The sequence below is a fragment of the Anabrus simplex genome, chromosome 11, assembly GCF_040414725.1.
Source record: "Anabrus simplex isolate iqAnaSimp1 chromosome 11, ASM4041472v1, whole genome shotgun sequence".
In the NCBI taxonomy this organism is placed as follows: Eukaryota; Metazoa; Arthropoda; class Insecta; order Orthoptera; family Tettigoniidae; genus Anabrus; species Anabrus simplex.
Window position 1 is genome coordinate 4,152,461 of NC_090275.1, and position 72,089 is coordinate 4,224,549.

Genomic DNA, 72,089 nt, shown 5'->3' on the forward strand with positions numbered 1-72,089 from the left:
CTTCTTGCAACAAATCTAAATTAAACCGCACTCCTGTTAACAAATCTTCAGCTAACGCTCAACTACGTCACCAGACTAGTGTTCCTGTGCTCCTCCCACATCCATTCGTTTTACTGAGTTCAGTAAATGCAACGGATTTAGTGACAAAGGACGAAATTAAATACATAATTTACTCTTCCTGTTGACTGGTTTCGTAAGATGGTAACAGACTATCTGCTTTGTCAGTGAGTGGACTCACATTCCGATTCAGACCCTGTCAATACTGCACCCTGCCGCCAAACCACGTGAGTTCCGTCACATTTTCCCATAGGCTATGACAAATCACAGAAGAGAAACGTAGACATGGGTGAACTCACACATCCACAAATAGCCTGCCAACCAACCTTGTGTCAGATGAAGTGACTTAACCTGTAATGAGGTGCTCCTTTACACACGAGAGAGCTGCACGTTAAAGATAGTTCGCCTTTCGCCCCAAGGGAGAATCTCTTTGTTGCTCTCATTACGAGTTACCTCAGACCACAACTTTGATGTAAAGATACTTTGGTAATGGGGATCATTAAGGATCAAAGAACTGCCGCTGGTTATTCACAAAACGGAAGGTAATGTGAGAAAGGTGACACCGTGAAACCATCTCCATCAGAGAGGACTAACATTTTTGTCAGGCTACGAGCTAAGTTACTTCTCCTTTGATGTGGCTTTTATTGAAATAGAATGAAGAAATGAATTGGTGATCACAAAGGATTTCTGTAATCAGATTTATCTATCGTGGGAATGCCGCTAGCTTCTCGTTATGGTGGTCATGATCCTGCGATTAATGAAATGTAAATAAAACTTTAATCTAGTCAATGACCACAACACTCAGTGTCACGTTATACTCTATCTTTCACAACTCATGACATGAGTTTAGACGACGTAAACTGCCAATATTTTTCTCCATAGTTTTGTCTATCACAATCATTTTCCAAGTCGCGACATCGTAAATTAGCGACACATTTCACTTATGCCCATACCTGCGTTCGTGAGAATTGGACAAATATATCAATTTTCGAAGTAGAAAGATTAGCGGTGTTTGAAAGGCACCTCAGGCTCGAATCAATCAGCTGTCAAACGAGCATCGTAAATATGTCCTCTGTACCAGAAGTGTTCGTGTGCAGCACCTCTTCCACTGGTCACATACCGCACACATCTCCATCAGTGATGTTATGAGAGGTCAGCGTTTTGTCTTTCGGTGCCTATGTCTCTGAATTCGCTTCCCGGCTGGGTCCATGGATATTAAACGGTTGTTCGGGTACTAGGTGTACTGTGCCAAATATTCATGCAACTCATACACCAGACACAACACTATCCCCCATACCAACACGCAGTTGCCCACATACGGCAGATGTCAGAAGGGCTGCACCAGGCTACCGGATTCACTGGCACGGTGTCATGAGTCTCGGGGTCTTCAAGAAATATTTGGGACTTCTTGATTGAATCTGTACGCTATCTCAGATTACCTGCGAAATAAGAATAACAAGTCCGGCCACGTGCGCGTTGCATAAAATCATCAGGCAAGAAACCGCGAGATCGATAACCAGTTCAGCTAATCTGTAACTAACATGTTACAAGGAGACCCAACATTTATATAATCACCAATATGATACTCAGTACAATTCTTAAGGTTTCTGTACTCGCCAATGTTGCCTGCGGAAGAAAGACATATCGTGGTTGTCGTCGTCAGCAGTGTTGGAGTCGTCCACATTTATCACTATCCATTCAATGGCATGGTCTACTAACTGGTCTATATCCCACATTCGTTTTTCTTCCGTCTAGATGACGGGTTTTGCACACATTTTCCAACGTTTAGGGGTCACTGGTTCAATCCCTTCCAGCAGCAGTTTTCTTACTTTCGCAAGGGTGCAAGTTTTGTTGTTCCTAGCCAAATGGCCCTTAACTTGGCTCCACACACTTTCAGTTGGATTTAAAGAACAATGGTACTGAGGTAACGTTAAAACTTGCCTTTACGATCGCAGTGCGCCACACGAGTCCTTAATATGCTGTGGGACGACATTAAGAACCTCGTCACAACTTCTTAAAAACGTTGAGAACACTGCTTTTCTCCACTTCTCAACGCTTTTCCCTTCTTATGCTCTACTCATCTTCACTCCACAAACAGTTAACTCGATCCTAAACAGCAAGACAAAGACTGACTAGCAAGTTAATTAATAATGATGTATTACTAAAAATTATCGCGAAAGAAACTCGTAATAATATGCAAAGTCACTAGCGCGCCAGTAACAGTATGACACATCGCCCCTCTCGAAAGGCACGAGCATCTTGAAACTAAGCAGCGTTTTAAAAACGGATTTAGGTGACGTACATCGCGGAAATAACATTACTTAACACATGTAAAGTATTTTTAAGACCCTACCAAAATATAGTACCACCGCATTTACCACGTGATTTTCGAGTTTATTTTATTTCCCAAGTTATTAGAGATAGGGTATAGTTCCAACAGGATGGGGTGCCAGCGCATTTCGCATTACATGCAAGGAAATACCTTACCAATGTGTTCAGAGACAGATAGAATTCACCTCTCGAATGACCACCCCGAAGTCCCGATCTCACATCCTGTAATAATGCGTTATAAGGACACATCAAACACACCGCCCACAATGAGGACTTCACAGACGCTCCTGGACTATGCCATGAAAATGATGGTATTCAGCCTCCACATGCTGTTGAAAGAACACCTTGCACCTGGTCTCGCTCGATCAAGAAAAGAACGACATATTATAATGCTGTCTTTACATTTCGCTTCAGCCGGTGAATTTTGTTTACATATCAACAGACGGGACTCGGGTCAGGAACTGAACAAAGTCCGCAACCAATTCAGTAGTTAGCTTCTCGGCTGGCTTGCACGTAGAGAATGAACGAACCAAAGGAGAAATTGCAGGATAATTGTAAGTTTTTAATGTTCTGGAATATTTTTCTCTTCGTCCTTGTATGGAGTAACTAGCTGTAGTACCTGGTTCTGCTCGGCCACTTTCTTTGAATTTTTAATTTTCGGATTTCTATTAACTGTTTGATTTTTTAAGTAGATTTCTTCATTGCGACGTTACCGCTAGTTTACGAACACTTTTGTAAACTGTTATGTGTTCAATTTTATGTTTTACCTTGAGATTACAATTTTGCGTTAAACTGTTTCCTCGTGGCAGCCGAGATTGTCAGGGAAGTAGCTGATCCTTTCAAACAAATAATAAAAGTAACTTATAATTGTATGCATTTACAACTCGCGCAATAGATATGAGGTACACAATTCCAACTGTCACCAATCAGGCTAGGGACCCCGACAAACATATTCTTGTTCAACCCTTCTCAACTCCCATGCCGACTTGCAGTTAAACGGCATACAGTGTCACACTTCATCTCAGTGACCCCGAAAGTCATGGATTCAACGCTAATATCGGTCGTTTTAGTTTATTGTTATATATCAACCCCTCCTCTAGGGGTGTTGTACCCTCCACACTATTTTTTCAGGCAGTAAGTAATGTGTGCACCAAGTTTGGTTGAACTATGCTGGAACGTAGACACACAGAGCCATAATCTCGGTCATTTTGGACATTTTCTTGTATCACCCCTTCTCACCCTCCTTGGTGGCGGTGGATGGGAATGGACTTATACGACATCCAGCGTGTGTCACTATTCTCAGCGACCCCGAAAATTATCGATTCGATACTATTTTCGATTTTATATACAGGGTTATTCACCTAACATGTTACACAGAAATAACTTCTAAACCATTAAAAATATCGGCATTCTGTTTTCATATTCGTAAATGGTACCCTGGGCCTTGTAAAATAACGTGCTACTTAGTCTTATCGGGTGATTAATAACCGAGATATTGATACTAACTCCATATTCCATATTTGTAAATGGAACGGCACAAATTCATACAGCTGGCCTAAAAGATCAACTGCGTACAAGTTCAAATATGTAAGTATTTACAAAATCGGGCAATTACTTTTTGAGATATAAATAAGAACAGCATGCGCGGTTTTGCTGCCGCATCAGACGACGTGAAGTCGGGCAAGGACATATTGATGCGCAAGTAGTTTCCTGGGAGTGAGTTCAGCCACAAAACGGATACCAGGCATGTACCGTAAACATAATGTGATGTACCGAAACATACCCTGGGTGTGCAACGTTATTGTATGACTGGCAAGCACACAATCGGGAAGGGAGATTAAAGTTGTATTGTTTTGTTTTGTTTTGACATGTAATAAGTTGCGCTCAGTTTGGCGTTTTTTCTTACGGATGGGAATGGGAAAGATTTGGAAAGGAAGTCGGGCGTGGCCTATCACAAAGGTACCTATCCGGTATTTGCCTGATGTTAAACATGGGACACCATGGAAATCACTTTCAGGTTGGGCGAGGCAGGACTCGAACCTACGCTCTCCCGAATGCACGCTACTACAGTCGCACTGGAGCTCTGCGGAGATTATGCGTGTAAAATAAAACATAAATAATAATGTTGCTGCCATCTCACCACGATCAACTCTGACCATTTGCTTTTCTAGAAGGAGGTCTTCCGGTGTTTTGTGTTATGTTTATTTCTCAACTCATAGAGTAGTATGAACTGTACACTAAAACCAGTGACAATTATAGCTTTCGTTATGTTCCTTTAAAGGCAAAGTACTTATTTTATTCCTTTTAAACACATCAACCCTTTCTGTCCTGTCATGTGTTCGTCTGTCATACACACTTTGCAAACCCATCACATGTGTACGAGGTGCTTACATGCCTGGTATCCATTCTGTGGCTGAACTCACTCCCAGGAAACTGCTTTAGCCTCAATATGTCCTTGCCCGACTTCACGCCATCTAATGCGGCATGCAAAACAGCACATGCTGTTCTTACTTATATCTCAAAAAGTAATTGTCCGATTTTGAAAATACTTACATATTTGAACTTGTACGCAGATTAACTTTTAAATCAGCTGTATGAATGTATGCCGTTCCATTTAAAAATATGGAGTTAGTATCAATATCTCAGTTGTTAATCACCCCATGATACTAAGTAGCACGTTATTTTACAAGACCCTGCGTACCATTTACGAATATGAAAACAGAATGCTTATATCTTTAATGGTTTAGAGGTTACTCCCGTGTAACATGTTAGGTGAATAACCCTGTATATATATGCAATCCCCTACCCCTCCACCGCTAGGGGTGGTAGGGATGGATTATACCCACAGCAAGGTAGTAAGTCATAAGTGTACCAAGATTGATTGAAATTGCTCCAGTGTTTTAGGAGGACACGTGGAAGGGCACTTCATAAAACATGGCGGGATGTTCCCATCCTCCTATATACAGCATTTCTTGCCGGACTATCATGACATAGAGTAAGTCGCCGTCCATCAAGGTCAGTCCAGTCTTAGTGCGGGTTTGAAATTAATTACATAAAATTACTCATAATAAAAACTTCCTATCGGATTTCGTTCAAACCACTTCATAAACCCTCCCAGGAGTAATAAGAACAAATTGTGAAATTTTCAGCGAAATCGTTCCAGTAGTTTTTGAGTCCATTCGAGACACACAAAGAAACATTTCTTTAATATTAGATAGATAGATGACAGCGAAACTAATGAACACACATCCACTACTTCTGACTTTATTTCAGAAGCAGAATTCCTACACTTACTGAGGCCCTATCATCGGCTGTGGTTCAAGCTTCACTACGGCGGGTAAAATTCCAGATCTGTTGACGCAAGCTTTATAAGGAGATGAGGAAGTAGAAAAGATGCAGAACTTACGACGTGGAATTCCTTCGAGAGAAGAAATATGTTCATTCCCAAGTTCAGGTTTACTTTCATAACCTAGTGAAGAGTAGCAGACACTGTTTTCCACTGCTGGACAAGCTATTAACATTGGTGTTGGCTAAACTATAATCGAATATACGCCATTTCCATGAATGATCAGAAATACGTTGCGTTACCAACCCACACAGGCAAAGCAGAGGTATTGAATCAACAATATGCAGATGTGCAAATGCACTGCTGTCTCGATTTCGAGGCGTTGTCTATCAATAACACTTTAGTAGGCTTTGTTCCTGTCCGACATTCTTAATTAATTAATCTTTTCACCACTAACCCACATAGGATGCGCTGCTGTCGCACGAAAAGAAAAAAAGTTCACCTTGGTCAAGGGGCTACCAGCCGAAACGAAAAGTAAAGTGCTGATATAGGCTTACATCAATTCACCTTTCCATCACTAGGCCACATAGAATGCGCCGTTATCGCACGGCACGAAAAAAGTCATCTTTTGGTCGAGGGCCTATCTGTCATTAGAACACACTTCGAGAAGCCGGCAAGGAAAAAGGTCGTTGCACTTCATCATAGTCACAGGTTGGCAGCCTTGCGATCTACGGCAGTGATGCCCCGCAAGTTGCGTGAACAGGACTGGAGTAATGATCATTTTGAAATACGATAAGCTGTTCCTGGAGTCTTCTTCTTCTACTGCTTTTCTCACACTGCTGGGGTTGCGGGTGTGGATTTGGGCCCATTTTACGACGGGATGCCCATCCTATCCGACCTCGCTTGGTCAACTCTTGTTCTTTACTGACCCCAACGGTATTAGAGCATTCGAGGCCTAGGGAGTCTCTTTTATTTCCAGGCCCTGTGTGGCCCACCGGGCGAGTTAGCCGTGCGGTTAGAAGCGCGCAACTGTGAGCTTGCATCCGGGAGATAGTGGGTTTGAATCTCACTGTCGGCAGCCTTGAAGATGGTTTTCCGTGGTTTCCCATTTTCACACCAGACAAATGCTGGGGCTTTACCGTAGTTAAGGCCACGGCAGCTTCCTTCCCACTCCTAGCTCTTTCGTATCCCATCGTCGCCATAAGAGCTGTCCGTGTCGGTGCGACGTAAAAGCCGAAGCCATCCCCTCAGATTACGTAGTGTTAGAAGATGGTTCCCCAGTTCTACTTTCTCTTAAGGTAATTGAAGGGTGCGGCCGAACAAGCGTCAATTTGAGCAAAATAGAAATTTCAGTGGAACATCGAGATTGAGGCCTCGTAGTCGGTTTAAGGGGACAGCGACGCAGGCTCCATTTAGTTGAACGAGCCGTATTGTGGGCACGTGCCGTTTCGCTTCCTGCCGAGTCTAACACGTTTATTTGTGCTTTCTCAATCTTTATTGAACTCACTAAACTACATGAAGGGTTTCAGAGTGCTTCTTGTTTTACCGCGCGAAGTAGAACAGGGCACGAGCGCAGTCAGTCCCAGGTGGGAGCATCATGAGCTCGCGCAGAAAGTGTTCCCGTTATTCGGCCTTCATTATTGCACGTTTCTGTAGTGTTTGGTAGTCTTGTGTCAAGATGTGTTGCGACAAACACAAAGACCGAGCCAGAGGAATTAACCAGACGTGATGAAAATCCCTAATCACGGAATCGAACGCGGAACACTCTAAACTGTCACCACTGAGCATTCAGCGAACGAGCCGGGCAGTGTACTCAGTAGAAATATTCGAGCTGCCGTCCGTCTAAATATGAAATGTTTATAAAGAAGTGGCGTGATTTTACTCCTAAAAAACAATTGTCTCAAAAACATCCCGAAAAAGATAACCCATTTTTGAATTCTACTATACCGTAATGTAAGTTCCTTTTGTTTACTTTTACGGATTAAGTTCCGAGTTTTTGTAATGTTCTTTTCTACATTTAATTTTCCACCACGACTGTTCATCTTTCATCGTGAGTGACTTCAATAGTGTATGGAGACCAGCTCATTTCGAGTGAGTACACTTGGTACTTGCCTTATAATTGGTTCTTTATTTATGCGCTGTATTTCACTTAAGCTAAATATTGTATTGTATTGTCGGTTGATCCGGCCTAGGGTGCGGTCCCGAGGTGCCCAAACTAGAGGGAATCTAATCTACTTTTCTAAATAAAGTAAACACCTGCATACAATAAACACGGTCGGTTTATGTTCAGTGGTGGTGCTGACTAGTAACACCATCACTCAGCGTCGATCTCTATCTTGATTCTTGGATCTTCAACTTAGAGCATGCCCTCACTGACTGATTCATCATCGCCGACCCAAAACTACTCGACATAGACAAGTAAAATATTGGGATATTACAGTGTAGGTGCTCACTAAGGAAGGAAGGGGGTGAAGTTTTAAAACTAGTGTATCTATATCTCAAAAACTTAACTGTTTAAAGACGTGAAAACTGGTATTTGGAATCTCCTTTAAAAATAAACATGTATTTTTTGTTTCCGGAAAATCCACTTAAGGCGGCTAAAACAAATGAAAAAAAGGGGGTGAATTCTTTTTTATGAGGATACTTATATCTCAAAAACTAAAGATGTTAAAGACATGAAAATTGGTACATGGAGTCTCCATTAAAAAGAAAGAAAAACGTTTTTGTTGCCGGACAATCCATTTAAGGCGTGGGTGAAAAGAAGTGAAGGAGAATTTGAATTATTTTAATGAGGATACTTACATCTAAAAAGCTGAAGACGTTACAGACGTAGAAATTGGTATTTGGAATTTCCTTAAAAAATAAAGTAACACGTATTTTTTGTTTGTTTTCGATATGAGCGACGACTATTTTTCCCATGTACAATTCTATGTCGCATGTTCCAGAGTTAGCTCTGCCAGTAGCCTGGTCATCTTAACCCCAAAAGGTAATACTACAAACGTCGTTTACAAAGAGGTTCTGGGGTAAATGAAACTCCATTTTTGGGTGAGTTTTTATACTTTAGGGATTTTCAGATAACGTTTTAGTGCAGTACCGAGGAACGATTACTTTTATCAAATTACGAAATTCACGCGAACTAAGCCTCGGGTAACAAGTAGTATAGTTTACAGGGCGAGGGTAAAGAAACGGTACGGAGACGAGAATGACCTGAGCGCTTGCGTTATTTTTTAAAACCTAAAACCAAGAAAATAGTTGCGGCTCCTATCTCCTATCTGTTTGAACAATATTGAATAACTAGAAATGCATATTATTTTTCCTTTTTTGTTGCGTTTTTGTTTTAAACACTGAATACTGACGAGGGCCACTTTAAAGTCCTCGCCGGGCCGGATGTGGCCCGAGGGCCGTAGTTTGGCTGCTCCTGGTCTAAATAGAGATCTGTATTAGCGAGCAAAACACGAATTTGACGAGCAGTTGTCCGCATGTCAAATCGAAGGGCAACCCGTAGCTCAGGTCATTATATAAATAACTATCATTGTTAGAGAAAGTTTTTAGTTCACAAAAACAAGAGTTGTTAATTTTTGTTGGGAGACTAGCTAGACCTTGATAGTGGCAATACTACTTCTGATAGGAGGCGTGGAAGTGAATCCTTGACCACGGGGAGGAATGAGCTGGCAAGACATGGAAGGGAAGGCCTTGGTATTTTAAATCAAGCTCCATTCTTATCTTTGGTATATTTAAAAGAAGACAAAGTGTACAATCTTTCACCCAAACGTAAAACTCCATAAGACATAATGATAAAATTCTGGTAACATCTACATGACTAGGTCATTAGCAATAAATCATTTACATTAATTGTTGAGCAGAACTGAACAGCTACCACCAACTGGAGAAATTACTCATTATTAAATACAATATTTCTTAGTTCACAAATGTTTAGACCTTCATGGGTCAAGTTTCTCGAGTTGGTAGTGTGTGTATCAACAAACTTATTGAACAACATATTCTGTATATACAGTGCACGAAACAAATGAAATATCTTCAGAATAACATTAGAGGACGATGAAGGTTGTGACAGATCTTAAACAAGGACACCAGGATCTAGGCTCGCGCCGCATTACATCACTCGTCCGGCGTCACAGCCAACTCGATTATTCGGGTGTGGATTAATCGTGGTACTTTTCTCCTCACGATACCTGTGAAGACGCAACGTGGTTTCAGCCGCCTTAGAACTTCATAGTGTGTACAGTGAAAACTGGATATAATTGAGTAATTAGAATAAGGCGTGACAGTTCGAATAGGAGAGCAAAAAGTATGTGATTTGAAAAACAAGACGCATTAATTAATTTCCTTCGCTTCATCTTCCAGTTTATGTGGGATAAAAAATAGCGAAACAGTGAAGAAATTGATGATGGGTAACAATGAAGCGGCTTAAAACAAAATGGGCTTGATTGTGAAACAAGTGAACAAAGTTTTGAGATGCTGAACGATGAAGACATTATCGAAATACTCCCTAATTATATCTACAGAAAGCGTAAAACTATTTGAAAGAGTCAAAATGAAATCTTTAGTAGAATGTTTTATTGTTTTAATGAAACAGTCTACAGCCTTTCATAGTGAGTGATTCTAGTGCTGCAAGGAATTTTCACTGACCTCACTTTTAAATAGCCCTCTTTTAATTTCGGAATAACATGTTTTCGTTTGTCCATGGGATGACTGCCAACCCTTACCACGGATATGCGAGTTGACTGCATTTATATATGACGTATAGTGGTTTATCTTGGTAGATGCTTTAACTTCCATTTGTAGGGCAGGGAAGGTATTACGTGAGGATGGCCTACATAACGCATCTACCTGTTTAAAACAGTCCTTATTTTAGAAAATGTCATTCTAGACGAGATGTCGAAGAGGAACAGTCTGTTACAGTATTTCAGCATCGTCTTATATTATTATGAAGAATTCACTCTATTCAAAATACACTTTTCACATCATCACGGACACAATACAAGTTTCTTATGCTATCATCTACCCACTGGAGTTTACACATCTATGATCATTTCAAGGTATTGAAAAAGAAATGAACAATTACTATTTCTTGTCTCGGTTATTATAAAAATCATTCCCATTTTGGTTTTTCTTCGAAATCACAAGCCTTTGAGATCAGTCTGTCCATCTTCTGTATCAGTTCCATGCTAAATATTAGCACATAATTACAAAACACAACTATGTATACAATATTCACTGTGCAATAAAAACACACACTCACACTCATACTAAATGGTAACAGAGACTAAGTCGTCCAAATATCTCATATTTACATTCACTCACTCTTTCACGCAAAGATGTCAACATTTGTGATTAATATATAATTAATATTACAATCAAAAGACTGTCTTTGCAGTACTGTTGAAGTTAGGCTTACGATCACGCAATAATTCCAAAAATCTAATTTTCCTTCCTACAATTAATAATATATCGTGCTGAATTATACAACAGATTTCAGCTTGTAAAAATATCCAAAGACGAACAGTAAATTCGTTTCAATTAACACATTTCAGATACCTACAAATATGCCTTTCGTACCCAATATTAACAGTGATACTGAACTCGTGTTTTAGTCACATGAATAATATTCACAAAGTCAAATATGTTCATTTCCTCTTCTTATGAATACTCATCTATCAGAAGAAATTCTCTGCACTTATGAAACCAACAGTTCATAAAAAATGGCCCCAACTTATACCGATTTCATAATTATGCAGTTAAAAATTCATGTTACTGCAACAAATTAAAAATAACTTTTTAGTAAATGGACTCTAATGAAACGATTAAGCGTTGTTTATTTTGAATGAAATGGTACAACTGAGTGAATTGCTTTCCAGTTTCCAGAGTGTGTTCGATGTTGCAGTTGGGCAACTGGACATAAAAAAATATGTATGTTTGGAGGCCCATTGTGTAGATTCATATCTCAGAAACTATTTGTTACAAGACTAACAAACTCTGTTCACCATCTAACATCAAGGAATGTCCACTGTCTACCGTAGCTAATCAACAGCAACAAATCATATTCAAGTTTAATATTTCTGCCGCAACTTTAGGAAGATATTCATGGTCGATATTACTTTACGACTGATAATTATTTTCGTGAAAATTAATAGCACTAGTTCCTACAATAAAGACTCTGCAGTGTTTCGAATTTTTATCGTAACCTACTGGAATGGGCTCCCAGAAAGAAAAGATATTGCCTTATATTTTAGGAAAGAATATACTTCTTTCAAGTTTTCCTGGTCGGTTTTAGACCAATAAAGCAGCGTGCCGAGTTTGATCGGTTCGTGAGAAAAGTAAAGGGTGTCTAATACTAGGTGTCATGGTTTTCCGTGGTTTCTCATTTTCACACTGGGCAAATGCTGGGGTTGTACCTTAATTAAGGCCACGGCCGCTTCCTTCCCACTCCTAGCCCTTTCCTGTCACATCGTCGCCATAAGACCTATGTGTGTCGGTGCGACGTAAAGCAACTAGCAAAAAAAAAAAAAAAAAATGCTAGGTGTCAGCTGAGTGGGAGTGTCAGTGGTACCGAATTTAATTAAAAATACTTCTTGCAGCAATATATGCGTAGCATAAATTTTTGGATTGAGAAAAGTTAACTCTATTCAAAAACGTGAAAAAGCATGTGAATTTTTGATAACTTTTCATGTCCAGGTGCCCTTAAGGTAAAATATTTACTAATTAATAGCCTACTCTCTGTAGAAAATCAAGAAATTCAGTCTTTAAAATGAAATATCAAAGAGAATGTACGATCATAGAATATTGAAATGATTCTCCATTATAAAACTTCTAAGGAAATTATACAGTATAATTATTTACCTGGCCATCAGTGTCTCGTTTACACTTCCAACCATACCCTATAAAAATATCCATTCATGATTCATTTTAGTCAAGAGAACATACGTTTACTCATACACACAAACAATGTTTACACATTTTGTCCTCCAACAGTCTTGTGCACATACACATCACTCTCAGTTCAATAATGGAAGTACACACAGTTTTCTTTAAAACAAGAATACATTTTCACACTGTTCAGTGCAGTTACATCTGTAGAACTACAACCGGAATTCCATTTAAATACCATGCGCAGTAATGAAGAGTTCGAAAATACAATAAGCTGGTCTTAATTTGACGATACTTTTTGAACTTGCTGTACAATCACGAAAGTTAAATATTACAAACCATTAAACTACCTTTATACCAAAAGTGAACTGGAAAGGAACCATAATTTAATTTCGATTGCGAATATTATAAAGGGCTTGAATACTATTATAATATTGAAGGTCAATGTCGGTTAAATAAAGAACAATCTCAATAAAACTTTTGAATAATTAATGTTCAATTGTGACAGATTGTTATTCTAGGTTTCAGATGTATGAATACTGCTGGGCTATCTCTTAGTAAATATTTAATTGACTAAAGCACAGTCCTTTTCACTGGCGTACGTGGTTTACACACCTGTTCATTCCTTTGTATTTCGCGTGCAAATGTTTCATCTTTAACATTTACTACGTTGTAAGGAGGTGTCTTCTGCTACATAACCCTCGCATCCGGCTGTTGATGGCACATACTTGTATATCGTCAGTTAAAATGGTGTACATCCATCCGCATTAAAATCTTTCATATTTCTGTAAACCTCGTTTCGAGTCTTACATCAGGTGTAACAAAATTCAGTATTCAAACTTGTAGGGATGACAGAAAAATCCAAAACAAATATGTTTTATTAAATGAACGCATGTTGGAACTTGATAATTGAGGTACTTGCTGACGTAATTGAGAGTGAAAGTACACAACTGTAATGCTTTACAAACACTGTTCAGGAGCGCTGCTTGGGTGTCGTGACCCCTTATAAGCTTCTACCAACATACGTGTGCAGTGGCCTCTTTCTTGATAATTCAACCAAACAATCAATTACCACCAATGATCTGTATTTAAAGGTGTCGCCCACGTGGCAGATTCCCTAACGTTTGTGTACCTAAACTTTTCTTACATGATATCATAGAAGGTGGAAATTTATCACACATCTCCCTTGGAAATTATTCCAAGTCCTGTAATTCCTCTTCCTATAAACGCATATTTCCCGCAATTTTTCCTCTTCAACTCCAACTTCATCTTCATATTGTGATCCTTCCACTGAAGCGTATTCGTCAATCCACGCGAGCAGCTCAACATTTTCCTGCTTGTCCCGTTGTGAAATAAAGTAAAGTGGAAGCATACAACAATACGCTTTCTCCTTTACATGTTTACTACCTACCCCATGGCGCAAGAGCACCGAAGGGCCTTGGCCTATCAAGCGACCGCTGCTCAGCCCGAAGTCCTGCAGATTACGAGATGTCGTGTGCTCAGCACGACGAATCCTTTCGGCCGTTATTCTTGGCATTCTAGACCGGGGCTGCGATGTCACAAACAGATAGTCCCTCAATTGTGATAACCAGCCCTCAGATACAGGTAAAAATCCCTGACCTGGCCGGGAATCGAACCCGGAGCCTGCGGATCAGAGGCAGGCACGCTATCCCTACACCACGTGGCCGGCTTTACATGTTTACTACAACTCCTAAATACCCTCATAACCATATGAAGAGATTTGTAACCTCATTAATGTCATTGAGATATTTCCTAGGTACTTACAGTGATCTCCACAAGCTGCCCTATTATCCCGTTAACTATCCATCTCAGAGCTTTGTCAACGTCCCTCACAATCCTTAGAGCAATCACCTGCCTAGGCGACTAAAATGGGCTCCAGGAGGGCCCTTAGCTGAGTCCTGGCATTGCTTCCACATGTGCCAGTCTCCTTAAGTTCATCTATCCTATCCGACCTCCCTTGGTCAACTGTTATTCGTTTCCGACCTCGACAATAGTAGTTGCATTTTATGACCTTCGACTGGTGATGTTTTCTTTAGGTAACTCAAAATAAACACGTTTAAACACGAAATATAAGCAGCACGATTGGTTCCAACAAAGTAGTAGTGTTACCTCTCATGTCGGCCACCGATATCCGCCATATTTTTTCTAGGTTGCGGTCTGATATAATTGTAGTTGGTATTGGTTTCGTCTAAGTGACAGCAATGCCCCTTACACATGGGAACTTCACCGAAGGCAATCAGTCTTCGTTATCTATCTATATTACGTCAGGAGCACGGATTGTTGTAAGAATGCACGCTAATTTCTTCGTGAAAAATACTTACGGTACTTGAATCTCTACACTCCTGTATTGTAGTATGAACTCTCCCTCATATTCTAAAGAGAAAAACATATCCATGACTTTCATCTTTTCCGTGAAAAGGAGAAACAATTTATTTTACGTCGCACCGTCACAGACAGGCTCTACCCCAGCATTTGCCTGGTGGAGGGCTGCCGGCAGTGCAAGGATTTCAGTTAAATTGAAATGTACCGATGTCTCAGAGTCATTTATGGCAGTAGTGACTTTTAGAGTCGGGTGCCAGCCGTGCTGCAATAACACTTTCTGGCAAACTCCTCATACGCGGTTTTCTTATAGTTGCTAGTTGAGATTCCAAACAGCGTGCGGTGTGAAGACTTGACTAAAGAAAAACGTTTGTGGCCTCTTCTTTCATCCAACGCGCTTTGAGTATTGAATTTTGTTACACCCGGTTCAGAACTCATCAAACTGAGGGAATTCTAGGAATGCTTGTGCTTGGCTTCTCATGTCTTCCCATCTTTCTCTTCGCTCGATGGTGATTTCGATCTCCTTAATACAAGGTTGATGGTTGAGGGACCCTTCTGCTTCAGGGTCCCTCTAGACCCCTTATGTCATGCTCTCTGCGACTTATTTCTCCCAAGGCCTCCTCCGGAGCCAGCACCTCCCCCATGGCCCTGGCCTTCAGGCCCATATCCTCGACACATCAAGAGGTTCTTGTAGGCCTGTCTGTATTCAGAGCTCATTACAACATATATTATGGGGTTTATGCACGTTGACAGATAGATCAGGATGTACCCTGCAACATTCAGACCGTGGACATCAATGGCATCGCGGAATGTCTTGCTGATTGTGATCGGCAGGTAACAAACCAAGAAGGACGCAAATATAACCAGAATCATTTTCAGTAATTTTTTATCTTTCGCTGTCATTTTCCCAGGAACGGCCATAGACGCTGTCGTGGCCGTGCTCTGTCGTCGTGGACTAGATTCACATTTCATTCTGGACCCTCGTCGGAATACGGAGGCCACGTGAGACAGGGCAGAGTTGAAAGCAACAGCTGATGATAGCCTCTCTCTTTGATGAGGCCGATGGCGTTTCGTTTTGCCGTTGGCAGCTTTGTCGGTTCCTGCGTGCGATGGGTCATAGGTGGAGCTGCAGAAGGATGTGGGGGTACCACTTCTGGTGCTATGCCTTTCCTCATCATCATTGTACTCATCTTCAGGTAGCCCTGCGTCAACACCAGAAGATGAAGATGCTTCTCCGATTACCTTATTTTGACGATATTGTGTAGGCGATGGTGGTGATAGCAGGTGAGGATTAGGAATCGCGAGATTGCTTCCTTTGTCATACATAGCCCCTTCTGGGATTTGTATCCTTACCTCCGAAGACTTGTTGTTGTTATAAGAAGTGGTTGTGTGGCCATTTTCCATCATGGACGTTTTCTCAGCAGTAATCGTGGCAGCAGTGCTCGTAGATCCCACAGCAGAATCTTCACCAGTTGTTGAAAAGTTACACTTCCTATTGAGAAAGTTACTTCCCCGTCTCCCACTGTTACTGGAAGGTTCGTGATAAGCTCGTTTGGCCATTATCCCGGACGATCCAGTAACACCAGACGAGGACGCCGTTGTAGTGTTGTGAACGTTAGATGAGGTCGTTACTGTGTTGCTACGTGTTGCAACGCGTGACTTCAGTGCTGTCTTGCGGACGATGTAGAATATACGAGCATAACAAACGACGATCGCCAGGCAGGGAATGACGAAGGCGACGATGAAGAGGAACTCTTTCGGAGAACGGTTGTGCTGGTCTGGCAGTATTGAGCAAGAACCAATCTGGTCATCCAGTCCGAAACGTCCCCATTTGCCGAACCACGTTGCCACCAGAGCCCCAAAACCGAACAGCCACGTACACGCCACCATCAGCCCTAGATACTGCTTCCGGTATAACCTGCAACACGAACCAACGGTCTCATCAGTTACAACAAACCCTCCAACAAGGAAACACCTTTTACTCACCATAAACCGGTACCTAAAATGAAACTTAACATGCAAATAATTGTTTCATAGACGTTCTTAAGATAAACAATTATCAAATTACACAAGAGAAGACAGAGTAAGTGATTAAAAGTGAGTAAGCAGAAAGATGCTAGTCAAACACTCTGCAAGTTTCACTTTGTGAGAGACCCTTTAAGTGCACATAAAGAAAATGAGGAGCAGGCAAAAGAAAATGTACCGTACGTCGGGAACGTGAAAGACAATACACGAGTCAAGTTCGCTAATTGATGTAGAGGATGAGGTGAGAGATGAAGATTCGCGGAAGAGGATCAAAGGCAATGTGATTCCAAGAACATAGGAGTTATCAGCAAGGGAAGTGCATCTTAATATCTGCGCTAATCAGGTTTTGAAAATACGTTGACATCCCTGACCGTGCAATTTATAATGTAGTTTTCGCTATTAATATGAACAAGTAGATGTGACAGCCAAACGTTTCCTGGATCAGGATATAGAAAGAGAATGTGTGGCATGCAGAGATGATGTACTGCAAAACAGCAGGGGAATGCATAGGAACAACAAATGTAAGCATGGGGAAAAGCGATCATCTTGGCGGAATGATGAAGTGTGAGCAGCTTGTAAACGTAAAAAGAAAGAAGGCTAATCAGAAATGGCCACAAACAAGGACTGATGCACACAGGGAACTGTATGTAGATGAAAGAAACAGAGCGAAACAAATAACTGTTGCAACCAAGAAGTCATAGGAAGATTTTGGTAATAACGTGGAAAGTCTAGGTCAAGCCGTAGGGCAACCTTTCTAGACAGTAATAAAGAATCTTGGGAAGGGAGGGATAAAGGAAATTAATAGTGTTTTGAGTAAATCACGTCAACTCGTAGTAGATGCTAGGGAGTCGCTGGACAGGTGGAAGGATTATTTTGAAAATCCTCTCAACATAAAAGCAAATCTTTCTGGTGACATCGCGAATAACCGAGTTCATGGGAAGGAGGACAATGACGTTGGTGAAATTACGTTTGAGGAAGTGGAAAGGGTGGCAAATAAATTCCACTGTCGTAGAGCAGCAGGAATAGATTGAATTAGACTTTGAAATGGAGAAATATACTGGGAAGGCAGGGATGAAATGGCTTCGCAGGGTAATAAGATTAGCGTGTAATGTTAGTAAGGTACCTTCTGATTGTATGAAAGCATTAATTTTATTAATTTTATTAATTGCAAACGGGAAACTACCTCACTCTTCGTTTCCCTAGTGTGCCTCTTCAGTGACGCCTAGGCTATCTATAACAGTTATTGGCGGAACTGTGTGGGATCAAACCAGCCTTCGGGCTGAATACCGAACATGCATACAATAATTTCAAGGGAACAGAAGGATTGAACCACGTATCGAGGTATTTCATAAATCAGTATATCAGGGAAGATGCTCACTGGCATTTAGGAAGGGAGGATACGATCAGTGCTTGAGAGGAAGGTGGATGAAAACCAGTGTGGTTTCAGACCACAGAAGGGCTGTCAGGATAAGATTTTCAGTATGCACCAGGTAACTGAAAAATGCTTTGAAAGGAATACACAGTTATGTTTAAGTTTTGTAGACCTAGAGAAGGCATTTCACAGAGTACGAAGGGAAAAGATATTAGCTGCACTGGGGAACTATGGGATTAAGCGTAGATTTTTAAGAGCAATCAAAAGCATTTATGTTATAGGCTTTACGTCCCACTAACTACATTTTCGGTTTTCGGAGCTGCCGAGGTGCCGGAGTTTTGTCCGCAGGAGTTCTTTTACGTGCAAGTAAATCTGCCGACACGATTCTTCTTCTTAAGGCGCCTTCTCCTAGCGGAGGTTGGCGGTCCACATAGCCAGCTCCGGACGTGATGTTGCAGCATGGAAAGCATCTTCTGAAGTGCAGTTGTGCCATCTTCGGATGCCCTTGAGCCATGAATTCCTCCACCTGCGAACAGACCTTTTCCCCTTATCTTACCTTCAATGATGAGTTGTAATAGCTGGTACTTCTCGCCTCTCATAATTTGCCCCAGATATTTGGTTTTCCTTTTTTTTTTACAGTAAGTAATAGTTCTTTTTGTTTCTTCATGCGATAAAGGACTTCGTCATTTGAAATTTTCAGCACCAAAGGTATTCGGAGTAGGCGGCGATATAGATACATTTCAAAAGCATCAATTCTTTTTTCTAGACTTTGGTCAAGGGTCCAACTTTCACATCCAAAGAGAAAAACGGAGAACACATAGCCCCGAATCATTCGCATTATCAATTGCACACTTAGTACCGATTTTGTAAATAGCTGTTTCATGCTAAGAAATTGTCTCCTGGCCTGTTATATTCTACATTTTATCTCTCTCTTGGAATCACATTCCTCGTCTAGCACAGTACCCAAGTATTTGAAGGAGGATACTTGTTCAATCTTACTGCCTTTTATTGACAGGGTTGCTTGGACTTTTCTTTTAGAAAAGACTACAACTTTGGTCTTGGAAGCGTTGACAAATAGGCCAAACGCTTCACTGCGCTGGACTAATTTGTCTCTCGTGCGTTGGAGCTTAGGTAATTCATTTGCTATGATCGACACGATGCTGATGTATTTAAGCATCTTCAAATACCACCGGACTGAGCCAGGTTCGAACTTGCTAAGTTTGGGTCAGAAGGCCAGCGCGTCAACCGTCTGAGCCTCTCAGCAGAATTGATATTGGCGATTGGGCTGCGGTGAGAATTGGTGGTAGAATGAGTTCTTGTTTCAAGGTACTTACAGAAGTTAGACTAGGATGAAAAATTTCACCTTTGTTGTTCATAGTTTACTGAAAGGTATAAAGTGGCAGGGAGGGATTTAGTTGGTGGAAATGTAGTGTACAGTTTGGCCTATGTCAAAGACTTGGTCTTGACGGCAGACTGTGCAATCTAATATCTTGAAACTTGAAAATAGGTGCAGCGAGTTAGTATTTCCAAGACTAATGTGACGTCAGTAGGGAGGGGAATTGAATTGTCAGGTTGGATATACGATGACTAGAACACATAATTAGGATGTCTATTCTTCCAGGGTGGTAGAATAGTACTGTAAGTGAGATTGTTGCGATCAACAGTATTCTATAAGAAGTACTCAGTATATCTTATTCATAAATTAGAAGTAACAGACCAAAAAGTACCTGGTACAAACAGTTAGGAGGAATGGCAGGAGGGTACTCGGAACGAGGAAATAAAGTATAAGCTAGCAATATGTCTTAGTGTTTACAGTGCACTATGTCTTCTGGTCTAAGCCAGAACAAATGTGTTACTTTCACTGACTTGCCTTAGTTTGACAATATGAAAGTGACTGATGTATGAGCGATGCTAGTGTAACCAGTCACTGTTATGAATGCTGCTCATAGGGTGGACTGATGTGGGCATTTCAGTGGACTTGGCAAACTGAGATGTAATAGAATCTTCTGGCTCAGTGAGGAAAGCAACGGGAAACTACCTCACTCCTGTTTCCCTGGCTACCTAACTGCTGATGGTTGAGCTGTCGTGGTCCAAACCAGCCTCCGGGCTGAGCATATAACATATATACAAGCTAGGAATGCACTCGGTTGATGGAGTTGTACACATAAACCTGCTTCGGTGGTGGGGCCATGTCAGGCGAACAGAGGAAGATAGGTTACCTAGGGTAATAATGGTCTCTGTTGTGAAGGAAATAGAAATAGAGGGAGACCAAGACGACGATGGTTAGACGCATTTTGTAGTTAAAGATAAGAAGCATGGAACTAAACGAGGCTAGAGAGCTGCTGTAGTTACAGACGATTATGGAGACGTTTAGTTAATTCACAGAAGCTTGTTGACTGAACGCTGAAAGGCATAAGAGTCTATAATGAATTATGTATTATATGTATGTACAGAAAGTTCCTATCTGAATTTAAAGAAATACATGTTATACCAGCCATAGCAAGCTGTTAAATTTAGTGTGTGTTCGTTCGTTATCTCATGTTATTACCGCACAGTGCGAAATTGGAACAACATAGTGTTATTATGACAAAATAACAATTATTTATTACTTTCAATATCTCAAATGTTTATCATTACAAATGTAAGGAAGATCTCACGGGATTGCAAACTGTGTCAGCAATTCGAAGTCGACTTAGAACAGCAAAGTGGGGGAGAATGTAAAAAAGCTTGATAGGAAACCTGTTCTTAGGACTGGACAGATTCTGGATCAATAAGTTTTTAGAAAACTGTTTAAATAATTTGTGTCACACAGACTTACACATGCTGCGTCTTTTGAAAATATCAATGCTATCAAAAGAGAATGTTTGGTAATAGCATGGTATATTAGGAGCACTAATCATAATATCGCATATGGCAGATTTGCGGTGTTTCTTGTAAAACTTGACCTCACGCGGTAAACTAGAATTCTACTATATTTAAAAATCTATTCATATTCCTGGAATTATGAAAGTGTTGTTTGCAAGTGGTACGACACGCATTGCCTGCGATGGAGTGTCGCTAGCTCCAGATGTGTGCTGATGGTCAGTACAGCAATTTTACGATACGTCATAAAAGTTATAGCTCATAAAGTTGAGGATGATAAAATAAAAATGGAATAACGGAAATATGAAATTCTGTTCGCTTCTCACGAGTGGAAATCTGCATTTGCAATTCCTCATAGACAGACTCAAGATGATCGAGTTAGCCCATTCGTATTCCGATCGGCTTGAAGTTTTATTTTTCGAAAGAGATGGAATAGTATTTTCCCATTCTCATCCAGTTTAGTCCTGTAATAAAATTTTCATTTTTAGAAAGGAAGAAAAGTAAATCACACGAACTGCGAGGGAGATTGAATTCAACTTTTATTACAGGTCCTTCATCTCGAGCACTTCTCTACAAATCTGACTGAAGTTTTAAGTCGAACAGATAATGAAACATATTAAAATAATGAAATGGCGTATGGCTTTTAGTGCCGGGAGTGTCCGAGGACAAGTTCGGCTCGCCAGGTGCAGGTCTTTTGATTTGACTCCCGTAGGCGACCTGCGCGTCGTGATTAGGATGAAATGATGATGAAGACGACACACACACCTAATCCCCGTGGCAGCGAAATTAACCAATTATGATTAAAATTAGCGACCCTGCCGGGAACCGAACCCGGGACCCATGTGAACAAAGGCCAACACGCTAACCATTTAGCCATGCAGGCAGTAAATCATATATATTTATAGACTGCAAGGCTCGGTGAATAAAGATGCCATGTCGCTATGATCTCCTTATTCGCCTTCGGCCGCAGGGTTTTGAAGACCTATACAATGCAAAAACGATGCGAAAATGCGATCCGAATTCATTCATAATTTTTGTATTTATTACATATTTAAGGCAGAAATAGGTTCAAAAATTGAAAATTCTGGTCGAATGCAACATACATTGCAAAAACATATTTTTTGTTTCAGACCGGGCGAGCACCAGGTTTTCTTCCCACTCCTATCGCCATAACACCTATCTGTGTCCGTGCGACGTAAGGCAGCTTGCAAAAAAAAAAAAAAAATATTTGTTAAAAAAAGTGCCTGCAGTATTTAGAATGAAATATTTTCTCCTCCTGGAATCAGTTCAATGAAGCCACAATGGACATCCTGAAGAAAAAAACTGAAATTAGTATAACTGGAATCATATTTGACTTAACTGTACCAGGGTTACAGAAACCTTGCCTCAGTAGGCTTTGCAGCATATGACAAGTCCACGTTCTTAGGTGTAAGGGATCGTCAGTTTTCAGACAGAAACTTCTCTCCACATCATCGGATATTAAGGGTTCATACTTGAAGCAAGTGAGATCCTCCTCTTGAAAAACTCTCATCAAAATTTTCTCCTTTCAACATTTTACTTATCTTGCACATAATTTGATACCCCATGCTTTTTTCAAGCACTTGTTTCATCTTTTCATTTCATTTTCTTTCGTTTCAGGTATCGTTGATATATATATATATATTTACTGGAGGAAAGATGTTTAAAGAGGTGATGGAAGAACTAATGATAATTCGAATTGAGAATCAGCAGTGAAAATGTACTCCAAAGAAGGTGAACTTGCAAAAAAGCCGTTAAGACCTAAAAAAAGACCAATAAGGCAGAATAAACATAATATTATGTTGGGCGTCGTCTTCGAACACTCGAGAAAAAAGTGATTTTTCCTCAGCTGACCACGATGTATTCACAACCTTCAAGTGAACGCGCGAGTCAACATAGCGCCATCTTATAACAGAGTATGTGTGTGACGTCATATATTTAGCACACATTTTGCCTTACTTTGAATGGTAATTGGAATAAGTTTAATTTTCAGTTTTTTAAAACACGTAACCTGCTCTTTTATCTGCCAATTGAGACATTAAACATAAGTTAACTAGTCGCGGCGATATACGCCTTCTCCCAAACACTAAAAGCGTCTTAACATTTCTCTTTCAATGAACCCGTTGTCGAGGAACCTAAGTCTACGTTAAAATATGACAACCGAATACAACAACAAGCAGTGCAATAGTTCAGAGGTTGGGACTAAAAGGAGTGAATAAACCCAACATGAAATCCGCAACGAAAATATCGATGAAAAAGGCGCTGAAGAACAGGAAGTGTCACGGACAGAGGTCGTCAAACGACACTCTCCCCCATCATCGGCACATGGGAAGTGGACAGAGATACAATAAAACTAACGTGGCTGCGTATAGCCCGCCTACACTCGACGACTGAGAGTCAAAACATTGTCTTCCGTCAACAGAAGAACGCAGTGAAACTCTGTGAGCAGCTACAGGCAAGGGGGTGAGTCATTGGAATTTGTGAAGAAACTAGAACTCTGGCCGAAGGGCGGCGACGCTATCTTTTTCGAATGATCAGACAAGAAGCTGTTCTATTGCAAACGTACAGACAGCTTAAACACGATGCAATTTCGCTCCAAAATTAAAACAAAAACATCAAAAACAACCACAACAGACACACAGAGAGCGAAAAAACAAATTGAATATGCTGCAATGGAACGTAGAAGGCACACACAGCATTTGGAACAACTATGATTTTATAATGGCACAGAAACCTGCCTAACGTAATCAATAAGCACTTCGAATTTTTATTGAAAATACGCACTCGTGATACAGAACGAACGCGGAAGACTGGAAGGGGAAATAATCTGCGTCATTAAACGCACAATGGGAATAATCAAAGATAGCTGCGGGGAGAAAAACTAGCTGATAGTAGGAATTGATATTCTTACCATCATATTATACACCCCTCCATCACAATATTCGGGAAGTGTCGTGAAAGCTAAGGATGAGGAAAATGTAACCCTTGATCGAGACCCTAATTGCAGACTTTTTAGATGTGCTCCAGGAAGAAGGCTCCCAATTTATAAACAAAAAGAGGAGATAACACATATATCGCAACAGACCTAACAAAACACACACAAAAGATACTGCAAAATTCGCCAGTTGTTACGTTAATTAAGCCTCTCCCAGTATATACTAATTTTGCTCAATCAGACACTGGAACCTAGAAAAGATATATCAATCGTCAGCTCATGGCAAGAAAACAAACCTTGCAACTTGGAAAGCAAACTGTACAGGAAGTAGAACAACAAAATCGCTCTTTTTTTGACAAATACTTTTAACTGCATAAGAGATGCGCAGATCGCCATTCCTACAAGAACAGTGGTTCGACGCTGAATGCTATAGACTCGAAGTGATACAATACACTTGGCCAAACAATTTGGTACTCACGACATTCCACTAGATTGCGCTAACTCCACGTCATATAACGTCGGGGTCACCAATAGTACTAAGTCATTTATTAATTCTACACCAGAATCATTTTAGAACTGACTCCATATTGCTTTAATCAACAATTTTTTTTGACGTCCACACGGCAACAGAGCAAATCAGTCTCCCGTAATCTCCTTTTTCCGATCATCCTTTTTGTGTGTGCTTAATCTCCGTGCCACCATGGAGCCGCTACAATGACGGTATAAACAGTAAAACCAAAACAAAAACAAAACACATGGCACGACAGCACTTGAAGGGTCTTGGCCTATCAAGCGACCGCTGCTCATCCTGAAGGCCTGCAGATTGCGAGGTGTCGTGTGGTAGGCCCGACGAATCCTCTCGGCCGTTGTTCTTGGTGTTCTAGACCGGGGCCGCCATCTGGCCGTCAGATAGCTCCTCAATTCTAATCACGTAGGCCGAATGGACCTCGAATCAGCCCTCAGGTCCGGGTAAAAATCCCTGACCTGGCCGGGAATCGAACACGGATAAGAGGCAGGCACGCTACCCCTACACCTCGGGGCTGGCAAACAGTAAAACACACACGTTAAATAGTGGTCCAAGCGAAACTGCAGGTACAGAAAACACAATAAAACTCTTCTATAGCTGCAAGAAAGAAAGGACCAAACGTCACGCCAGAAATATAAATGGAAACATTAAAGGATTCTTTCTCATCACTGTCAAATAAGGAAAGCGCCACACTACACTAAGTTACAGACAACCAATTCCGGATGTAGCGCGGCCAATCCCGAAAGAGGAGGTAAAGCGCAAGGAACCAGAAAGCTGCAGGCCCTGACAGAATATACAATAAACTCCTGAAAGAAACCACCGAAGAGCTAATCCAGTAGTGGACACTGATGTTTAGCGAATGTTACACAACCGGTAACCTTCCGACACTAAGCAGAAACTCAGGAATGACAATTTTATACAAAATGAAAAACGGAGGACGATTATCCAAACTCATATCGCGGAATGACGTTGGAGAACACTATCTACAAGATTTCTTCGGAAGTTTTAACCAAAAGGCTAATTTCAGAAACGTAGAATGGAATAACGTATGAACAATTCGGCTTTCGGAAGAACAGGGGGACCTTACATGCAATAGTACTCTTATTGGAAAACGAAGGAAATCCTAAGGACCCACAGAGAAACTCAACTCGTTATTCGCTAACTTCACGAAGCGTTCGACCTTCTAAGCAGATAACTACTCAATAGCCAAAACTAGGACAAATGATAGGAGAAGTCGCAGTCAACAACATTCTAGCTTACAATCGCATAGAAATCACTGACGGAGTAACTTCATCAGCACCATTGATTCAAACAAACTGAGTACAGCCCAGAATAGCGCGATGATAGTCATGGTCACCTTGCGCGGCCGACATGGTCCACTTATCGACGTAAGTAGTGGAGCAACAGGGATTTAGAAACAATGGGCACTGAATCAGCATTTTCCCACGAGGTCATTTACCCCCTAGTATAGTAGTAGAGCTATGGGGATTCGCGTATTTTACGTAAGAGAGCAAGTCTAACCTCACAGACGGCATCTTGGAGGGGCCTATTCTCACCTTTACGGCCAGATGCCCTTCCCGACACGGATTCTGCATAAAAGAGCAAGCCTAATCTCACAATCACCATGAAGGAGGGGCCTAGTTTCACGGGAAGAACCACTTCCCGGCGGCAAGAGTCGCCATCTTGGAGGGGCCTAACCTCTTTTACGACTAGATGCCCTTCCTGACGTCAGAGAAGCTAAAATGAATGTCATGATATATGGAGAGAGGGTAAAACCCGGTAGTAGCACGTAGCCTAGCATCAAGAGGTCCGCTCAAGGCTTTACGTCTCCATCCGACGGACAAATAACCAACAACAGCGTTATATGCCCTCACTGCGGAGAGGATTGGAAGGCACACAATCTACGACCTACCTTACCCTGTAGCTCAGACGGTTGAGACGCTGGCTTTTCCGTCGCAAACTTTTGCGTCACCTCATACACGACCCTCCTCTTCCTCCGCATACCTGTGCGAGACTGAGCACGTGCGATATTGGTTGTGCATGTTTAGACTTGTTCGTTATCAAGGTCACTCTCTAGTAAACTCAAGCCTTTATAGAAAGTACGAGTGTCGATAGGTGTAAGGAGGCAAAGGGAATGCAACAAGTAGAACATTTTGAATTTAACGAAATATTTATTGTATAATTATTTGCAAAATTAAACAAACTACCGGTTGTAGTTATGCTGCCGACAAGGTTGCTGTACTCCTTAACAGCTTACTGCGAAGAGGTAGCATGCTTCCAAACTTGAAATGCCCCATGTAAGGTTCAAATTTAATAAAACATTTTTTGTTTGTGAAGTTATTTTTAAAATATAATATGTATGTTATGCTTTACAAAGAAGTTAATGGACTTCTTACCTAGTTGTCATTTATGTGTTTTGCCCCTTTGTGAATTATCATCAGGTACTGTAATGAAGTGAAAAAGTTCATCCATGCACTGTGTACAGTTCACAATCTTCGGATTAGCTCCATCTCAGTAATACGAAACATTTTTACTTCGATGCTTGTAATGACGTCGACAGGGTCTGCATAAAGCTACATCAAATGCCATCTTACTGTGAAGAGGAAGGATATACCAGAACGCATCTACGAAAGGAGCAGCGAACGTAGATAAACATCGTGGTGGTAAACATTGAATCAGATGTTTTGGCATTTGATATAAGGTTCTATGTTTACTTGTGTGAGATAACTAAGATGTTGCGTATTAGTTACGCTGGTAAGCGAACAGGATGCACATTCACAGTTGTGTTTGTTATCAAGAAGATTGTCTGTAACCGTGTAGTATTTCTTCTTTCTGTTCCATAGTGTACGATGTAGAAGCACACACTAATGTTTATGATAAAGGGCTATCCATATTTATAGTCTTGTGACATTATTCGTTAGCGGATGGTGACATCACTCATATGAATAATACGACAATGGGCTGTTGCTTTGGAGGAATGTTTTCAGATGTTTCAAATTCTTGACGAATATCGACAGGAGATTGACTAAAATCGGTGCTTTATTTTTAAATTCTTCAGGCGAAAATAGCAGACGATCTTCTTTCTGATAATACGATGATTGGAATTTACAAAACATGTCATAGAGCAACCCAAATTTAATTTTCTCAAAATTAATGCCCATGTTTTCGTAGGGATACGTAATTCCATTGAGATATAGTCTAATGTTTCTTAATTTACAGTGATCAAACTGTGTGCTATCTTTTTCATGGTTGAATTTACGATGGGTTTGAAATCCAAAAATAATATACAAAGGCTTTTCAGTAAAACGTGACGTTTTAACAGCCCAGCTATGCTTGTTGGTAGGTGGTAACATAGGATATTCATGCAGTTCTCAACTTCGAAAACGTAGTGGTAATGGTGTATCATTTTCTACAATCTTGAGCAATCGAAGAGAATTGTAAATACTTCGATCACGGATTAGAATTAGCTCTCTTTTTGCGATGATTATAATACGCCAAAAATCATCTGCAAAGCCGCGAATATGTTTTAATGGTAACATACCAGAAAGAGTACCGTCCTGATTAATAATCCAGTTGTTATTAGCTTTCGAAACCATCCTGCCATCCGTAAAAGATTACTTTCTTCATCACTACAAGAAGAGTAGAATTTCATTGCACTGGTAATACCAACATTTTTCGATATATCTATTTATTCATAACGCGCTTCAGAAAAGAGAAAAGCTAGACCATGTTTGTTTAGTTGGGATGTGCCTTGTCCACTTCCATCTGCCTTATCTAAGCATCCTTCAATATAGAGGTAGCTTTCGTGTGGTGGGGTGTATACATCTTGCTGATTAATGATAAAGCTAATTTCATCTTTGTTATTGAGTTCAAACGTGAAAGGTTGATATGAATGAAGCTCACTTGTACTACACCTTCATGAGCTACTTCTGTGTTCATAATGTCTAGCATTTCTTCCGTTTTGTTGTAGTAGCGTATAACCTAAATCTTGGAGAATCTGCTTATGATCATCTGTTAACTCGTTGAGTCTTCGAAAACATGTAGTATGTCTCCGGAATGTTTTATGTATTTTTCATAGTGGTTTAAGATGAAGTTTGTAAGCTACATACGTGTATCGTTCTAAATTAATAAGCTGATTATGTTTTACAAGCCTAAGAGTGAAGTTACAAATGTGTTTTACAGACACAGAATGATATAGAAGAACTGACGGTTTCTCACGAATAGTAATAATAAAGTCGTGTAGGACGTGTGAAGTTTGTTACTATTCAACTCTGTAATAATAATAATAATAATAATAATAATAATAATAATAATAATAATAATAATAATAATAATAATAATAATAATAATAATAATAATAATAATAATAATATTACAAGTGATGTTACTTGATGATCGTCGAAGAGTGTTATAGGTTGATCAGACGCGTAACGTACGTTCGGTATGAGCTCTCTTAGTGAAAATCCAAGCAATGGCTCAGACAGTTGTTTCAGGTCCTTCTCCGCGTACAGCGAACGTTCGTTCACCGTTAGTCATTACGTGCACACTGTCGCTCTTTGTCTATTGTCTGGGTTCGATATAAGGACATACGACATAATCGCTCGCACCTGCGTGTACTGCATATTTACACACGGTTTTTATTGTAAACAATGTCTGCACTGCTTCCGAAATAACGTGTGAGCTCGAATGGAAGAGGTAAGTCTCCATAGCTATCGAAATACCATACTTTAGATTTACGTTTTACGTAGGCAACGCATTGAGTTCCAGGTCCGCGACTGTTGTCTAAGTTAATTACAACATTGTCTAAGTTAATTACAACACTCTCACGTTCACGTGGGCATGCTGGTAGTTGATCGTGCATATACACACCTCGAAAATAATGAATTCCAAGTTGTATAGCAAACGTAAATTTTTTTCGTGGGTTAGAGCTCGATGTGGCAGTGCATCCAGTAGACGTTTTTTTGGAGATATGTAGATGCCAAGCCTTTTTTGTATGCCACTAGCTTCATCTGTACGCCTTTGCCTCGTAATGCAATTGCCTACATAGTCTTGCTATGACGTTCACTCTCTTTCAACTGTTGCTTCGCTTCTTCTACAGCCTTAACAGTTCTTGCTACAGCAGTAACACCACCCAGCAAAGACCCTAAAGCTGCTAGTCCAGCAAACAGCGCAGAAAGAAATACTCCTTCTCTTGGTACAGGAATAATTCGTATACGTTTACAAAACATTGATCTGCACTTTAGAGAAATTCTCGCTCTTGCTGCGTGTAGTGCCTTTGTAATCGCTACTCGCGGATTGTATTCCCTTCGAGTAGCTTTTCGTGCAGCCTTTACAACTTCTCTCCATCCAAGTGTTTTTGTTTTCTTCTTCATAACGTTTGGATATTGTTGTTTCACCATTATGTACACGACTTTACTCGTCGAGAGCGAATTATGAACTGACAGTTACTTGTTGTTTCGTCTGATATATATTACTATTACCTATTTTATTATTCAGTTACCATGAAGATTATAAAGCAGCAAAACCCACTACCTGTTAGTGACATAGTGCCACATCTCCTACCTAGTTCTAGTACAACAACAAAAAGACGCCATGGACGTTGTTTCCTTTTACTATTCGATGTATTATATCTGGCCCATCGGGATGTGGGAAGACAAATATTTTACTCCCACTCATTACCTTTTTAAATGACATACGCTACTAGAATATTTACGTTTTCGCGAAGTCACTCTATCAACCGCCATATACTATTCTACGAATTGTAATGCACGATCTGGTTAAAGATGGATTAACATATTTTCAGTTCAATGCACATGAGCAAATACCATTACCGGATGATAGGGCTTCCCAATTCTCTTATGATCTTTAGTGATGTCGCAACAGAACAGCAAATTGTTATTAGTGCATACTTTAGTATGGGGCGATATAAATATGTAGATTGCATCTGTTTATGTCAAACCTATTCTCGTGTGCGTAAGCAGTTGATATGCAACAACGCAAATATTACGAGTGTTGTGCTTTTTCGGCAAGATGAGCGCAACCTGCGTCATGTGTATGATGATCTTGTTAACACTGGTATGACATTCAATGACTTTAAACGTATGTGTGCTGCATGCTGGTCATCACATCGTTACGGCTTTTTAGTTATTGATAAAGAAAGTTATGCTCAGTATGGACGATATCGCATGGGTCTTGATCATTTTATATGCATCAACACAGAGTTGCAGTCACCACTTGATCAAAAACCACCATCATGTCAACATCCAGCAAAGAGATTACAAAACATATAATCCCTGCTCGAAACAATATTCGACGGTTAAAGAGCTTAAGCGTATTCAAGCAGACACAGATTTATTTTTGAAAACACAACCAAGTACTCCTTTGAAATAAATTTTAAATTCTACATCATTTCCCCCAGTCTACTAGAACTTTTGTTTCTATGCAAACATCTTATAATAAAGAGAAGCATGAACAAGAAAAGCGTAAACATGAAGAGAAGCGGGATGAGGAAGAGGGGAAGCAGGAGAGTAATGAAGAATAGGATGAGGAAGAAGAACTTAACGATACTTCACCATCTAAGCGTGTTAAGTTTTTAACTACAGATGTTATTGCTAAAACACCTAAATACAAAATCTATCTTCTTTGTCTGAGGTTATGATCACGCCACAGTATCGTAATAAGTTTAAGACTTTTATTCGAAATAAATATGGATCTCTCTTAGCTCCTTATATAGAAAACTTTTTACAGGACAAACTGACACAACCTACGGTGTTCGCTATGAAGACGAATGTTTCTGGATATGTAATGTAAACGTTAATATTAATGGCAACAGACTCATCTTAAAAGGTGTTACCTATAAACCTACTAAAGGTCTCTTCGACCTTTATTCACGAATACTTGACAAGGATATAATTTTACGAGATGATCATAAAAATTTAAAGCAATACTTTTTCTACTGACGCAACACGGCGTATTTAAAAAATGGCATAAGCTGTAAATGCAAATAAGTCACAAGTATCAAGAGTTCATTTCTAAGCTGTTTCCGTCATATCAACCAACTGCACGTGGTCTTAATGTTATCTACAAGCTTTTGGACGTAAAACAAATAACATTAATATTAATTAATCTACAAGCCTTTTTTGCCGTATGTAGACGTAAGATACTGGAACGACGCTAACTAACTCGTTGAACGATTACAACTTCTAAGAGCTTCGCAAGATGCTGGTCACACAGGTCATGAATCAGAAATTCTAGAAATAGGGCGGGAATTGCGACATGCGGGTATTATTCAGTAATGGCTCGTCAAGATAAGACCTCGCCTGTAAAGATAAGCATCGCACACGAGTTACATAAACCAGCACGTCACACCGACTATCGCAGATGCTTTATTACATGCGGAAAAATGATCTCTGGGAAGCGGACTTAGTAAAAATGATTCCATATGCCTCTAGCAATAAGGGGTATAAGTATTTACTTACCGTCTTCGATGTGTACTCTAAGTTTGCTTTTGCACAGCCTGTGCTTTCTAAGACAGCAGCTCAAGTCAAATACGCATTTAAACATATTGTTGAACAATCAAAACGCTGCCCAATACTTCTTCAAACCGATCAAGATAAAGAGTTTTACAAGAAGGATTTTGCTTCATACCTCAAGTTACTTGGCATTCATCACTACTCTGTGTACAATAATCTGAAGGAAAGTGTTGTAGAATGCTTTAATCGTACACTCAAAACAATGATGTGGCGAGAATTTAAAGCTCAAGGATCATATTGTTGTACTGAACTGCTACCTAGACTAGTGTCTACCTACAACGATACACCTCATCGCACTACCGGCACAAAGCCAGGTTTTGATACTAAGAATACACCACGCTTAGATGCTATTCATCTTGTAATTAAAACGGCTGATCCGCGCCGCCATGGCTTTAAAACAGGTGATTTCATTCGCATCAGCAAACACAAGTCTATCTTTACAAACAGGATACACCCCTAACTGGAGCACAGAAATTATTCAAATCAGGATTGTTAAGCTTACTAATCCAGTTACATATTTACTTCGCGATCTCACAAGGCAGCCTATTGAAGGAGGATTCTATATCGAAGAATTGCAGAAAACAAAATATCCTGATCACAGTTTAATCGAACGTGTTATTCGACGTTGTGGAAATAAACCGTACATCAAATGGCTTTATTTTAATAACTTCACTTCATGGATTAATAAAGAGGATGCACTTTAAAACTATTTCTTTTAATTCTCGAACCTCTACCTCTCCTTTCTTCTATGTTATAAGACAAGATTAAACTTGCAAGTCAACATTATTACTACTAGTTAATTATGGACATGCTATAGGGGTAGGATTAATATTAAAAAATTAAACACTACCTACAATATGTTTCACAATTTGTATTTATTTTAGAATGCATACCTTTTGCTTTCTTCAAGCAAATCTGTTCTGTCCTTTCTTACATAGATTACTTCTTTCGCTGTTTAATGCCACCACCCAGTAACATTTATGATTTCAATGCACTGGCAACGAAAAGTGCTACTATCTTCTCAGCAACCGTAGCACTAGGTGACGACACACGCTGCATAGCTACACTTCTTAGTTCAGGATTGTTTTGACGATAAGCAATGTCATGCTCTTTGCAGGCAGCATCTAACATATTAATACCAGGATCACCACGTGCCAAGCGGGCATCAAGTCAAGTTCCAGGGCCGCAGTACTGGTAACTAGGAAGATGAAGCTCAAAAGGAAGAAGATCAATCTCCTTATTAATGAGTCCATGCCCAGCATGCTTCCTCACTTTTATCCCAGAACGTTTCTTCACCGTTTTCTGCGACAACTTGCTTACTTGTTTCGCAGCTATGATAAGTGTTTTTAAGCGAAGACAACTCATTAGTGTTAGGTCCGTGATACATTTTAATGAGTTGGCATGCACGACACTGTTTCACTGAAGGTCTCCAAGCTAAACTCACTTGTTCATGATGTTTGAAGCTCTGACAAAACAGGATCTTGAGTCCACTTACGAGACACCTAATCCAAGATCTTCTTTACAACATTCGAAGCTATATTGCCCAAAATGCCCTTGGTAATGCATTCAACTCTTCTTCAGTAAAAATGTTTAGTTTCTTTTTGCAAGCATAAAACTTTACGATTGCCTTTTCAACTGCGTTGCACCTAGTATCGGATAGAAATGACATGATATCTTTACAAATGTTTCTTTCATACTTACGTCTATCGACACTGCAATTTTCACATGTTGTTCAAATCCCGGCATGCACTGCAACACAACCAATCAAAGAGCATGCACACATGGCGTAGACTGTTTATTTGTTTCTCCGCTACGCTCCTTGTGAAGAGTTCTAAATGATGGACATCCTAAGTCATGCATGTCGATAATTTCACACGTTGATGGTAGATACTCACGCAACCATTCCTTATTTTCACAACACTTTAAAACACTATCTGCTTTGGACAAATGAGCGTTCATTATCATAGCTAGAAAGCAATAAGGTATTCCCTTTTCTTCCCACTGCATACCTAAGATTTTTCTATACATTGTGTCTGCTTTTTGTCACCATCTGTTTGCGAACAGTAAGGGAAAGGTGGGCTAAATACTAAACTAACGAGTTTTGGCGCCCGCAAGACAGTGCAATCCAACACAGCCACCTCCTTGAACACAAATTTGTTGGCGTTTACTTTAAAGCCTTGTACATCAATGATTAATGTTCTTGTCATGATGGAATAAAGCGCTCTAATCTCTATCACTGTATCTCAGAGACTAAAGAAAAACTCACACTTATGCCATCTATAAAGGCTTGAGTTTACTGGAGAGTAACCTTAATAACGAACAAGTCTAAACATGCATAACCATGTCGACATTATCGCTGCATGTTAAAACAGAATTTTTAAATCGCCAGCGCTTATTACGCCACAGCTCTAACACTAATCCAAAGTGGGCTAGGCCAGATGAGGACGGAAGGACATCTGACCGTTAAACTGGGCCCAAGATGGCGACTGTTTAGTTAGGCCCCTCCAAAATTGCGACGGAGGGGTATCTGTCCTTAAAATTGGGCCAAAGATGGCGACTGTGTAGCTAGGCCCCTGCAAAAATGGCGACGGAAAGGGCATATTTCCGTAAAACTGGACCCAGGATGGTGACAGTGTAGTTAGCCCCCAAAATGTTTGTGAGGAGAGAAGGGCATCTGACCGTAAAACTGAGGCCAGGGTGACGATTGTGTTGTTGTGCCCAGCCCAAAAAGGCGACGGGTAGGGCATCTGTCCGTAAAACTGGGCCCTGTGTAGATAGGCCCCTCCAAAATGGTAACAGGAATGGCATCTGATCGTAAAACTGGGCCCAAGATAGCGACTGTGTAGTTAGGCCCTCCAGAATTGTGTCGGGAAGGGCATCTGACCGTAAAAGTGAGATTGGGCTCCTCCATGAGGTTTTGCTTGCTCTCTTACGCGAATCCCCATTGCCCTACTACTCAGGATGGCGTCGGGAAAGGCACCTAGCCGTAAAAGTGGGGTTAGGCCCTTTCAAGATGGCGACTTTTGCCGTCGGAAAGGACTTCTGCCCTTAAAACTAGACCCCTCCAAGGTGTTAGTCTTGCTCTCTTATGCAAAATCCGTGACGGGAAGGGCATCTGGCGGTAAAAGTGAGGTTAGGCCCCTCCAAGATGGCGTCTGTGAGGTTAGGTTTTCTCTCTTACGGAAAATCCGCGTACCCCATAGCCCTACTACTATACTAGGGGTCAACGACCTCAGACCCCCTTATCCCCACTTATCGCTGTTGCTCCACTACTGACGTATCTGCAGATATGTTACTGTGATATTCAGACGAGGTGGAAGAATCGCAGCTGGGGGCGAATAGGCGACTAAAAGGAACCTCAACTTGGGAACGTGGTTTGGCGATTACGGGGCCCTTACCTGACTCTGGCATTTCTTCCAGTTTCTTGTGCCAGGCTCCCCACTTTCATCTATCCTAACCGATCTTCCTTGGTTAACTCTTGTTCTTTCTCCGCCCCGATGGTATTAGATCATTCGAGGTATAGGGAGTCTTTTATTTTCACGCTCTTCGCCTCCCTTGTCTTCCTTTGGCCGGTACCTTCATGTTTCGAGGTGTCCGATCCCTTCCATTTTTCTCTTTGGTTCGTGTTATATAGAGGACGATTGCCTAGTTGTATTTCCTCTTAAAACATTAATCACCACCACCACTTACAATAACGAAAACCCTCACAAAACTCGCCCTGGAAACAGCTATAAGACATTTCCGAGCAAAATTATAACTAGTGCCTCCAGATGATATAGAAATAATCTGGGAACATCAAACATCGGATCTCAAATTTCTAGAATGTGTCAAAGCTTGATTCTTGCGAAGGTTCCTTGGAGTGTCATACCGCTGCCTTCGAGACTTGTTTATAAACTGACAAGGGACACGGACCTAATAGAAGATCTCCCCCTGAGATGGAGACGAGAAAAGAATTCTCAAATTCTTGTACATTCTCTACCGACACAATGATAAACAGCTATTGAACCATACAAGAACAACAACAAAATCATCATGTTACGGAATGCCCTAGCTCACATGGATTTCATCATAAGATGTGCACAAAAGTTGGTTTCCATGAAATGTCGTATGGCTTTTAGTGCCGGGATATCCCAGGATGGGTTCGGCTCGCCAGGTGCAGGTCTTTCTATTTGACTCCCGTAGGCGACCTGCGCGTCGAGATGAGGATGAAATGATGATGAAGACAACACATACACCCAGCCCCCGTGCCATTGGAATTAACCAGTTAAGGTTAAAATCCCCGACCCGGCCGGGAATCGAACCCGGGACCCTCTGGACCGAAGGCCAGTACGCTGACCGTTCAGCCAACGAGTCGGTTGGTTTCCATGAACCTCATTGAAAATGCTTGTAATCACCGTGAACGATACCATTTCCAATCCTGCCCAAAAACGAAGTCCTTGATGGACTACATGCACATTTGTGTGTTTTATAATAAAATGCATTACAGGTTCCCGGTTTAGTAGTTAATAAGTCGACATATTTTGATATTAACTTATTTTATTAGCATGAAGGTTTTACCTTCAACACATTAGGCCTAGAAGCCTTAGAAGATATAAAATACAACAGAGTTCTTCTAAATGTCGACATTCCCTTGGTTATCCCTTCATGTGCAATAGATCCAATTTGTTACGTTAATAATAACAATTGAAAAAGGAAATAATTATAATTAGTCTTTCCATGGTACGAAATGTAACAAGCTGCTTGTAAAATTATTGCCAAAGGAGGATATGCCTGTGCTGCAGTAAATACACTGCTTTCAGTACTATTAGCAAAGGAGATTAGGACTACAAGGTGGCTGAGCAATCTCCACCTCACAGGTTAGTGTGCTGGTGCAGAGGGTCACGGGTTCGATTCCAGCCGGGTCGGCGATTTTAACTCCGTCATTTAATTCCGATGGCTCGGGCTGTCTTCATCATCAGTATTCATCATAGGCAAGTCCTATCCTCATAGACGCGCAGGTCCCCTGTAAGGCCTGCACCAGGCCTCTTCGGAGGTCACACGCAATTATTATTATTATTATTATTATTATTATTATTATTATTATTATTATTATTATTATTATTATTATTACTACTACTAAAATAGTTTCACTACGAATCTTATAACCTGAGATAAATGCTGACTAAGTGATATGTATTTAATCGTCATTAAATAATTTCTTGGTCTTCTTATGCCTTTCAAAACCGTTCAAATTTTCTTCACAGATGCGTGTAGAACAAGTCGTTAGTGTTTCATTTTATTATTAGCTGTTTCAGTGAAGAATTGGATGTAATTATTACAGTAAAATAAAACGGTGTCAAATTCTCTTCGGGGAAAGCAAATTATCATAAACATGTCTCTCAACAAATAAAACTCAAATTGATAGATATTCGTGTTATTTTTGCTCATAATGAATCGTTTTCGAGAGTCGTCTGTGCTGAAATTGGATTCGACAAGTGTAGAATTCAGTGTATCGAAACGGGAAACTGATTCAGTGTGATGAGATGAGGCCCGGTTGCTAGGCAACATCGCTAATTTCGGTTGATCCCCAGACAAAATCCAAGGAATATTACAACAGTATTTCACATTGTGCAGAAAGAAAGAGCTTGTTAACTCACTTGGGGTAGAGGCGCGGGTGCCCGATCATGACGTAGCGGTTGATGGTGATGGCGAGCACGGTGAAGAGCGACACCGCGAGCAGCCCGTAGCGCATCAGAGGGAACAGTTGGCACAACAAGTGGCCGTGAGTCCACGCTCGCTGCCAGAACATGGAGGCGGCCAGTGGCAGGTTGAAGCAGCAGAACATCAGGTCTGAACAGCTCAGGTTGATGATGAACACAGCTGTAGCATTGCGGACCTGAAACACAAATAGGTTCTTCAGTATGCCGAAACTAATTTTGAATAAATACATTCATAAATTACCTGAAGAAAAGACATACAGTAAGAGAATTAGAATAACTTAATTAAAATAGAATTCTTGTTAATGTTGGAAACATTTTTAGCAGACAGAGTAGGGTGCGCAAATGAAGGGCTACAGATTGTGAGTGTTGGACAGCACTATTAAACTAAAAAACAAATTTCGAAAATCATTTCCTAAAATCGCTTGTTTCTTTACTCGTTTTGTTTTTGATTCAAATTCTAGCCAGATTAACTTCTTTACACAATTCTTTCTATACTGGGTTCCTTAGTTCAATACCCTCAAGCTTTGTTTGACATTTTCAAAAATGTCCACACCGAATGTAGAAATAAGCGCTTAAGCGAAACTCTGCATTGAGTCACTCGTAGTGGTAGTAAAAGGCAAACTGCTAATGTAATCGATCGGATAACGATGATTGAGAAAAGGATTGCAGTTTTTAAGAATAAAAAAGAAAGCTTCTCATACTTTATGATATTTGTTTATCTAAAATTCGTGGCTCATATCGCTAGGATGTTTTCAACACTGAGCTGCTTGCCTGAAGAGAGACAGCGGTGGATTTTTATGAAGTTTATAAATATATTTATTCAAAAGTAAGAATCATATTTTAGTAACCTGAAATGTCGTCTGCAACTACTTCGTCCAAAGTATTCTCAGTTTTTCAGAATGATTGCTTCTTTTTCCCAAAATTTAACAGAGGAACCCATGTTCAGAGCTTGTAAAGCAGGTCTACAAGTTTCGTTGGATTTTTGAATACATCGAAAACAATTTAATTTCAAGGTATCAATGGCAATGTATTGACGGTGAATGTGTTCACACGAGCCCGCACAGTTCCATACGAAGTAAACAATGGAGTGCAGGTAATAAGGATGAACTCATCATCTCCACCCATCACACTTACCATCCTATTATTTTCTATGTTTTATTTTTCATCTGATTTGCTGAGGTTTATACATAACTGGAGTTTAATAGTTGTCTTAGTTTTCTTTATGTTAATTCCCATCTCACCGCACTTATCCTACATTAAAATACAAGAAGATGGGTAAATGCTGGGACTGACTGTCGCCAAAAGCTCTATCTGTATCGGTGCGACGTAAAGATATCTCGCGCCGCTTGCTTCTTCAACAGACTAGAGAGAAATCAGGCTGAACCTTGACGAATAGAATACCTAATGATATCCCTCAGCGAGTTCAAGCGCTAGTGGAGCTGTTTTAGTGGAGGTTACAGTGATATGCAAATAACCAAATATAACACCCAATTGTTTACACTTATGAATAATACTGTCGGAAGGTGAAAATAATACTCTCACTCCTCGCGAAGAAATATCTTTGGACTTTAATAAGAGAACACACGAGATCAAGTGGAACATTACGAAAAGCAAAAGTGTGCTTTGCATTCTTTAAAAGAAGATGTTTTAAAGAGAGCACATAAAACATTCCGTGTTGTTAATCTGCTCGTGCAGGAAATTAATCCTAGCTTTGACTGAGGAAAGCTCGCATGAAACTACGTCGCCATTTGAGAGACATCATTGCTTTTTGGGTATCGGTCACAGAACTAGGTTGACCTTGAACCTCACGGCTCACTGTTTTCATCACTGCTTCACTCACATCGAGATTCTTCTTCCTTATCCTCTTGATGAAATAAAAATCCACAGTGTGTTTCCAGTCATTCGACCGGGTCAGGAATGGAATGAGTGAAGCCCCCATCTAGCGGTGAGGATAGGAAGTGTGCCGGCTGCCAGAGCCTGTCGCACTGCTTTGGCGCAATGATTAATGAATTGGAGAGTGTTGCTGGGATGAAAGATGAAAGGGAAAACTGGAGTACCCGGAGAAAAACATGTCCCACCTCCGCTTTGTCCAGCATAAATCTCACATGGAGTGACGGGATTTGAACCACAGTGCCCTGCCGCCTGAGCCACGGAGGCTCCTATCCTCTTGATACTGTCTTCATTCCTTTTCCTATTGGGTGCCTTTTGCAATTTTATCTCAGTTGATAGGTTATTTCGGAAAATTTGGGGAAATATGAGGCACCGCTCTTGGTTTTGATTACCACCTCACACGAGGAAGTTCAACGTTCACGACGAAACATTCCGCCTTTGTAAGTTAATTAAATTTTCCGAAAAATGCAGGTCACATATTGTGCTTTTGGTTGACAATTGCTTATCTTTCCGCGGAATAACTCTCGTCCACTTCGCAAACACATTATTTTATTTTGGCGATATAAAAAATCGCCTACCATCAAGGCTTCCTTCCGTAACCCGATTTACAACCAGGAACAAAGCAGTAAGACATTTTCTCGAAATAATAGAAAACTAGTTGCTTGCAAATATATACAGGGTTATTCACCTGACATGTTACACGGAAATGACTTCTGAACCATTAAAGATATCGGCATTCTGTTTTCATATTCTTAACTGATATCCAGGACCTCGTAAAATAACGTGCCACTTAGTCTCATGGGGTGATAAATACCCGAGATATTAATACTAACTCCATATTTTTTAATGGAATGGCACAAATTCATACACCTGGCCTAAAAGTTCACTGCGTACAAATTCAAATATGCAAGTATTTTCAAAATCGGACAATGACTTCTTGAGATATAAATATCATGCGCGGTTTTGCATGTCGCATCAGACGGCGTGTAGTCAGGCAAGGACATATTGACGCGCAAGTAGTTTCCTGGGAGTGAGTTCAGCCACAGAACGGATACCAGGCATGTACTGTAAACATAATGTGATGTACCGTAAGATACCCTAGGTGTGCAACGTTATTGTATGACTGGCAAACACACAATCGGGAAGGGAGATTAAAGTTGTTCTGCTTTGTTTTGTTTTGTTTTGTTTTGTTTTGTTTTGTTTTGTTTTGCTTTGACATCCATGTGTAATAGGCTGTGCTCAGTTTAGCGTCTTTTCCCACGGATGGGAATGGGAAGGATTTGGAAAGGACGTCGGCCGTGGCTTATCCCAAAGGTACCTATCCGGCATTTGCCTGGTGTTGAACATAGGACACCATGAAAATCACTTTCAGGTTGGGCGAGGCAGGACTCGAACTTGCGCTCTCCCGAGTGTACGGTACTACAGTCGCGCTTGAGCTCCGCGGAGATTAATGCGTGTAAAATAAATAAATAAATAAATAAATAAATAAATAAATAAATAAATAAATAAATAAATAAATGTTGTTGCCATCTCACCACGATCAGCTCTGAACATCCCACATAATAAGTCGAGCTGTTTGTCTCCTAATGCCTAACCTATCCCAACCCAAATAATCCAGCATTGGTAACACTGGAAATAACCCAGCACAAAACGAGGTGCGCTTTGTAACACACACACACACACACACACACACACACACACACACACACACACACACACACACGCACGCACGCACGCACGCACGCACGCACGCACGCACGCACGCACGCACACACAAGCAAACGGGGCTACATGACCACGCTGTCAAAACGTGGAAATGAAATAGCAACAAACAGCCACTCTTCTCCGCAGCCTGTCGAGTTTCTTAATCACGTGTAGCGCCTAGCATTCGTAGATGTCGCCGCGGGGGTCCGGGTTCAACTCCCGGCTCTGATAAGCAATTCAATTCTGGTTGGAGGGCTGGAGCGGGGTACACTCAGCCTCGTGAGGCAAAACGGGGAAGAGGTGGGTTCGGTACCCATCTCAGTTATCCTGAAGTGTTTCCGTGGTTTCCCACCGCTATTCCAGGCAAATGTCGGGATGGTTGCTTACTTACAACAACGGCCGTCTCCGTCCCAATTCCTCACCGGAATTACAAAAACAGTACAGTACTACATACACCACAATAATACAGGTTATCAGACACATTCTAACAGACATACAGTATATATACAAACACACACACACAAGCACATGGAGCTACACGACCACGATGTCCAAGCCCCGGAAATTAAATAACAACAACTATTCTCTGTACCCCTTCGAGTGTCTTAATCACGTACGTCTGGAGAGGAACCCGAACAATAAGATGCATTACTGCGATCGTATAAGCATTACTGTTCTGGAGTAAACTTTGTGTTTGAATATGTGGATATTGTCATGCAATCGCTACAATTTTTTGGAAGGAAGCGGCCGTGGCCTTAATTAAGGTACAACCCCAGCATTTGCCTAGTGTGAAGATGGGAAACCATGGAAAACCATCTTCAGGGCTGCCGACAGTGGGATAGCTTTCGTTATGTTCCTTTCAAGGCAAAGTACTTACTTTATTCCTTTTAAACACATCAACCCTATCTCTCCTGCCATGAGTTCGCCTGTCATACACACTTTGCAAACCCATCACATGTGTACGAGGTGCTTACATGCCTGGTATCCATTCTGAGGCTGAACTCACTGCCACGAAACTACTTGCGCGTCAATATGTCCTTGCCCGACTTCACGCCGTCTGATGCGGCATACAAAACCGCGCATGCTGTTCTTATTTATATCTCAAAAAGTAATTGTCCGATTTTGAAAATACTTGCATATTTGAACTTGTACGTAGTTGAGCTTTTAGGCCAACCGTATGAATTTGTACCATTCCATTTAAAAATATGGAGTTAATATGAATATCTCGGTTATTAATCACCCCATGAGACTAAGTAGCACGTTATTTTACAAGACCCTAGGTACCATTTACGAATATGAAAAACATAATGCCGATATCTTTAATCGTTTAGACCGGGCGAGTTGGCCGTGCGCGTAGAGGCGCGCGGCTGTGAGCTTGCATCCGGGAGATAGTAGGTTCGAATCCCACTATCGGCAGCCCTGAAAATGGTTTTCCGTGGTTTCCCATTTTCACACCAGGCAAATGCTGGGGCTGTACCTTAATTAAGGCCACGGCCGCTTCCTTCCAAATCCTAGGCCTTTCCTATCCCATCGTCGCCATAAGACCTATCTGTGTCGGTGCGACGTAAAACCCATAGCAAAAAAAAATCGTTTAGAAGTTATTTCCGTGTAACGTGTTAGGTGAATAACCTTGTCTATAGGCCTATATATAATACAGAATTTCGGAAAATATCAAAACAAACAAATTCCCTCGATAGGCGTTAAAATTATTACCATGTCTTCATGCGACTGCAGCGCCACACTCCGGCGGGGCCACCATCAAGAGAACTGAGTAATTGAACTAAGTATTCTGTTCGTCACGGCGGAACTTCAAATGATTTTGACGGGTAAACACCAGAGAACTTTTATATAGTCTCGAAATTAATTGTTTTCCAGCCCATCTGTCCCGGATTTGAACCCGCGATCTTCGGATTCATTGATCCACAGTGGGAGGTAACGTGTGTCAGCATTACCTGTTAGTTCTCCGTCAAATGTCCTCCCTAACTATACGAAACATACGCTTAATTAGTAGTTTTACTGAAATCAGGTCGTGAAACAGGCAGTATATCGTATTGCATATGGTTCTTGGCAGAGAAATGATGTATTTTTCAAAAGCTTTGCCCAGCTGGCTGTCTTGGAAACCGATATTCTGAATGCATAATGACTTGTGTGTGTTCCATAATTCATAGCGAATTTTCCGCATCAGAAGCCATCAACAAGTTACAAGTCCCTAGCCATTGTCAAGGTATCATATAAATGCTCTCTCTGTTAGCTTGGCCAGAGAACGGGGATCATTCTGTAAATCGTACGAGATTTAGGAGAGTGTGGTCGGCATTGTATTTTTCACCGCAGACTGAACAACATTTTTGCTCGTTTGCAAGATAAACTGACCAAAAGTTGTAGAGGAAAATAACACGTTATCGGGAGAAAGTAAAGGTTTGGTGCACGTTTCACGAGTTGTCGCCATATGGGCGACCTGCGCGTCTATGAGAACCAGCCCCAAGCCATCAGAATTAACAAATGAAGGTTAAAATCCCCGACCCAGCTGGGAATGGAACCCAAGACTCTCTGGACCAAAGGCCATTTGGACATGGAGCAGGAACACGTAATGCTGTCTGCGGTTGTAAGAGGAACAGAAACTCTCAATCACAGGAATTGACATCCAAAGCCCGACTGCAAACCAGAATGCAGTTGATTAAAGTCACCTTACGATTCAAAGGTCCCGTAAACGAACCCGTGAACGGCAAAATTCCGGCATCTCGGCGTTTATGGAAATTGTAAAAGTAGTCGGTAACACGTAAAGTGAGCGGCGCTCGACCCCACGTGTCACTATGATCACATCAGCGAACGTCTCTAACACTCATTGTTAAAGGACAGTTGTCTAGTCTGGCCCGAGAGTGTCGCTGTTTTAAGAAGTACAACCAGGTAATCGTGAGGGACATGTAGGACGTGTCTGTTGAAGTCGAGGGAAACTACAGCTACTTGAACTCCGGGAAGAAAATTAAAGTTCGATCAGTGGAAGCAATACAGTGAATGAGTTGATCAAATTACGAAACACAAGAAGTCAGTACAGTAAATGGGTGCAGCGCAGTGGAGACGATTTATCAAGTGTGTGAGGGAATAAAGCTCCTTCTGCTAGGCTGAGACTTGAGCGATGTGTCCAAAGGGTTCAGTTTATTTCTGCCTCTCCACCAGGAAACGGCATGCGGCCTCTTATCCAGGAACAGGTCAGCTTCAGTCTTGCTTAACTTGAAATAGTTCAAGGTGAGGGAAGAGAGTGGTGATGATGGTTCGTTGTAGCTTTCCTGCACCTCTATCCTTTTCACTTGACTACGACATCTTTTACTGTTCTCACCTATTACACTTCTCTATCTCTTCTTAGCCAAATCGTTCTCGTATTTACCTTGTGATTCGATCTACCCTTTACCATTCTTCTCTAACACCACGTTTCAAACGTTTATATTCTCTTTGTCAGCTACTTATTGTCATGCAGTACATTCTCCACACAAAATGTCTTCAAAAACATTTTTCTATGTTTATATATCTACAGCTAGAGTGGGCAAATTTCCAGACATCCCCTCGTTTCTACTGTCGTTAGTTTTCTAACACCCACCCAAGAAACAATACTTGTCAACTATTGTTGATAACGTTTTCCTCGCGACACTGCGGAGTCTGCTACTTTGCATTCCATTCTCAATTTGGTCCTTTTAAGGGCATCATGCACGATCTTCAGACGATCCCTGCATCACCTGACTTTATTCCACTGCAAAACATTAATTTTGTAGACTTTTCTCCGTATCTTCTATAGACTCAGATTCTCCTTGAACTGCGATATTTCCCAATTCCCGTTTAATTTCCTCTTGTGATTGCTCTAAACGAGCGGGGAAAGCTGCAACCTTGCCTCGCTCCTTTTCGGATTACTGCTGCTTTCTCATAGCGCTGATTGTTCTGTTCATCTTACTGTTGGCTTTGCGTCGCACCGATAGACAGAGGTCCTATGGCGACTGACACTAGGAAAGAAGCGACCAATATTTTCGTGGGGAACCACGGTAGCCGCGTAAGGCTCACAACCAGCTCGTCCGATTCGTTCGTACTGGCCTTCGGTTCAGAGGGTCCCGGGTTCGATTCCCGGCCGGGTCAGGGATTTTAATCGCGTCTGATTAATTCTTCTGACCCGGGGACTGGGTATTTGTGTTTGTCCCAACACTTTCCCCTTCATATTCAGACAACACACTACAATACCAACCACCACAGAAACACGCAATAGTAATTACATCCCTCCACATAGGGTTGGCGTCAGGAAGGGCATCCGGCTGTAAAACATGGCCTGAGACACAGTTTACACCAGCGACCCCACAGATATGGGGAAAAGCGGAGGAAGAAGGAAAAGAAGAGATTATTACTAGCCAGGTCAGTGATGTGCAGCTCTTTTATTCCAAGGCGCTGGATTAGTATTTCTGGCCGGTTCAAGGATTTTAATTCTGCACCGAGGAGCATTTCTCAACCTCTTAGTTACAGTGAGAAGATGACGCTACTAGACCGCCAAAAGATATTTCTGACCTGACACTACGCTATCAAACAAACATAATCGATCAAGCTAAAAATATCGATAGAAAAAAAACTTCTACGAAAGCTGCGTATAATTTTTTGAAGGGAAAATATCGTGGAAGTTGCAGCAACAGAGACTTCGAGGTTCATAGCCTTTTCTGTTGGGGGAACGATTGGTGGCAAACGTACTGTTTAGTTTGGAAATACATTAGAAAACCCTTGGCTCTTTAGTGGAAAGTATTGTCGCTGACAGAGTAGCGATTGTTCAACACCATAACAGCACCAGGGAGCCTGACAACCTGACCTCAGCGGCTGTTATATTGATTTTACGCTCACTAACTGTTTGAACGGTTTTCGGAGACGCCGAGGTGCCGGAGCAAAGGACTGAGCCAACTTGGGCTAAAAGAGATGGTGCTCTACCGCCTGACCTACTCAATGTGCGAAGTGCCAACATTGAAAGATACTCAGAGTTCACAACACGTGTTACATCACGGGAGATATGCCCACCTTTGAAAAGAAGTGAGAATGCTGCTATTTCGGAACGGCGGTCTGGTCTTGAACACAAGTCCTAAAGACGTTCAGGGCGGGGAGAGGGATGGGTACATCTAGTCAAGGGTTACCATGAACTTTAAGGATAAAGTAATCGTACATTAAATGTTGGTTAATTATAAACGAGAAGTACAAAGGCAGTAGGAAGTGCTTCACTGTATTTCACTTTTCAATTAAACCGTAGAGAGATTTTGTGAGCATAAAGCAAGCAAATATCTGTAAAAATGTATCATAACTTCTCATTAGAGTAGGAAAAGGAACTTTTGTTGGAACACGGACAACTTTCTTGAAATTAAAATAAACACAGTCTTACAATTCATTTTGATATAGAGAATGTAAAACTAGGTTTATGCGTATTAATTGCGTCATCTTGCGCTTCACAAACTGGAAATTAATATGGTAAGTTACAGAGGAAGAGTTGCCAGCTTCGTCGTCCTTATTTATGTGTCTCGAGCGAGTTCTCAAAAGGATCAGGAGTTTCCTAAGCGGGCTTGGATTTCAGTGATCAGTTTACCGTCTTGCTGTGGGGCGGTAGAAGAGGTAACAGCTGAGTCTGACGCTAGGTTCCTCACTTTCCTATCGGACTTCTCATGTCCACTTCTGACCGCGTCCATATTAGGTTAGCAAGACGTAGGGAGTCACTTTATTTTCACACCCCTTATGACGCTTCCCTTTATTTTGCGGACATGCTCATTCCTCCAAGAATCCCAACTTCTCCATTTCTTCCTCTGATTAGCAGGTAGTTGCCCAGTTGTACTTCCTCCTGAAACAATTATCACCTCCACCAACCACAAAAAACGAAACACCGGGCGAGTTGGTCGTGCGGTTAGGGGCGCGCAACTGTGAGCTTGCATCCGTGAGAGAGTGGGTTCGAGACCCACTACGTCAGCCTTGAATATGTTTTTCCGTGGGTTCCCATTTTCACACCAGGCAAATGCTGGGGCTGTACCTTAACTAAGGTCACGGGGGTTTCCTTCTCACTCCTAGGCCTTTCCTATCCCATCGTCGCCGTAAGACCTGTCTGTGTCGGCGCGACGTAAAACAAAAACGAAAACGAAACACGAGAAGTGAGCACACGTTATGGGAATAAGGTATGGTGCTGGCAGTGGACACACACACGCACTCCCGCTCTGACCAACACCAGTTGCTGATCGCTTCCGTGTATTGCTAGGGCGACAAGTGACCGACTTTCCTTTGTCTCATTTCATACTTTCATTTCCCTTCTTCACAGCATTAACGGTAATAATAACAACGAGGCTGACGTATTTGAGCACTGGACTGAGCCAAGTTGGGGCCAGCGCCTGAGCCACTCAGCCCCAATGTTATCGTTCGTATGCCCGATTTTCGCCTCCAAAGCAAATTATTTATGCTCAACTGAAGGGTGTCCGTCGACTCCAGGCTGGACAACAAAACACGTTCAGGAACGTTCAGACATGAAGAAGTGCCACATCAGCAGTGGACGGCGTCTTATCCACGAAAATCCGGATATTTGAAGCTGAGAAAGAGCGGGCGTTCCTCGGGGCGAACTGGCTGGCAGCACCAATTCGTGAGCGAGTGAAGGACGCAGAGGTTGATTAACACATTAGAAACCACAATTGGCATTGCACTTAGTGTGTAGTAGAGTTGCTTGCCGAGGCTGTATCGCATAAGGCTCTACAAGATGGGTATGCTAAGCCGCCATTTTGGTTCATACATACGCAATGGGCCATGTGATCAAACTCTAGTTTCTCCTACGGGTGCTCGCTTGGTCGCACTGAACGTATTGCTTTAATCACCGCGCGGAGAGACAGACTAGTGCTATAGTTGTGCGAATATGAATTACATAATGGTGGGTGGTTCTGCACCTAATTGTAGGAATGTCCCTACCGCGGGATACAGGTTGTTTAGATTCCTTTCTGGTCTGCATTATGCCTCCACTGCCTTCTACTTCAACTGCTGGCTTGAAACTTGCATCCAGCTCCCACTGACACTACTACATCCCTTAATTCAGTCACACTGATCATTCAATATTCAGTTCTGCCCCCAAAGTTCGGCAACAGGAGTTTAACATCCAAACACCAAAATTACAATATTTGTCAAAACTAACTTTATGAGGCAGAAACATTTTGTTTAACGTTGGTGGTAGTACAATTATTGAAAACTCTGTGGTAGGCCTATATATGCTGGCAGGTTTTAAACTATGAGCTTTCTGACTCAAGATCTGAAACATTCGTATGTATTTGGTGGTGTAAAGAAATCAAGTTGTGAACTCATGAAATTAATTTGTAACTGTGAGGTCTTCTATCGGGACTGTGAGCATTATATAATGCGAAATGTTGCAAATCTTGTAACGGAAAAAATTTGAATGATAAATATACCAGTGCATGTTCTCCAACGTGCTGTAATTTAAAAGAAAAGTTGTTGGACACTTCTTCAAAATTCGAACCTAAACTAGAAGAAGAATGTACGGGAACGAAGTACACTGACTGACAGAGCAAATGCAACACCAAGGAGGAGTGGTTCGAAAGGGATGAAAGTTGGGGAAAAAACAGAGTCGGCACGGAAGAATAATTGATGTTTATTTCAAACCGATATGCAGGTTACACAATGCGCACGGCATCGACTCAGTAGGATGTAGGACCACCGCGAGCGGCGATGCACGCAGAAACACGTCGAGGTACAGAGTCAATAAGAGTGCGGATGGTGTCCTGAGGGATGGTTCTCCATTCTCTGTCAACCATTTGCCACAGTTGGTCGTCCGTACGAGGCTGGGGCAGAGTTTGCAAACGGCGTCCAATGAGATCCCACACGTGTTCGATTGGTGAGAGATCCGGAGAGTACGCTGGCCACGGAAGCATCTGTACACCTCGTAGAGCCTGTTCGGAGATGCGAGCAGTGTGTGGGCGGGCATTATCCTGCTGAAACAGAGCATTGGGCAGCCCCTGAAGGTACGGGAGTGCCACCGGCCGCAGCACATGCTGCACGTAGCGGTGGGCATTTAACGTGCCTTGAATACGCACTAGAGGTGACGTGGAATCATACGCAATAGCGCCCCAAACCATGATGCCGCGTTGTCTAGCGGTAGGGCGCTCCACAGTTACTGCCGGATTTGACCTTTCTCCACGCCGACGCCACACTCGTCTGCGGTGACTATCACTGACAGAACAGAAGCGTGACTCATCGGAGAACACGACGTTCCGCCATTCCCTCATCCAAGTCGCTCTAGCCCGGCACCATGCCAGGCGTGCACGTCTATGCTGTGGAGTCAATGGTAGTCTTCTGAGCGGACGCCGGGAGTGCAGGCCTCCTTCAACCAATCGACGGGAAATTGTTCTGGTCGATATTGGAACAGCCAGGGTGTCTTGCACATGCTGAAGAATGGCGGTTGACGTGGCGTGCGGGGCTGCCACCGCTTGGCGGCGGATGCGCCGATCCTCGCGTGCTGACGTCACTCGGGCTGCGCCTGGACCCCTCGCACGTGCCACATGTCCGTGCGCCAACCATCTTCGCCACAGGCGCTGCACCGTGGACACATCCCTATGGGTATCGGCTGCGATTTGACGAAGCGACCAACCTGCCCTTCTCAGCCCGATCACCATACCCCTCGTAAAGTCGTCTGTCTGCTGGAAATGCCTCCGTTGACGGCGGCCTGGCATTCTTAGCTATACACGTGTCCTGTGGCACACGACAACCCGTTCTACAATGACTGTCGGCTGAGAAATCACGGTACGAAGTGGGCCATTCGCCAACGCCGTGTCCCATTTATCGTTCGCTACGTGCGCAGCACAGCGGCGCATTTCACATCATGAGCATACCTCAGTGACGTCAGTCTACCCTGCAATTGGCATAACGTTCTGACCACTCCTTCTTGGTGTTGCATTTGCTCTGTCAGTCAGTGTAAAATGTATGGGTCTGCTTCGGAAAAGAAGAGAAAAATATACACAAGGAATGAAATATTGTTTTGTCGTGTTGAGATATCATGCTACTTCTCCTCAAACCAGAGGAATCTCTGTAAAAAAAAAAAAAGTACTGTTAACTTTGCCAAAGTCAAATATTTTCAATATTCACCACAGCTCGTGGGTTACTAGTCACTGGTAACTGACTATCAGTGCAATACTTCAGATTGGGAGAAAAGATTCAGCTATTTACTCTATTCCTATTTTCTCCCTGAATGTAATTTATAACAACATTTGTTTCGTGAATGTTCGGTTATTTTTGTTCGAAGAATATTTTTCTTATTATTTCGACAACATTGAAAATAGCGCTCAATCAATTTCACGCAAGTATGAAATACCGACTGAGATCATTTGGTATCGAGATCTTCTATCACAATGTATATATCTTCGACACTGACCGATTACCACGTCAAATTCCATGATTTAAGAATGTCAGTAGCCTACATCAACACCACGGTGACGCTACCACGGCGCATGCTTACGAACAACCTATTCTACTTATCAATAATATAATAATAAAAAAACGATTTATTAGTAAACTATATTTTCCAATATTTTTCCAGTGAGAGTACATGCCTAGTTTGTTTGTTTATTAAAAGGCAAATTATCAACGACCTTGCTTTTCAATCACCGTCTCGAGTAAAAAATTACCCAATAATGTACGAAATATACTAATATTTATGTTGAGTAACCGTTTTGAGTAATACTGAGAATGAGTATTTTTACAGTATGTTAGTTTAGCATTATTTCCTAGCGTGAAGAATCGTAAAAAAAGAGGGATAAACAAGCCTTGGGCGCTCACTTGCCTTGCCAACGTAGTGTAGGAATGAACCATAATGGTGGCCGAACATACTTAGCCTTTAGAGAGCCCTAGTATCGCAGTCCACGTCAGTAATGCTTGTAAAGGCGTGTGCCTTCTGTGGGTCTCTATCGGTACTATTGTGCATTAAATCATGTTTTACAGACGAATGCCCTTCCTGACGCCAGCTTTATGTGAAGGGATGTATTTACTATTACGTTGTGTGTAGCTACACTACAACAAGCTACGATGATGAGTATCTACATACAAGTAAATTTCACTTTACTTGAAAGGACAGATTCCTCTTATTCTTGGTATTCTCCTTGGGTTCGGCACAGGGTAAACACCACTTCCTCGTGCCAGGCTCCTCACTTTGATCTATCCTTTCCGACCTCGCTTGGTCAACTCTTGTTCTTTTCCGACCAGGACGTTATTAGAGTACTCAACGCGTTCATTTTCACTCCCTTCGTGGCCCTTGTCTTTTTGTCTTTCTTTCTCCGATATCTTCATTTTTCGAAGTGTCGGATCCCTCTGGTTAGTGTTATATAGAGGATGGTTCTTCATCTAACACACCAAAGGGTTTCGGCGATGGAAAGATGGGGAAGGTTTCGGCCGTGGCTTGATGTGAAAATGGCAAACAAGGGAACACCGTCTTCAGGGATGCCGATCTCGTGTGAATGTGTTCGTCTTAGTGGACATCTCTTCAAATACCCAGTCCCTGAGCCAACTACACGCAGAAGGCCGGAGGACAATGTTCTTGTTTCCTCTTGTCGCCCAATATCTGAATATCTATTTTCTTGCAACGCACCACTGCCTTATTATAATATCATTTGCCGTATAAAAAAGAGGGTGTTTAGGGTTGTATGAGTATGGTTCCAGTGTATGGTATGGGGCCTCACCAGGATTACTTGTTTTAAGAAGTGGAAAAATCTAAGAAAAAGCAGCTCGATGTGTTCTGGGTGATTTCCGACAAAAGAGTAGCGTTATAAAAATTTGCAAAGTTTGGGCTGGGAGGACTTGGGCAAAAAGAAGACGAGTTGCTCGACTAAGTGGTCTGTTCAGAGCTTTCATTGGAAAGATGGCGTGCAATAACATTAGTAGATGAATAAGTTTGAGTGGTGTCTTTAAAAGTAGGAAAGATCAAAGTATGAAGATAAAGTTGGAATTCAAGAGGACAAATAGGGGCAAATATTAATTTATAGGAAGGGGAGTTAGGGATTGGAGTAACTTACCAAGGGAGATGTTCAATAAATTTCCAATTTCTTTGAAATCATTTAGGAAAAGGCTAGAATACAACAGACAGGGAATCTGCCACGTGGGCGGCTGTGCTAAATGCAGATCAGTAGTGATTTGAAGGACTTGGGTCTTGGCTCTTACAGTTGTGAACCAAATAAGTTTTAACTGTTGAAATGCGCTTTGGAAATTTTGTACGTGACATCCTGCAAGACAATTCTTATTGAGTAGTTAATATTTCCCTCAAAATAATACGGATGTGTATAACTAACATATAACTTACAAATTCTCGTGGAAAGAGTGATAAACGGAGAACTTGTATAAAAAATATATATGTTTAGGAACTGAATGGATGACAAATAACTTATTAAACGAACATTCAGAAGAAAATATTTGAAATTTTTAATGTTTCATTTAAAATAGAATATTCCAGGGAATACGTATTTAGTTTATTGGCAATTAGGGATGTGCCTATCACAGCCAAAACCAATCAACAAACAAACATAATTTGAAAGAAATACACTGCAGAGAACACATCAATGAACCAGCTTTTATATATAAGAATACGATCAAAACAGAACACATGTATGGTTACGAAACCTCATTTATACTCCCCCATACGGAGATGATACTTAATGAATGAGTAATTATCCTTATATTTATTTTCAACTCAAATCTGGCCATCTTTAACTGTTCATTCACTACACAGAAAAATTATCAACTTCGGAAGACCGAGGCGGGAGAGTCGACACTCGGTTCATGCTGACATTTCTGTATGTGTCCTCTATTGACTGATTCCGCTGTTTTACTCGCCAGATCTTAATTATTCGCACCTTACATTGCATGTACCATTCTCTCATTCATCCCTTTCATTTTTTCTCCCACAAGTTTTTTTAAAACCGGGAGAGTTGGCCGTGCGCGTAGAGGCGCGCGGCTGTGAGCCTGCATCCGAGAGATAGTAGGTTCGAATCCCACTATCGGCAGCCCTGAAGATGGTTTTCCGTGGTTTCCCATTTTCACACCAGGCAAATGCTGGGGCTGTACCTTAATTAAGGCCACGGCCGCTTCCTTCCAACTCCTAGGCCTTTCCTACCCCATCGTCGCCATAAGACCCATCTGTGTCGGTGCGACGTAAAGCCCCTAGCAAAAAAAAAAGTTTTTTTTAAATTATCAATAATTTCGATAGTTTCCCTGGCATTCTCCATTACCTGTTCATGATTCTATCAATAGCATAACATTAATTAATATTTCCATTTTATTTTCCTCTTCTGTTTCTAAGTTTTAATGACCTTGTACTTTGACACTGTCTCGATAAATGCGCATTTCCTATCTCCTAACACAATAAACATACATTTTCTTTTTCTTTTCTAACTCCCTTAAATGCTTTATTTTTATAAACTCCCACCAGTCCCTGTATTCTCTTTTTGTTATTTTATCATTTGTTATTCTCTTGCCTATATATATTCATGAATTCCTCCGGAGTTGTGCTGTGTTTACCCTCAGCTCTTAGCATTTGTATTACTATATGTACTACTCTCTGTGCTACTTCCTGCAGACATTTCTTTTTTCTAGATTTCTGTCCCTATAGTTTCCCATTCCAATTTCTTCTAGTAATTGCTTTAGATTACCCGCCCTCAACCGCCCAGTACCCGACCTAGTACCTCATTTGGTGTTTACCCAACAAAATAAATTAAAAATCGGCAGTAGAACGCCCAAGAGGAATCACGTTTTCGTGTCATCTTTTAGAATAAAATGAAACATCGAAATTGAGAGACAGGCAGCCTAAATGATGTCAAGTAGAAGACTGTAGCTGAGGCCATAAGATTATTATTATTATTATTATTATTATTATTATTATTATTATTATTATTATTATCCATATATTTAAAACACTAGGCTCATTTTTGTTACGTCGATTTTGAGAGAACGGCTGAAGCGACTGACATCGTAAAGCATCCTGACGAAAGCTCTCGGCCTGAAGATTTGCAGAATATTGTTTAAAACAAAAAAGTTGCCGTATATTTTTAAATTATTGAAGAAAAATGTAGAATTCCGCTTCTCAAAACTCTCGGCTGGACTGTGGTAGCGCTGCGCAGTCGCACGTCAGCTTACTGTCTCTGTATTTGCTAGCTTGAAGTGATGTCCGAGAAATGTACACTGAATGGCCAAAAGTCATGGGAAGATACTGAACGACTTGCTCCTCCGCGAGCCCTCAAAACGGCAGCAATACGGCGAGGCATCGACTCTACAAGGTTGGAATCGTTCTGGAGGGATCTGGACCCACGCGTCTTGCACTGCTACTCACAATTGTTCATGTGTAGTTGGTGCGGGGCTCATGGAGCGTACACCACCATCGACAGCATCCCATAAATGCTCGATTGGATTCAGATCGGGGGATCTGGAGGGCCAATGCATGGTCGTAACTTCACTGGAGTGCTCCTCCAACCACCTGGGTGCCACCACAGAGCTGTGACATGGCTCATTGTCCTGATGAAACATGGCATCTCCATTAGGCAGGGTACTCTAGGGCTAGAACGGGATGCAGATGGTCTGAAAGAATGTCCACATAATGTGCACCTGTCAGCGCTTCCTGCTACCGGACAGCGGGGCCTAATTGCGAGCATGCGAATGCCACCCGGACTAGAACTGAGCCACCTCCCGCCTGGACACAACCTTGTTGACACGCAGGGTCCGTAGCTTCATGGGGCATACGCCGCACTCTCACGCGCCCATCAGCCCGATATAACTGGAACCGAGATTCATCGGACCATACCACACGCCGCCACTATTCCATGGTCCATTGCCGATGTTCGCGGACCCATGGACGTCGTTGAGCTCTGTGTGGAAGTGTCAGCAAAGGGACACGAGTTGGTCGTAGGCTGGTGAAGCTTATGCGGTGCAGTTGCCTCCTTGCAGTCCTGGTAGAAATGGGTTGCTGACTCCCAATATTTAAATGCGCAGTGATCTGACTCTTAGTAGGCCGCCGAGTGATGTTCGTTCGTCTTCCCGTGCGGCGGTTTACGCGGGTGGTAACATTCTCTCTGCGATGTTGAAGATCCCCCCTCGACACTGTTGACCTGGGAAACACGAATACGCGTGTAATCTGCGCCGAGATTATCCCATGTTCAAAGTCGGTTAACTCACGACGTGTTGCAGTCTTCACGGCACCCGTGTCTGTGACAGACTCCTCAGCTACGCTGCAGCCTGCCGCAACTTTCATGGGTCATATACGGTAGATTTTTCTAACGGGACACCCCTTACGCGAGTTTTGGGCACACAGTGTAAAAGTTCTTTTCTCCGTGTCGTAATTTTAATACCAAGGCTATGAACTTCCAGTCCGGTAGTTAAGAATGTGAGTCAATCATCCGTGCCATAATTTACTCTCATGGAAACCCAAAGGATTGTACCTTTACTACGAGCAAAGTGCTAATGTACCAATTTTCAATTCTGCTTTGGCTGACACGGCGCTCATAGCAAACCAGGAGCAACTATGAATTATAATAATGGAATCCTTGACGTGTCCCAACAAAACAACACTAATGACAAGAATGCGTTTTTCACTGTTGGTTCTTTGAGCTCTGGAAAAACGTAAATATGTCGATGCTTAATACAAAAGTGGTTCAATTTAGGGCTTCTTGTTTTATTAGTAGCGTGGACAGGAATGGCCATTATTTTGTTTCCCACCGGTCGATCAGTGCACTTCAGACATCTATAATACCTCGATGATTTAATTCCTTCAGATAAAACACTTCCATTTTCTTTTAAGTAGCACCAGTTTCCAATTCACTTGTAATTTTGTATCGCGATCAATAAAACTGAAGGGGAAACACTAGAACGTGCAGGTTTCAGCCATGACATATGTTGCCATGTCAACTTTTTTGACGATGTGCTTAACTTCGAACGGACACAGATAGGTCTTATGGCGACGATGGGATAGGAAAGGGCTAGGAGTGGGGAGAAAGCGGTCGTGGCCTTAACTGAGGTACAGCCACCAGCATTGCCCGGTGTGAAAATGGGAAACCGCGGGAAAAAATCGTCAAGGCTGCGGACAGTGGGGTTCGAACCCACTATCTCCCAGATGCAAGGTCAGAGCTGCGCGCCCGTAACCGCACGGCCATCTCGCGCGGTCAGTCAACTTTTATCGTCCTTAAAGTTGCAGATCTGCCCAAAAGTAGTTGTACAAAGACTGTCTTATAAGTACCCCATTGACCGTGATGTTTTGGCTTGTTATTAGGCTACTGCCTTCTAACTTGGTGATAATGGTCGTTAGATGCATGTAACACGAAGTGTAAGAACAAAGTTACAGAAGAGCAGAGAACACATTTATTTTAGTTGTGGTTGAGCTGGAATGAGAAATTTTACGAACCAGTTACTTTATTTACGAGTCTGTGAACCTCAAGAAAAAGTCTAAAAGGAAGGAACAGAATAAGCACTCTAATAAATTTCAAATTAAGTTTCCCTTCATGTGCTGCAAATATTACCACTTCATAATCGTCTGCTGATTTCTTGCGGGTTAGAAACCCTTAACATTACACACACACACACACACACACACACACACACACACACACACACACACAGAGTCTGACGCCTTATATTGAACATACAGCTTTGATGATATAGAACAGTGGTTTCCAAATTGCGGCCCGTGGGCCGCGGAAGACATTTTTGCGGCCCGCGAGACCACTGTAAGAAATAATGTGAAGAAAAGTCACAAAAATATTTATTAGCTCGTTCAGAAACATATCAATGTTTATACACCTTGTAGACCCAAGTCAGAACTAATTACTCTTTAATACTAGTTCCTTTCTTCAAGTTTTCAATTGTTCTCAGCAGATTATTTTTGATTTTAAAACATTTAAAATCCAAATTTCCAGTTATGATGTTATTATATTTTCGTCCCACTGACCACTTTTGATGGCTTTCGGAGACGCCGAGGTGTCGAAATTTTGTCACGTGTGCTACATTGGGTGAAAGTAAGAAAACCAAATCGTTCAGTAATTCAAGTTTTGTCCACTCTGGAACCTAGAATACGCTGCAGTGCATCACTATCCTCAGTAATTTTTAGACTGGTGCTATTGGCCTGTACGGCGCTTACTCCCCACTTTGCTTGTGGTGGAAGTCTAGGACCTAATCTAACGTATCCGAGATCTTGTCACACTAATTCGTTTTTCAATACAGTGAATCTTCGATTCGGTAAAGTGGACCACCCCACAGCGAAATAAGCAATTTGTATAATAACATTTACTGTTATCAAAAATGAGTTCTTCGCACTAACTTACCAACCACATTTAACAACATTATAGCGCTTTAAAAATAAATAATAATTCATTTCGTCGCCATAAGAACTATCTGTGTCGGTGCGACGTAGACAGAAACAAACCACGTCCTCCCCAAATACATAGTTTTGTAGTATGCCCCCACTTTACTCACTTTCTTTCCCATGTTACTAACCCGAGATTTTCAGCAGATTTCCAACTTTCTCTAAATTTGCGTCGCAAACATGACCGCGAAACTCCTTGCTTACTTCGTCGACGGTGTATTGGGGGCTTTCTACATTGTCAACAACTTGTAATATAATGTGAATAAATAACTAAAATAATTGAAATAATTAAATTAATAAAAATAATTAATCGAAATGTCCGTAGTATGGGCGCCAGAATTCACCAGAATGGATCCCTCCAATTTTAATAGAGCATGATAATAATTCTTTCTCTCGCAGGGGGTGTACATAAAAGCTGCGTACTGATATATCTTACTTAACCTTCTGGAAACAACTAAATAAGTAGGAACTACACCTAGGTTCATCAATAACTTTCTAAAATAACTAACTATATTCTCAATAAAATCCGTGCATGAGCACCTCATCAACACACCAAAATATACATATAATACACACACAAGAGAGTGCTGGAAGACTCCATATTTTCAAAAACAAGAACAACAACAACAATGAAAACAGTGGGAAAACGAAAACGTGGACTAAGCCACCATTTGCAGTTAGTCCTTGAACAATGTACATATATGTAGAGAAGTACCCTTCACTGTCTCTGTATCAACGTGACATGCAGATTCTCATAATTGGCACTTATTATATCACACAATACTGTACCTCATAATACTGTGCTCACTGACTAACACTTGTTTTAACGATACATTCACTTGAGGAACACACGCTTGTCGTTCCAAAACCCACATTATGGAAAGTCTGAAAGACAGCACTTCTTATCTCTCACCGACATATAATACGAAACCACCGCGAGTGATACAATACCAAGTACCTAAGCACTCCACAGTTGGTAGGTCAGTCACATTCTACAAACATAGAAAGACTACGTTACACAAAAGTTTGAAGTCCAGTACAGTATAGTGCAGCAGTGTCACTCCAGTGTCACCTCGCCGTATCAACACATTTCTAAACAGACATTAGCTTTCCCCTTCCTCTCACATGATCCGTTAGATTCATCCTGGCCGACCAATCATGAGTAGATCCTCTTGTCAAGACCACGCCCTGAATCTCTCCCTGGCCTCAAGACAATAACACCATCGATGGGCTCTGGGGTGTTTCATATGAGTCATCGGAAGTTTTCGACTACAATAACAAGTCCACCTCATCAGACTTTGAGATGTCCGCATGAGTCATACAAAGTTTCCAAGTTAAAATAGCAATGTTTTCCCAACAGTTGCACAAAACAAATTACTCATACCACGTATGGAGACCTACCAGTTTAAAAATAATAATGACAAAATATACAACTGAAATAATAATAATAATAATAATAATAATAATAATAATAATAATAATAATAATAATAATAATAATAATAATAATAATAATAATAATAACTGTTACGGTGTATTGTGGATGTGTAGAGGTGAAAGAAGGTGCTGGGATGAATAGGTCTCAATATACGAAATTAAAGTTAATTTAAAATTTAACAAGGTTATATTTTCTTTTCAAGATCAAGAAATAACAAATATAACAGGTACTCAGTAGCCTAGCAACAAATCAAGAATGTACAATTACAGTTGTTACAAGATTTGGGCTCCGAGACCCAGACACACAATTCTTGAGCAATTAGCCCAACTTTACCCAAATACAAGGTTTGACCAAGGGGCAGAAAACCCCAATCATGCCCAGGAGCACTTGCTCCCTATTACTCAGTAAAGCCTGCTCGAGGCACACAGAAACCAACTTTAAGAAAGAGCAACCCGCTCTCAAAGTTCAAGCCTATCAAAGGCCACACCAAACTCCACCTTCAAGCTGACCTCCAAGCACATGAAAACGGGGGTAAAAATACCCAACCTACTGAGGCCTATTCCATAAAGAAACAGGACCATTACATGGCCCCCAAAATACCAACTTGAGAGGAGGCGTAACTGCACTTCTAATACATTTCTTTAAAAATCTATTTGGCACTAGGCCGCTTATGCAAGGGCTAATCCCATACTACGGAGGTGACACGATTGAAAAGTTTTATGACATTACGAGTAGAAGGGAAACTGTTATTAAAACGTAGTCACCTCAAAACAAAATGAATGGGAGCTCGAGAGGGTTAGGCACTCTCTATCCCAATTTGTAGTTAAAGAGACAGAATTTATACCAAGTGTCTTTTACATTTTAAATATAGGTTACATGAGGAAAGTTTCGAACCCGCCCCGAGGGTTAAACTGCTGAGCTGGCAAGAAAATAAGTTATAAAACGGCCATTACCTGATCGTTGAACTGCTGCCCGAAGAAAGAGGCGCTTCCCGCGCCCTGCTACATAATAACACAATGAGAGACGTACTGAAGTGGCCCGGAAACCCGAAAATCAGCAGTTTATATACCCCCGTGGAACATTCGAGACCTTTCATGAATGATAACACCCGCCCACAAGCCTTTTATTGGTTACCGAACACAGTTACAGAGTAGGTTGGGGAAGAAAGCCCCGATTGGTCGAAAATTAATTTAAGAAATTCGGGATTGGCTAATTTCAAAACTGGCGGAAAGAACAGATTAACATTGCCAACTTAAACAATGGCTGAAAGAAATTTAATAAAGAACAAATTTATGAATAGCAAATTTCTTCAAAAAAAAAAAAAAAAAAAGGTTCCTTCACTTCGCACTAGGGTGCACCCTTGTAGTTCTTAAGTAGTGTCATCTAGAAGAGAATGTTCACACTTCTTGCTACAGAGAAAACAAATATAAATCGAAAAAGACACAGTTCAGAACACTTCAAAATTTATAGTAATGGCATCTTCTGATAAACTTTAGAATTAACATGGTTGTTAGAGTTCAGGCTTCCTCCAGTAGAGGAGTTTCAACTGGCGCAAAGTTTGAATTAGCGGGGCGGAGGTGTACCGCCCGGTACAATAATAATAAATCGAATACTGACAATGATATCTTTCACTTCTAAATACAGTGCGAGGGGTTGATATATGTACTATCACAAGAGAACTGAACGAGGCCGCAGGACTAGTTAGAAACAGAGGCTTGCCGACCTAACGCTGAAAGGCATAACGGGCTATATAATGCAAATGTATGTATTTTTAAATATGCAAATTCATTCCACATGCTCCATTACAGCAGTAATGATTACATGTAAAGGTACTTTCTTAATATGTTATATAAATATTGTATGGTTCTTTACATAATTGCAAGATGGGATATGTTTAAATAATGCTAATCTAGTACTTAGAAATAATGTTGTCCCTTATACAAGTTATGAATTTTAAGAATTTGTTTTTGTATTTACTTATAGGTCTATTTTGATTTACTGGCCAGTTTCCTTCCTACATTATTACTCCGATTATAATGTCTCTTTCTTCATCTATTATTTTACATTCGAAAATAATACATTCCATCGTTTGCTCACCTGTAGTACAAGGACACATTGAATTGTCTATAATGTTATACCTGTATAAATACGACTTGATATAACCACGCCCTGTTAGCATAGTTGTTAAATGCGGATTTAAATTTAACTTCAGTTTTTGTCTGTCGTATACGTTGGGCAAGTATAATTTTGTGATGCTGCCTTTAGTGGTTTGATTCCATTCATTTTGCCACTTCACTATACTAAGATGACTCAGATTTCGGTAGATGCCCTCCACGATGTTTTCGCTAATCTCGGCCTCTTCCACTAGTTGGTCACCAAGCTCATTTCCCTCTATGGGCCTTAATCCATTTGAATTCGACTGTCCACTTATTCATCCCAACAATTTGAACGATTTTGTCAATTTCTTCTATTACATATTGGTGTTTCTTCCTATTCTTGAGCAGTTCTAACGTTATGCGGCTCTCAGTGCGTATGGCAACTGTACGTAATGTATGTATGTATGTATGTATGTATGTATGTATGTATGTATGTATGTATGTATGTATGTATGTATGTATGTATGTATGTATGTATGTATGTATGTATGTATGTATGTATGTATGTATGTATGTATGTATGTATGTATGTATGTATGTATGTATGTATGAAAATGCACCATGCTAATCCCAACAGTTTATCTTTTCTCAGATCGAGATTTGGAAACATTGCCCAGAGGTATAAAACCAATCGTGTAGGTGTGCAGATTGCGTGGAGGGTGAGATTTTCTTCCGTTAGACGTCAGTCAGTCCAGCGAGAACTTTGTGAATGGCAGGGATGATCAAAGGGGGAGATTCCCTGGACCTCCTACTGTCACGGTAGGAAGAGAAAGATCGGAGCCTGCCAGACTCAGCTACGGGACTTCAGATCGTCAAGTTAAGACGCTCTGTGGATGTGTTGTTCAGCCCCATCCACAGCTTCCTAACCTTACTTTGGAGCATGCACCTTGAAAGTTCTTGCACTAGAAAATTAAGCTTCCAGAGGAGCAACGTGCTCGTTCTTCCCTCCAGATGGCAGCACCCTCATTTATTGCTTCTGATGTCCATTAATCTCGATGAAATACTGCGCACGACACACTTGTAAGAAAGTGAATTCGCGATTGGTTTTTTGCAACACAATCCTCTGTCTCTCGTCCCATTTGTCCGGAATGCTTTTAAAATCTCATTCTTAGTAGAAAAAAAACTTCAACAAAGTTTTTACACCGCGCACATCCAAGCTCCTCTTTCGATCGCGAGAAAGAAGCAGCATCTTTTGAAATGTAATTCTTTGCTAACTAGAGAAGTCTGAGCTCGAACACGACTGAAAATGTTGAATGTTTGGAGGCAACTAGTGTAAGCAGAGTTCAGATGTGCGGCATTGTTCTTCAGCAATGTTCATGTCTTGGTTAATTAAAATACCCTCGTAATATACAATAGCAAATGATTGAGGAACCATACAATGAACGTTAAGAGATGCACTAAGCAAGAAATATGTCATGAACACTATAAACAAAGAAACCTACACAAGCCATAAAGTGAACCACAAAAGATCATTCAACATATTATGCAAACAGCAGACAATAAGAAACATGAACAATAACCGTGGAAATTATTAAAATATCAATATCAAGAAGTGTCTCATGAGTACGAAGTCAGTGCCTTCTGTATTACAGAAGACACAATTTGTTTGGAGTTAGGCCGGGCTTTTTTATTTAATCTCTTTTTATATCAATTCACGTTACATTATTTATTTATTTATTTATTTACGGCTTCTTTCATGTGGCGAAGTTAGGGTACACGGTCCTCTCTTACACTTAACCACAATACAACAAATAATATTAAGGTTGCCTATTACTAATTATAATACTTATACTATTTCCTAAATTAAGCTTAAGTCACACACCCACACAATATGCAACTTATTAGCTCGTTACTTAAGTCCACTTTTATATCTCTCTCTCGCTCTCTCTCTCTCTCTCTCTCTCTCTCTCTCTCTCTCACACACACACACTTATCAGCTACCCTTACGTTTACATTATATAAAACTAACAGAAACAATTTTTAATTTTACAATTAACAATCACACGCACAATAAACACCAATACACACTTCAATCGGTAACTCTCAACAGGAAGTCTCGGCAAGATATTTTAAATTTGAGGAAAGGGTCAATGCCCCTGACACTTACTGGCAGGGAATCCCAAAGCCTGGAACCGGTTACAATAAAAGATTTATTATACACAGAAGAATGGTGAAGAGGAATAGCTAAAGTGGAGCCCGAGCGAGTGTTACGGTTATGGAAGGAAGAGATGAAGTGAAGTTTAGATGAAATATACTGGGGGGAGTTTGTGTATTAAGACAAGTATATGATATTCACGTCTCTTATCAGGTTTTAACCAGTGCAGTGCTTCATACATTAGTGATAAAAGTAAAATATTAAGATTAATAGTAGCAAATAAATCATTGACAATGGTGAAAACAAAGGATAGTTTGATGGAAATAATTACAATAAAAACTTGATGAAACCCTATTGATTTATTTAAGTGTTATAGCTGTTCTTTTGAAAGTTGGCTTAGTTTGTCACCATAAACACTTAAACGTTGTTGTATTGCGTTAACCAGATAGGCGTACACATCTGGTTAGAGACTTACAATGTCGGCACTCGGGTTACACTTGAGGGCTGAGTGTCGCTGCCATTCTGGCAGGTTCGATCATGGCTCAGTCCGGTGATATTTGAAGGTGTTCAGATACGTCAGCCTCGTGTCGGTAGATTTACTGGCACGTAAAAGAATTTCCACGGAACTAAATTTCGGCACCTCGGCGTCTCCGAAAACCGTAAAAGTACCGGTAGTTACTGCGATGTAAAGCCAACAACATTATTCTTTCCGAATTAGGATGGACAATTTGGAATAACGTACCTTTATGCATTGTGATAGTACATCTTATTACACCTCCGTAAGACGTATATATGATGTAAATATAACGGTTACTTAGAAACTGGAAAGTGCTGATTTTTGTATATTGTCAGTTATTGTGAAAGTGATGGCAATACATGGAACGTTTTAAATCCAACTATGTCACACGTTTTGACCGCTATATGCGTGCAGTGCACCTTCTTCGGGAAACATCGGAAGATTTCGAAAGAGTTTGTAACGACAAATGAAGACTGGCTCGAGGTACGACAGTGTGTCTGTCGAGCTTGTTTTCATTGCGATTGTTGAAATATCAGCCTGTTGTATCTGGCATTCCTTGTTATAACATTTATTATTTATTCTGGTTTCAAGGTCCAGACGAAACTCAGCATAATTATGGTGTATGTTTGAAAAGAGTACAGAGTATATTTTCAACAAGTGTTCAAATCAGTGGAACTTTATTCAGACATGTGCTCCATAAACAAAGCCATGTGCAGAGGTTGTCGTCATTTCTACGTTCACTGTTGTTTCGAACGATAACTACCAATGATATTCTCATGCACTGCATTCCAGGTTTGTGTTAATATTAAGGAAAACTTTCCAGTGTTTTTTTGATTTTTTATTTATCGTATGGCAAGTATACAAAAGAAAAAGAAAATTTACACTATCTAGAAGGACAATAATGTTGGTAGCGTTCACATGTACAAATCAGTGCCCAGTTGCTGTAGCCATTCTAAGAAGGGGGGGGGGGGTAGCACTGATGACATCTTGGCCTGGTCCACCATACTTCCTCAGAGGGCACTCCTCAATAATGTGCTGCACTGACTGGAAAGGGGCTCCGCAGTTACAGGCAGGGGATTCTCGAAGTCCCCACTTAATTCTTTGTTGGCAGAACACAACGTTGAGCTTTGGGTGAGCTATTTGGTTACACAGATGGAATGAGCATACTTCTGTCTTAGCCGGATTTGGGCGAAGTCTCTACTTCGAGTAGTATACATTCAAACTTTCCAAGTCATTGGAGAGAATGCTTCCCCCCTCTTCTAATGTGACAGTCTGGACAGAGATGGCTAAGTTGCAGCATAGCAGAATTTCTTGCTGATAGTGTGTTTTATATATGGGTTCAGTGAATGTATACAGTGTCCCAGGAGGAATGGTCAGTATTCAGGGACATGACAGGAACCATCTTTTGAAGCAAAGCATTCCTGTGGTCATATTCCCTATTCCGGATTGTTTCCGAGATAGAACACATGTAATGTACATTTATTCACGCACGTATGTGCCTTGCCCACCCAATGGGTACACATTTGTAATATTCGCCATGCACGTGGTCGTGCCGTGTGCTGGTAGTAGGACTTCCGTACAGTCATCCATTTCAGGTGTAATAATGGTCATCTCCATATTTTTTTGTTTTGGTGTCTGTTTGTTTGTTTGTTTGTAACTCAAAAACTACTGGATGTATTTCTACTAAACTTCATATTTAGAATCCACCTCTCCTTGGGTAGTTGTTAAAGTCAATATTGTTCTAAATCCCTGAACTGACTGGGGGGTTTATACGAAACCGAAACTGTGATTTTGCACTCCCACAGAATATACACAACCAAACTTAATGAAAATCTATCTGCGTTAATGGAAATGAATTTCTAAACCTTTTTTTCTCGTGTGCATCATTTCGATACGAGGATTAATAAGGGAGATGATATTAACGGACCGGTTATCGGTACAAGTCCCACCGAACTTAACTCAAGAGCGGGTGCGTGTAAAGCGTATTTCTTATAACTTGGAAACTACTGGAGATATTTCAACCAAACATCATATTTAGCATCCACCTGTCGAAATGTAAGTTTTTGGGTCCATACCATATCAAATTCCCGGAAAGGACTGGAGGTTTATAGGGAACCGAAACAGTGATTTTACTCTCCCAAAATATATACATCCGGGCGAGTTGGCCGTGCGCGTAGAGGCGCGCGGCTGTGAACTTACATCCGGGGGATAGTAGGTTCGAATCCCACTATCGGCAGCCCTGAAAATGGTTTTCCGTGGTTTCCCATTTTCACACCAGGCAAATGCTGGGGCTGTACCTTAATTAAGGCCACGGCCGCTTCCTTCCAACTCCTAGGCCTTTCCTATCCCATCGTCGCCATAAGACCTATCTGTGTCGGTGCGACGTAAAGCCCTAGCAAAAAAAAAATATATATATATATATATACAAGACCAGTCTGACTGGAAGTCGACCAACCTTGATGGAAATCCTTTCTAAAACTTTTTTTTGTGTACATTTTTTCGGTAGGAGGATTAATAATGGAGATATGAACGGTCTGTTTTGAAGGCTAAGTCCAGCGGACATGCCCAAAATGTGTTTTACGTATAGGAGATTCCCTATCTATATAAATAAATATGTAACGACCGTGTGTCTGTACATTGACCTCTTTTGGCTAAATTTTCGTAAAGTTATCTGTTTCAAGTGTAATAATGACCATCTGCATATTTGTTACCTTTAGTTGCCTGAGAGTCCTCATTTTTAACCGCACCCTCCCCCTCCCCCAAAGCACGATTGAGGCACAATCTGCCAGACGAGCTAGACATTTGAAATGTGGCAAAGTTATATGTCTTAGCCTGTAATCGACGGAAATCTTCCAAGATCATTAAATATTCTTTACTCCCGAAAAATATCGGAATATTGAGGCAATTTTAATGACGGTGCAGACCTTCGTTTCGATGTATTTCGCAGCTAAACGGTAAGTCGTATCACAAAACGGATGGCACGATCTCAGTTCAATTTGGAGTGATATACAACTTTGGTCCTATGACGTTTCGTCGTATCTCTATTCTTTATATGTTGGATTTGTCTCTATTTCTCTATTATACCTACATATTGCTCTTTGTACACGTATAATTCGTAGTTCGAATCACTTATACGAAAGGTAGAATCATCTAATTCTACAGGAGCATGACCCACCCAGCCAAATTATATGTTTGTAGCTGTCATATTAGTACCCAAAAATACCGTAATGCACTGTGAGAAAATCTTACCCAAATTTCACCCTGTTCAACGTTTCTAACTCAATTTCACCCATAAATAGACGAGGCAGCAGAAAATATCTTGAGACCAGCCATTTAGACCGGTAAATGAGGCGTCTTAGAGTAAAATCCGTTTGCCGATATGATGTATCGTTTTGCAGCAATTAATCTGTAAATGAAGGTTTGCAATATTGTAAACATGCATATACTTCGTATGCCAATCTATATATATTAATTAATGTCTATTTTTAGCGATGTAGAAAGGGTGTGTTTGCCATTATAATTAATATTTTTCATCGATAGTGGATCCCAGCAGGAGGGCGTCTGCTATTGTAATCAGTACTCTCCCCATGGACTTTGGCTGGCAGTAAGAATGGGATCCTTCTCCAACTCCTTTGTATCTAGCATTAGTAACGAGGGACTACCATTGTAAATAATAATTCACTTCTCTATTTGACTGCCAGAAATCAAGGGAGCATGCAATTTTGTTCAAAACTCCTCTAGCTAATTGTGTTTGGGAGTAGGCAAGTGTGCCCGCGATTATAAACAAATTTACCCATCTAAAATGTGTGTTCTTGCTATTAGAATGGAAACTCACCAACTCGGTGTGACTGTTATTAAGAAAAGGGGCCTGTCATTGTAAAGAAAACTCCCCAAATCGATTGTGACCGCGCAGTAGGTCATGGGGCCTCCCATTATAATGAAAACTTTCTTACTCTATTGTGAATGACAGTAGGTAAGTAAGCCTGCTGTTCTCATCACAACTCCGCAACTCGCACTTTTCATTGGAAACAACGTATGGGAACCTCCCCGTGCTGTTTCTGGATAACGCTAAGGGGCATGCAATGAAAAGAAAAAATCTTATTCACTGCATGTACAGTAATTTACTTCGATATCCGTATACAGTGTAGAATACCGTAGCGAAGCACAGGTTCACTTGCTGTTCCTGCACAGGTTGTGAACTGCACATTCGGACGAAAAATGGCAACTTGGAACAAGGCCTGCCTAACAGCCACTCATAGTTGTCAACTCTGTGGATGCTATATTTGCCGTAGGGGTGCTACAATTCAACCTCGGTTGGCGGTATTTCTACACGTTGTATGCTTACTGGTAACGTCGTGAATTATATTACAATGGTGTACCGTTTTGTAAACAAGGCTCTAGAAATAAAGTTCCTGGAACTAGTTTCCATGAATTTCCTTGCCAAGAGCTAACTAGGGAATTATGGATTAAAGCAATAAGCAGACAAGGTATGGTACATCCGTATCTGGAACTCTGGGAGAAAGCATCAGCAAGTCCGGTGGAATTCATAAGTAAAGAAACTTATCAAGCAGCTTGTCTGACAACAAAATCTGCCATCCTGTGTGTCAACTACCTGCTTGAGAATAGCTTCAATTTTGTGCTAACCAGAAAATTTTCGTCTGATGAAGTAGAAGGCTTATTTAGTTGTGTCAGACAACTTGGAGGTAGCAACGACCAAACAAACGCTGCAAGTGTACACTGGCCCTACATACAATTTTAACAACTGGACTCGTTAGTGCATCTCTCACGGGAAATGTAGCACATGAATCCATCCGCCTGCAGTGACTGGATGGTAACATCTAACTCAACAGGGAAACGTACTAGCTCAACAATTCACGCGGATGAACCGGCAACAGCGAATCCTGAGTTAGCAAGAAATTTTCAAACACAACTGGAAAGCATCGAAAAAGAAGCCGAAGGAGCAGCATGCGTCTGTATGTCGAGTGCTGCAATGGCATATATTGGAGGGTATTTGGTGAGAGTTGCCACATCAAAGACAGAGGTGGTCTCAGGTATCCAAAGTCAAGTTTTGTTTCAGTGGTGATGAAACTAGGGCAAGTAACGAACGAAATGATATCGGTAACGCTGGGCAGTCCAAAAATAGCACAGACATTAACCGAAATACTGTTGCCACATGTTGCTAAAAATCCTCTTCTACAGTGTGGGAAAAGTGATCATCCTGAGGAACTAAGCAGAATAATACTGCAAAAGTTTCTGCGCCCCTCTGTCACTAACTACGCTAATGGAATTACTGATGAGTATCGCCGAGAATACTTCTTGAGAAGAAAAACAATTTATGAGAAGAAAATATCAAGGAAAATGGTTAAAGTCGTCCCTTTTCACTGAAAATCTACGGTGCGATAGTAAAAATATCTAGTGCAGAGCTTACAGTATATACTTTTAAATGCCAGGCATAAATTTCGACAGTTAAGTGTGTTATCTGAAATGAAAATCCACGGCTGAATTGAACTCCTAGGGGTATAAGGTGAACATTTATTATCTTCTACTTGATTGTGTTCAGTAACGTATATAATATACAGGAAGTGTGTACTGGTTTTAACTCTCGTTAGCAATGCTAGTGAGTGCAGATGTGAGTCAAGACGCGCACTGCCAGACGGACACGAGAGCGCTGCGAGTGAGCAGGCTAAGTGTTTCACGATCAGCAAAGCGGCGACGGTATCTGCATATTCTTGTGTACCAGTTAGGGATGGGCTGCGAACGGAGTCGCGAAGAGTCGAGACTGCTTCCTCTGGAACCGACACTCCACTGATGCAGTAACGCCATCTATCAAATATTGTCGGAACTGCTTATAATTATAGTTCCACGTTCCTCCCTTGGTAACTCGTGATACGATGAATACAAGATGATTATTAGCCAGCGAACATTAAATATTGTTTCGGGATTTTATCATCGTTGGTGTTAATGTTGTAGGTCTATTTGGCGACGATGATGATAATGATGACGATAATTGTAGTGGTAATAATAATCTGACAATATACGTTTACATAATCGCCAATATTGACCTCAACGTGTTTAGCTCCACGGTGTAGGGGCCAACGCATGCGCCTGTCACCCGGCGGTCCCGGGTTCGATTCTCGACCGGGTTAAGATTTTTAATTGTAAATGATTAATAGGCCTGGCCTGGGGCATAAAACAGAAAAAAAAGGAAGCGAGTGCCTAGAGTATGATTTTACAATAAATATTTTACCAGACATTGTGCGTCATAATAGCCGCCTCCGCAGTCTAGGGAGGCCCCGGGATCGATTCCGGCCAGGTGAGGGATTTTTATCTGTATCTCAGGTTTCGTGATCACGTTGAGGTAGAGACCGGGTCTAGAAAGCCAAGAATAACGGTCGCGAGGATTCGTCGTGCTGAACACACGTCACCTCGTAATCTACTGGCCTTCGAGCTGGGTAGAGGTCACTTGTAGGCCAAGGCCTAGCAGGGCTGTCGCAAAAAGGGCTTTGTGTATACTACTACTACTACTACTACTACTACTACTACTACTACTACTACTACTACTACTACTACTACTACTACTACTACTACTACTACTACTACTACTACTACTACTACTACTACTACTACTACTACTACTACTACTACTACTACTACTACTACTACTACTACTACTACTACTACTACTACTACTACTACTACTACTACTACTACTACTACTACTACTACTAATAAGAAGAAGAAGAAGAAGAATGCAACAAGACTTAACGTGGTCCTTGAATTATAATGATAATCTACAAGCGTTTTCCAGTCAGTGACCGGGTCAGGAATGGAATGAATGAAGCCCTCATCCTGCGGCGAGGATAGGAATTATTTCGGTTGCCGAGGCCTGTCGCACTACTCTGGGGCAATGATGAATGACTGACAGATAAAATGAAATGATGTTGGAGAGTGTTGCTAGAATGGAAGAGAACAGGGAAAACCAGATACACGGAGAAAAACAAATCTTACGTGGAGTGACTGGATTTGAACCACGAAATCTGGCGCTGAGAGGCCAACGCGCTGCCGCCTGAGCCACGGAGGCTTTTAATAGTGTAATCTATGTTCGAATTATACAGGATTTACCCATACTAGATTTGTTTTCATCGTTCATGTGCAATTCATAATGATTTACCATCGATATCTGTTTATCAGTTTCCTGATCACGACAAATAAAGACGTGGAATTAAATGTCCGTGCTCTGCTATGGCGATACTTTCTGACATGACACGTTTAATTTTATTTCAACTACACCATTACGCTCGTCTTCGTTAACGATATCGTACTTCACTCTACAATACTCTTTAAAAAACCAATGGGAAAATGAGCAGCAACATGTATGATATTTCATATTATTTTCCGCGCCTCGACACGCAAGTGGCCCCGCAGTGAGAGTGAAGTTCGCTTGGAGTCGAGAGGCTTCATGCGAAGCGACCGTGCGGCCCCGCAATGCGCATCAAGTTAACTTGGAGTCGAGAGGCTTCATGCGAAGCGACCGTGCGGCCCCGCAATGCGCATCAAGTTAACTTGGAGTCGAGAGGCTTCATGCGAAGCGACCGTGCGGCCCCGCAATGCGCATCAAGTTAACTTGGAGTCGAGAGGCTTCATGCGAAGCGACCGTGCGGCCCCGCAATGCGCATCAAGTTAACTTGGAGTCGAGAGGCTTCGTGCGAAGCGACCGTGCGGCCCCGCAATGCGCATCAAGTTAACTTGGAGTCGAGAGGCTTCATGCGAAGCGACCGTGCGGCCCCGCAATGCGCATCAAGTTAACTTGGAGTCGAGAGGCTTCATGCGAAGCGACCGTGCGGCCCCGCAATGCGCATCAAGTTAACTTGGAGTCGAGAGGCTTCGTGCGAAGCGACCGTGCGGCCCCGCAATGCGCATCAGGTTAACTTGGAGTCGAGAGGCTTCATGCGAAGCGACCGTGCGGCCCCGCAGTGAGAGTCAAGTTAACTTGGAGTCGAGAGGCTTCATGCGAAGCGACCGTGCGGCCCCGCAATGCGCATCAAGTTAACTT

The 72,089-nt window shown here is 41.3% G+C and overlaps 1 protein-coding gene across 1 annotated transcript; it reads right to left on the minus strand.

Annotated features, from left to right (window-relative positions):
- Positions 1–9,386: 9,386 nt before the first annotated feature.
- On the minus strand, positions 9,387–37,996 carry LOC136883243 (G-protein coupled receptor moody). The gene is made up of 2 exons (XM_067155450.2): positions 37,809–37,996; positions 9,387–16,820 (listed from the first exon to the last, which is right to left on the minus strand). Exons 1-2 carry the CDS (start codon positions 37,994–37,996, stop codon positions 15,488–15,490), a joined length of 1,521 nt encoding a protein of 506 aa, XP_067011551.2. The 3' UTR covers positions 9,387–15,487.
- Between the last annotated feature and the right edge of the window lie 34,093 nt (positions 37,997–72,089).

Bases quoted from the DNA above. Each gene is read 5' to 3' on its own strand.
- LOC136883243 (XM_067155450.2), bottom strand. From the start codon at position 37,996: ATGTTCTGCTGCTTCAACCTGCCACTGGCCGCCTCCATGTTCTGGCAG. The intron at 16,821-37,808 runs GTGAGTTAACAA...TTCGTGTTGCAG, and splicing joins CACCCGCGCCTCTACCCCAA to GTTATACCGGAAGCAGTATC.